The sequence below is a fragment of the Pelophylax lessonae genome (genome assembly GCF_965119305.1).
Source record: "Pelophylax lessonae genome assembly, chromosome: 2".
In the NCBI taxonomy this organism is placed as follows: Eukaryota; Metazoa; Chordata; class Amphibia; order Anura; family Ranidae; genus Pelophylax; species Pelophylax lessonae.
Window position 1 is genome coordinate 64,291,167 of NC_138769.1, and position 72,089 is coordinate 64,363,255.

Sequence of the window (72,089 nt, forward strand, 5' to 3'; positions counted from 1 at the left end):
AAGAGATAAAAACCCAGCTAAAACCGCACACAGGACACAGTGAGTAAACATAAGAATAAATGAAGTAAAAAAGAGGTCCCATAACAGGGCTTACCACCCTGCCCCGAGCAGAGAAGGGTCCCAGAGGCGCACCACCGATCTGCATTTTCAGGCAAAATTAGGCCACCCGCGGCAGCAGGGCTCTCTCGGCCAGACCCCAAGCTCCTGCAAGGGGTCTCTTCTATTGCCCCCTCCATACCCTGCTAATAGCCAGGGCTTATCGGAGACTCCACGACCCCTTCTGCTTCAGAGTATAGGACTAAAATAGTAGGAACATAACACCGTATGTATGAGGAGGACAAAAAAAGAACACTGATGCTGAAAGGGAGCAAAGATTTATGGGAGTGGGGTCCTATGAGGTAGGAGAGGAGGCGGAGCCTACCCAAACGTATGCTGCCATGGAGTCTGTCAGGAAAGCTCTATTTGTGAGAAAAAAAGGACATCAATTGTATTTGTGTAATGCGTTGCACAACCACGCAATTGTCAGTTAAACAAATGCAGTGCCATATCGAAAAAAATGGCCTGGTCATGAAGGGAGATAAACCTTCCGGGGCTGAATTGGTTAAGAGAATATCTGAGTATCCTGCCATGAAGATCGTTGTTCGGCACTTCCTGTGTTGGGATAACAACTGTTTCCCAAATGCGCTCCTAATGTACAGCTGATCTTTTCATTACTGACCTACCTTGCCTTATTTTGCATTTTGTCTTAGTAGTGGCAAATCATTGCTTCCACGTGGCATAGCTGTCATCCTTGATGACTAATAATCAGAGGGCTCATGGGGAAAGGATCAAAAGCAGCAAGTGTTTTCTCAGAATAAACAAATAAAGAATAAACATCCTACTGCAGGTCCACACCACAGGTACTATTTCCTCTTAGGCAGGAAGAACAGTTCAGTAGTGACATTGCCTGATCTCACTATAAATCTCTTGAGAATAGAGGTACAGTCCCTTAAATGATCTCAGATGTACAGCTATGAGGTTTAAGGTGCCGGAATGCCTAGACACATGAAGTACAATACTGTTTATCGGGGGGAAATTAGGACAAAAAGTAAGTTTTTCAGAATGCTATTTAACCTCCCTGGCGGTATCCCCGAGCGTGACTCGGGTGGATTTTTTAGGCTAGGATTGGTATCCCCGAGTCACGCTCGGGGTGAATGTGCAGAGAGCGCAGCGGTGTCTCTTACCTTCTCCTGGCGATCCAGCGATGATCTCTCATTGCTGTGACCGCCAGCCGAGATCCCCGCCGCTCGTCCGTCTGTGTGATGACTTCCTAGTTCCGTTCCCTGCAGCAGCAATGCTGCATGGGAGCGGAACTGGGAGGGAAATTCAAATGTTGCACAAAACACAAACACATAACACATTTATATAATATATATATATATATATATGTGTATATATGTATATATGTGTATATATGTATAGATATATATATATATATATATATATATATATATATATATATATATATGCACATATATATATATATATATATATATATATAAAACGCATTATAATCTAATCAATAATATAATTTTTTAATATATATTATATATTATATACTATATAATAAAATTATATTATTGATTAGATTATAATTCATGCGTTTGTGTTTCAAATTTATCACATCTGGGATGTCTACTAGAGTCTTGTTTTGGTCAGGTTTAAGTCAGTAATTACTAAGAATTGTAGGCCTATAATACATAACGCCAAATTTCCATGAAAAAAATTGTACCGTTTTTGGTATATAATTCCTGACATAATCATACCGCCAGGGAGGTTAAGCAACATGATTATTTCTAGATGTCGTCTGTAGGATAGAAAATCTGCACTGTTTGGCCTACTATAGTGTACACTAGAGTTCCTCCACAGCAAACTTACCAAATTATGTCTTTATAGCTCTTGCTGTGTCCAGGGGCATAATCATATGGGAACAAAAAAGAGTCTTCCTCAAGATATTGCCATGAGGCTGAAGGCACACATTTATCCAAAATGTCCTTGTATGCTGCAACATTAGCAGTACCTGTCACTGGAAACACCTGAACACAGTCACTTGGAGGGGAGTCCAAATTCTTAGCCCTATATAAAGTACTTTACAAAAATAGCACCACCAGTGGGAAAGCTTTGTGGAGCATTTACCTTTCAATTGCTTATGTTAACATAATTATTGTAGCCTGGACCTGCAAAACTTCACTTTATTTGTTTGTTCTTTCATCTGTACAGTATTTGTCTGCAGCATTATTTACACAGGAGTAAATTCCGTTTTACATAAACCTTATTTTGATGAAACTGGGAAACTTCTTAAATCAACCAATTTCTTTTTTTTTTTAGAATTTTTTTTTTTTTAGCTTCAGTCTTCTAACCCTTCTTTTTCTCTCTTTCCCTTGATATTATTTTCTATATACAACTTTCATAACTAATTTATTTTAGCAGACATGTTATGTTCTGTGAAATTTTCATCTATGTATGATGCACACTGTAGCTTCTCTTGTTCTACGTGCAGAGTATAATTCCTAAAGAGAAACTATACAGAGATAAATATACAGACTGTCATTGCTGATATCCTCCTGAATGACCTGCCAACACACCAAAACTGACTTTTTAATGCAATTTTTTTAGGATTGCTCCACAATACACATATGCTTCATATATAATGTGCTAATATGCAGGCCCATTGTGGTGCTTTGGGGACATGTATTGGGGTACCATTCAAAATGCCAAGATGTATGTTTTTATTCTCTATGTATTGACACTCCACAGTACATCTTCTTTTGTTCTGTTCACTGGATACCATTTTCAGGTTTCCTATTATATACAGTATTTATGGCTACTGTTCACTTGCACTTCTTTTATTCTGAATACTGGGTGTCATTCTCAAGATCTGAGGTAGGGTTTAGAGATATAATGTAATAAGGTGGATTAGGTTGCCATCATCCCTGGTGTAGATGCAAAGGAAGGGGTTTGGTTCCTCAAACCAAAAAGAAAAGTGGGATTTTGTAGGCAAATTTATAAATAAAATGTAGGTTTATTGATAAAATACATCAAACAAAAAACAAAAAAAGAGAATGTAAATATAATGCATGATCATATAGGTACTCTGCATAAATAATACAATCTGCGTTGTGAACTATTGTACTTATGACTTGGAGTAGTGATTCCCGGTTGTAGAAACTGGGGTTCAGATGCGTTTCTGCATTTATACAATAGCCTTTATCAATTAAAAAATCACCATACTCTATAAAGTGAAAAATTTAAGAAAATTGCAAAAAATTTGTGACAATTGTGCTGAAAAACATTCAATATAATCACATCGTTTTTCTAGTTGTGTACCTAAGATGCAGAAGTGATTGCTCCCATGAGTCAGTGGGAGGGGTTTGTGGTCTGCAGTCCCCCAGGTTGCTACTGGATCCGGAACGGGTCTGTCTGGAAGCAGTTAATGAGGTATTAGGCAGGCGAATTACCTTATATAGTAATAATGTATTGGTTTGGGGTCATGTACTGTAGCCTACGGATGGTGTTTCCAGATGGGTGAGATCCGGTGTTAGGTAGTATATATGTATATATATAATACCCCAGGTTTTCAGTCTCATGGGGGCAATCACTTCTGCATCTTAGGTACACAACTAGAAAAAACGATGTGATTATATTGAATGTTTTTCAGCACAATTGTCACTATTTTTTTTGCAATTTTCTTCACTTTTTCACTTTATAAAGTATGGTGATTTTTTCCTTGATAAAGGCTATTGTATAAATGCCGAAAAGCGTCAAAACCCCAGTTTCTACAGCCAGGAATCACCACTCCAAGTCATAAGTACAATAGTTCACAACGCAGATTGTATTATTTATGCAATAGAGAACATGGAAGACTGGGAAGGAAGGATTTTCCAGGCACATAATATAATTAAAATCATTATTTATTGAAATCCATAAAACACAAGAAAAAAAGAAAACCAAATTATGAAAACATAATCAATATAAAACCGATTAGGGCCCAAAATGGCTCACCAATCGTGTATACAACATACAGCAGTTCACATGAATTTGATTCTACACAAATACATTGCTGTTAAATATATCCTGAATCTAAGAAAACAGCTATAAATACATCAAGGAAATCCTGTCAATGGTTGGCCCAATGGTAGGTACCGTCCAGCCAGGATCAAATGATGGTGACAAATAGTAACAATTCAGCTGCTCAACATGTTTCTCCTCCTATAGAGGCTTCGTCTGGAGCTTAGTTGTGAATAATTATTGTGGATAAATTCTGTATAATTGTTATGCAGGACAAAAGTCACCACAATATGATTGGTAATTGGTAACGAAGGGACACTCATGGATTGGTCAGAGTTTGGTATCATACGAATGGGGCTGGCCCAGGAATGGTAGACACCTGGCTAGCAACCATTACTTACAAACGCTGAAAGCGTTTTCATATGCCCATTTAGGTTGAGCCCATGAAACAAACGCTGTAGGACTGGCGTTTGAATGTCCTTTAACCAACTCAGTCTACATGTCCATGGTGTCCTCTCCGGATGGGGAACCGCCGCCATTATGCAGAGTACCTATATGATCATGCATTATATTTACATTCTCTTTTTTTGTTTTTTTGCTTGATGTATTTTATCAATAAACCTAAATTTTATTTATAAATTTGCCTACAAAATCCCACTTTTCTTTTTGGCTTGAGGAACCAAACCCCTTCCTTTGCATTCTCAAGATCTGTTCTTAAATTGATTCTAAACAATGTCCCTATTCTCCAAAAATAATCCATACACATCTTCTAATGTTTCTTCATGTGTTTTCCTGACTCTCTGTAATGGCCTATGTGAGCTCCTGAAACAGTGCTTTTCCCTCCTCACTTATGTATGCTTGGAATGAGCAGTGCACGTTTGTTGCAGTCATGTACACTGCTCTATGTGTGGGCAGAACCTACTCACCCTGCACGTTGGGGGGGTACCTTTCTTGTGTAAGCACTCATTAATGCCCAGGATCAGGTGGGGCCACGTTCATGTGAAAGTCAAACATTATGGCTGTACCCTGGCTTAGAGATAAGCCGTACACAGAACAAGAAAAAATAAAATGGTATCACTATCCCTGCGGACTCTATTTGTGCCCCAGAGTAACCGCTGCAGGTGGGCGTGAACCAAGATGGTGGGATTTTAAGGGTGAGGCTTGTAAGGGTATATGTTTAAGATAAATAATTCAAAAACAAGATAAAATAATGATTTTTATTACAAATTCATAAAAACAGTCACATACAGTGATACATCTTGATATCGCAAAGATACTTAAATGTATATAGAACCATTGAAAGGTGCTAGGGGTCACTAGTGTCCAACATGTTTCGCCGGAAGGCTTCTTCTGGGACAATACAGGAATGGTGACCTCTGCTGGTTCTAAGTATGAATAACATACAGTCAGTTTACAAAAATATACCAAGTTGATTACAATCAGATATAGGAATTACAGTGTAGTAGGGCTCACCACAAGTTGTATCTAGAGCAGAGCAGCCATATCAGCGTCCGTGTATCAGGGATCATAGCGATCCATCCAATGGCGGGTAATAACCCTGAACTACAAAGTCCAGCCAGACCTGATCCCGCTACTTTAACAGGAACCGGACCGAGCTCGGTCGAACGGGAGTAAATCTGAAAAAACCAGCATTCCATAAAAGGAAGAAGCTAGTTACTAAAAATCCCACATGATACTGAAATCAGGTGTGTATAGGTACGTTACCCACGTTCTCCAACAGTAGGGCCATAGCAGTGAAAAGATCATGCTTAGGTAGTGAAAGAGAAAAGGGGGCTACATAGAGTGATAAGGCAGGAAAATAAGAGGGGTTGATGAAGCCAGGGGTGCACAGACACCATGTGAGAGATATAGATGTAACATATGGTTATAGACCAGGTGCAGACCGATGGTAACCAAAAAGGTTAAAAATGTGCAAGATTAATGAGAGTGAACTAAAAGATACGTCCGATTAGGAACCTACCCAGAGAGTGAATATTGAGAGGAGAAGGTGGAGACACATTTAACCAGCAGAAACTGTGAAAGATAAATGCCATTACTGCCGTACCGATGGGAGATCGTTGTAGCAAAACTTACCTCATATGCACCGGTTGATTGGTAACAGACAGCCGCGCCACTAGTCGTGGCCTGTCTGTACCATATTCCGCTCGGCGTTATAAGCGCGGTCCCACCGGAAGTGATGAGGTACCTCATGACCTCCAACTGGTCACTTCCGGGGCGGGCGCCATCTAGCGGTCCCAATCAGAGCTGCACCGCAACAAAGAGGTACAGATGAGTGGGAACGCTGTACATCCGCTATCAAAAGAAAACGGACTCGGGGAAAAAATGTGGGAGGAGAAGAGTAGTATAAATCTCAACAGCACCACCCCCGGCTTGGCGCCCGAGCCCCTGTCAAAAAAGAGATAAGCAGGAAAAGAGCCGGCACATTGGATTTAGTCGCGATTTGATCCTATATTGACACACGGACTCCGATCTCATAAAGCTACAAAAATAAGAGGGAAACAAAGAAAAAGAGAAAAATATAAATATCATAAGAGAATATGTATTAATACTTCACAGCACATGACCAACATGTGCTGTGATTAACTAGTCATAAGCAACATATGATTAATGACATGGAAGGTATACAATAGTATCCTATCCTGAATTCTGGCATCACAATGGATTCCTGTGATGTTAATACAGTATTACGGTTTGTCTAAATGCTGAATCAATAGGTACATGGACAATATAGACAATACAAAGCATGATCACATGAGGAGTTTCAGGAAGAACGGAGGGTGGGGAGTATTTTTATTAGTCTTATGGTTACATGTATATAGTAGGTAATAATACAGCCCTAGATTCATTCCAAAAAAGGTTTAAATGATAAGGCCGTATTTAAACCTGGTGGCCTAGTGGCCTGTAATTTATAGATCCACTTTACTTCTGCCTTAAGAATTGCATTATCATAATTACCCCCTCTGGGGTTCTTCTTAATTGCTTCTAATACAATAAATTTAATAAAATGGGGGTCGAAATTATGATTTAGGCCTACATGCCTACAAATGGGTGTAGACATAAGTCCAGTGTCCATATAGTACAAATGGTCTTGGATGCGTTTCGCAAAGGGTCTAATTGTTTTCCCTACATAAAACGCCCCACAGAGGCATGTAGCTAAATAAACAACACCCTCAGTAAGGCAAGTAGCCCTAAACCTAGGTCTCAAAGTTCCTCCCCGAGGTAGGGGGGAGGTGTACCCCTCTTTTACCCAGGGGCATTCTGAGCATTGGCCACATTTGTAAGTACCATAGCCCCCCACTGCTCCATGGTAATCTTCCTCCTTCTTTGGTTTGTAATGACTATGTACAAGTTTGTCTCTAAGTGAGGCAGATTTACGATAAACTATCTCTGGGTAGGGTTTAATGTGTTTTGAGACCGTAATATCGTCTGCTAGGAAGTGCCAATTGTTATCCAAGATTTTACGTATGGTTTGATGTTGGGAGCTGTATTTAGTAACTAATTTAGTAGTATTTGAGGGTTTAATCTGACGTGACCCAAAAATAAGCCTATCTCGTGGTTGGAGATTAGCTCTTTGATAAGCTTTTTTAAGTAATTTCTTGCTGTAGCCACGGACCAAGAGCCTTTGCTGTAGGGCCTTAGCTTCTTGTTTATAGTCATCATCCAGAAAGCAGTTACGTCGTATTCTAAGATATTGTGAATACGGGATACTGCGTATTAGGGATCGCGGGTGACTACTAGTATAATGAAGTATAGTGTTTCCTGCCGTATTTTTACGGTATAGGGAAGTGTAAATATTGCCCTCAGGTGTAAGATATATTGTGGTGTCAAGAAAGGCTATTTTTTGGGTATCATATTGAACAGTGAATTTTAAATTATAATTATTGTTGGATATGAAGTCTATAAATTCCAGAAGGGTGGACACCGAGCCTGTCCATACAACGATGACGTCGTCGATATACCTGCGCCACAGCGCTAGGTGGCGCAGGTATATCGAAGCGCCATAATTGGCGAACAGCTCCCTTTCCCACCCCCCCAGGTACAGGTTGGCATACGATGGGGCACAAGCAGTCCCCATCGCTACCCCCTGTACCTGGAGGTAAGTGGTTTCGCCGAATACAAAGATATTGGATCTGAGGATATGGTTCAGTAGTTGAAGTGTAAAATCTGCCAACGCCCAAGTGCGATGGGTCTGTTCCTTAACAAAGGTGGTGATAACCTCGATACCTCTGTTATGGGGGATACTAGAATAGAGGGCCTCAATGTCAAGGGTGACCAAAAGAGAGCCACCAGGGACACTGAGACCCTCCAGAACTCTCAAGAGCTCTAAAGTATCCCTGAGGTATGAAGGTAGGCCCATGACATGTGGGCGTAGTTGATCATCAACGAACCTACTGGAAGGTTCAGTGATGGAGCCGATGCCTGAAACAATTGGGCGCCCTGGAGGTGTTTCGAGGCTTTTATGTACTTTGGGTAACGCATAAAACGTTGGCAAGATTGGCCATTTAACTTTTAAATAGTCATACAGTTCTTGGTTAATCACATGAGACTGTAAGGCATTAAAGATTATAGATTTAAATTTACCCTTCATAATATCAACTTCCTCGATAGATACTGGTCTATACCATTCTTCATTTTTTAGAATATCGAGACACATGGTCTCGTACTGATGCCTGTCCATGACGACCACGTTGCCACCCTTGTCCGAGGGTTTAATGACAACGAGGTCGTCATGGACAAGGTCATCTAAAGCAGTCCTTTGGGGGGCCGACAGGTTAGAGGCCCCAAGTAGGGGGGCCTCCAATCTGTCGATCTCCTTCTGGGTGTGCTTCACAAAAGCCCAGATAGCTGGGCAAGTTTGGAGATTGGGAAAACGTGTTGATCTGGATTTGAATTTGTTTATTTCATCGTGTGGTTCCTCCTCATCGTCAGAAGAGGAATCAGACGATGAATAGTCTGGATGTTGTTTATTTTCCTCAATTAACTGCATCATTGTTTTGAGATTTCTAAAATCTTGGGCCTTGAATCCTTTGTATAGATCCTCGTCCCGTATATTGTTTTGGCCTTTGTTTTTGTCAAAAATATATTTATATGTCAAATTCCTTGCAAATAAATGAAGGTCTTTGACCACTTCGAATTTGTTTATTTGTTGATCTGGACAGAAACTTAGGCCTAGTTGTAATACTTCTTTCTCAGTTTGTGAGAGTAATCGGGAGGAAAGATTAATAATATCAAGAGGATTCTTTTTCTCCCCTTGATTGTATATTGGTTGTTGAGTGGAATTTGACAGTCCATCCTTGATCCCAGCATGTGAAAGTGCTGCAGGGGCCAAAATAGGAGTGTCCCTGTGTGTGTGTCCTATTCCAGTTTTATCGTTTGTCCTCTTATTACAAAGGTGTCTATGGGTCCTCTTTTTTCGTCTACCAGTTGTGTGGGAAGAGGGGTCCCTAAAGGGAATCCCTGGATTGTTTCATCATTGGTGGTTGTTGGCATTAACTCACTCTTGGAAGTTTTAGGAATAGCCGTACACTTCTTACATCAGTTAGATGTACAGAGTTCCATTGTAAAGTACTGGCCCATGTTACTACACACGCTATTCTCTTGTATATTGTAATTAGGAGGAACACCGCTGGGTACGTGCCCTCTCCACCAGTCCAGCGTACCTTTGCCACCTCATTCCAGTGTCAGAATAGAGTCCTGCCATGCACTTAGCACGGACCTTATTCGTGCACTTGTTACCTCCACCTTTCCCCCGTACCATGGGGCCAGGCTTTGGGTCTCCATAACATGGGTATGGTCCCGGTTGCTTTCGAAAACTGACTGCTGAGTAGGAAGCCAGATCACTGAACCCCTCGCTACCAGAGAACTCGTCACCTACACCAGTTACCACTCTTCACAACTGGCTGCAATGTATACTATATTCTCAAAAGTATTGTGACGCCTGCCTTTAGATGCACATGAACTCTAATGGCATCCCAGTCTTAGTGCGTAGGGTTCAATATTGAGTTGGCCCACCCTTTGCAACTATAACAGCATCAAATCTTCTGTGAAGCCTGTCCACAAGGTTTAAAAGTGTGTCTATGGGAATGTTTGACCATTCTTCCAGAAGCGCATTTGTAAAATCAGGCACTGATGTTGCACCAGAAGGCCTGGCTCACAGTCTCGCAGAGGTCAGGACTCAGGTCAGTCAAGTTCCTCCACCCAAAACTTGCTCACCATTTCTTTATGGACCTTGCTTTGGGCACTGGTGTGCAGTCATGTTGGAACAGGATGGGGCCATCCCCAAACTGTTCCATCAAAGTTGGGAGCATGAAATTGTCCAAAATGTCTTAGTATGCTGATGCCTTAAGAGTTCCCTTCACTGTAACTAAGGAGCCAAGCCCAACCCCTGAAAAACAATCCCACATCATAATCTCCCCTCCACTAAATGATTTGGATCAGTGCACAAAGCAAGGTCCATAAAGACATAATATTTTTAGAGATAATGGGGAAATTATGTTACTAAAAAAACAACTCAAGTTTTGGGTGGAGGAGCTTGACTGGTCTGCACAAAGTCCTGACTTCAACCCAATAAAATACCTTTATGATGAATAAGAGCGCAGACTGTGAGCCAGGTCTTCTCTCTATAATCAGTGCCTGACCTCACAAATGCCCTTCTGGAAGAATGGTCAAACATTCCCATAGACACACTCCTAAACCTTGTGGACAGCCTTCCCAGAAGAGTTGAAGCTGTTATAGTTGCAAAGGGTGGGCCAACTCAATATTGAACCCTACAGACTAAGACTGGAATGCCATTAAAGTTTATGTGCGTGTAAAGGCAGGCATCCCAATACATTTGGTAATATAGTGTAAGTCTAACCCAATTTTCCAAACAAAGTAGTTACTGTGTGGTAATAGCTTAAAGTATGATCTATACAATTAGAGTAATCTATACCTGGTAATCTGCAAAACAGCATTAAACAGTGGAACAAACCACAAGGCAACGGTAAACAGTGTTATAGTACATTTCCTGCCACCAGCATACTATACTGCTAGAGTGCACTCTAGGGATGACCCAGAACCCCTGTAATAGTACCCCTTTCTATAGGCAGTGAATATAGACCTTATAGAGTAGCTTATCTAAAGAGACAGTTCTCTGCCCTAGATCTTCAGCCAGTTAGCGCTGGGGCCTAGTTTTTAAAGTGGTGCACATAAATACAGTCGCAGGAAAGTCTTCATGCAATGGTATAGGCTGCTAGTCAAGTGTCTAGTCTCTAAGTGATCAGTCTTTGCTAGGAGCAAACAAGTAATGGCTGCAACCTCACCAGACTCAGCAATACAGCCACAATGGTCCTGCTGTTCGGGTGCCCTCTGGATTGGCCTGGTGCGACTCCAGTTTTCAGTCCACAAGTCTACAGTGCTCCAGTATTTCTGCAGCATGAGACTGTATCACACCAGTAACTCATCCCTCAGTCTCTGTGCACTCTTTTCCACTCCCTCCCTCTCTCTCTGGTCCCCAAGACATAGAGCTCAGATCTCTGCTACGGCCGCTAACTTGTGAGAGGCCGGCACACATCTAGACAGGAAACAGAAAGCTAGTTCATCTGCAGCCTGGGAAATACAGCTTCTTTCTCCTTCCATATCACTGTCTCCCCCTGGGAAGTATAGTTCAACGGTACACAGAATAGCTCCCTTTTTGAACTTCAACTCCCACATTCCATTGCAGCCAGCATAAAAAACTATGGTGACCCTTTGACTTGCCTGAACCCTTCAACATCTGCAAACCCCACCCTCACCAATGGGAGGCAGGCATTGTGATTAAATCCAGCATGTTGGTACAGTGATAGTTTAAAATGGCCCTAAGGGCAGTCTGAGGCTCCCCTTATTAAAGTGGAATTTTTTCAGAAGTCCTGCTGGCTCCTTTTGCAGGTATAGCTATGTAAAATATTTAAAATAAGTGTCTATACTGTTTAAAATCGAGTAATGCACTGTCTCAACCTTCTCTGCACATGTTAGGTTACTCTCTATTTTTTGGCACTGTTCTCAAAATCAGAGCCACTAGAGGCTGATTTGCTGACAGCCTAAAATTTACTCCTGCTCAGTTGTGCTGAGCAAAATGGCAGCCTCTGGCAAGAAGAAACAGGAACAATGCTGGAGGCAATTTACAGCACAAACTAATTTTGGTGGCATAATCATGAATGTGAAAAGCATGTTCCTTGTTAAGGAACATTTTTTTGTTATTGGTAAAGTTCCATTTTAACATACAATGCAAGAAGTCAAGCTTCTAAATCTTTTACCGTTTGTTAGGACAGACAGTGGTCCAATCTAGTTTACAACTGATAATGAAGATCTGCCTGCACAGTACAGACAGGGTAAATTATAGCAAACACAGCTGCCCAGGCCCCCCAAAAAATAAAGAGAAACGGTAGGATTTTACAGTGTTGAGGTTCCAGAACAGAGCATCTAAAAAAGGTAAGCTGCAATGTTTAATCAACTTCCACTTTTAGTGGTTATACCGGGATAATGCCTGCACCCTACAGGCATCATCCCAGTATCATTCTTTTCAGCCGGCGATTATCTGTAATGCAGAAGTGATCTGAGTGGCCGGGAGTGATGCGGCCAGCGGCAATAGCTGCCCTGTACAGAGAGAGTGGAACTGACCTTGTTCCCCTCTCTCTGTAACCCTAGAAACCAGGAGTGACGAATAGTTTGTCACTTACGGTTTTGCCCCTTTGTTAAGGAAAGCAGCCGATCAGACTGATCTGTGTCTGATTGGCTGCATGAGGGGCCAGAGGACAGATTTGGGGTCTAATAGACCCCAAATCTTTCCATAAAAAGGACCTGTCATGGCCCATGCTGTCACAAGGGATGCTGTTCATCCCTCGTGATAGCAATAAAGTTAGTACAAAAAAAAGTGTAACGCGCCCCCGTCCCACAGTGCTTACTCAAAAATGTGAATGCGAATGCATACTTTACTCCTGAATGCATATATAAATGGTGATCGCACCTAACATGTGCGATCACACATGTTGCGAACGTCAGAGCGAGAGCAATAATTCTAGCACCAGGCCTCCTGTGCAACTCGTAGTAACCTGTAAAGGCATTTAAAGCGTCACCTATGGAGAATTTTAAGCACCGTAGTTTGCTGCCATTCCACGGGCAGACTCAATTTTAAAGTGTGACATTTTAGGTATCGATGTACTCAGTGTAACATCATCTTTAAAATTATACAAAAAAAATTGAGCTAACTTTACTGTTTTGTTTTTTTTTTGTTTTTTTTTATTCATGAAAGTGTTTTTTTTTTCCAAAAAATTGCATTCAAAAAATGGCTGCGCAAATAACATGTGACATAAAAAAATTGCAACACCGACCATTTTATTCTACAGGGTATCTGCTAAAAAAAAAATATATATATAATGTTTGGGGGGGTCTAAGTAATTTTCTAGCAAAATAAATTATATCTTTGCATGTAAGAGCGAAGTTTCAGATTAGGCTTGGGAAGGAGGTGGTTAAATATTTTTTGTTACGTTATGCTATGTGGATGAAAACATATAACAAATACAAAGTACCGGTAGGTGTTATCCCAGTTTGGTAGCAAAAGTGATAATACACTTTAAACTGAATCTTAAGTATCCATTCAGGCACACAGACAGAATATTTTGATTTCAATATCCTGAATAATCCAAATTTGGACACATGGTAAATTGGAAGCTGTATGTATAATATATTCAGTCCAAATAAAGCACACAGTTATCCCAGATGCTTTTTGTAATCCAGGGTTATATAGAGGTATACTCAAGGGAAATGCAATTCCTGATGTAAATTCAGGATTAGATTCGCAATAGTCTCTGCAGTCCAATGTAAACAAATAATATATTATAGATTGTGTATGAGCCTCTTACATTTATATTACATGCAGGTTTAGGCTTGGTTCATATATATTGGATGTGTTTCAAACTGCATCCAATTTGCATAATATGTGAACCAGGCCAGCTTTCAATAGAGCCGGTTCACATATATGCGGGCCGGTTACAGTGCATATTAATAAAGGGTCCTATGCATTTTTCAGTCTGGTTCAGGTGAGATTTAGGTGTGAAATTCACACCCAAATCGCACCTGAAACGCTGAAAGGAAACCGCACTGGACTTGGATAAGCCAACCCTGCATCTACAGTATGTGAATCTAGCCTTAAAGTGATATTAAAGTCATTTTTTTTAAAATAAAAAAACATGTTATACTTACCTGCTCTGTGCAATGGTTTTGCACAGAGCAGTTCTGGTTCTCCTCTTCTAGGGTCCCCCGTTTGTGCTTCTTGCTCCTTCTCCCTTCAAGTGCCCCTCCTAGAAAGCCATTTGCTAGGGGGGTACTTGTGCGGGCTCGCTCCAGAGTCCCGCTGTGTGTGTCTGTTAACAAATACAGTGCGATTCAGCCCCACCCACTCAGCCCCACCTGCTGTCTCATCACTGGATTTGATTGACAGCAGCAAGGACCAATTGCTCTGACTGCTCTCACTGAGTTCAGTGAGGATGGAGAGAGAGCAGCACCAGACCAAGATCAGGCTTAGGTAAGGATTTAGGGGGGAGGTGCACCTTAAAGGCTTTTTACTTTAATGCAGATAATGCATTAAGGTAAAATAAAAAGACCTTTAGCCTTTACAACCACTTTATTACACATAGTACTCCATGGCTCTTTGTTACTCAACATGCCTTATGCTTCTCTATTGCAAGCAATCCCTCATGATTTTATTGCGGAACCTTATTCCTCCAATTTACAAACAGTACCTAATGCCTCTCAGTTGCATGTTTGCTTCATACCTCTGTATTACACTTTACCCTTAGGCTTGAACTGAATAGTTTTTCAAGGGTTGCGCTTGGCTCCTTAGTTCCAGTGAAAGGAACTCTTAAGGCATCAGCATACCAAGACATTTTGAACAAATTCATGCTCCCAACTTTGTGGGAACAGTTTGAGGATGGCCCCTTCCTGTTCCAACATGACTGCGCACCAGTGCACAAAGCAAGGCCCATAAAGACATAGATGAGTGAGTTTGGAGTGGAGGAACTTGACTGGCCTGCACAGAGTCCTGACATCAACATAAAACATCTTTGGGATGAATTAGAGTGGAGACTGTGAGCTAGGCCTTCTCATCCAATATCAGTGTCTGACCTTACAAATTCCCTTCTGGAAGAATGGTCAAACATTCCCATAAACACACTCCTAAACCTTGTGGACAGCCTTCCCAGAAGAGTTGAAGCTGTTATAGCTGCAAAGGGTGGGCCAACCCATTATAGAACCTACGGACTAGGACTGGGATTCCATTAACGTTCATGTGTGTGTAAAGGCAGATGTCCCAATACTTTTGACAATATAGTGTAGGTGGTCAGCTTTAAAGCAGTAGTATACCGCTTTTTTCCACTTTTAACTACAGGTAAGCCTATAATAAGGCTTACCTGTAGGTACAATTAATATCTCCTAAACCGGCATGGTTTAGGAGATATTTGCACTGCATGCAGCTGCTCTCGCGAGCGGCGCATGCGCTCTGAAGGTCCGGCGGACCTTTAGCTTTCCATGCCGGGAGCTTGCCGGAAAATGACTCCCGCGCGCATGCGCGGGAGTGACGTCATCGCGGCTCCAGCCTATCACAGCGCCGGAGCCGCCGAACCCGGAAGAGACGCAGAGGGATCATGTCAGTTCCCACAGCGGTGTCCGGGGGTCCGTGTCAGGGGTTCGTTCTAAGGTAAGTAATTCATAATGAGCTAGTATACGATACATACTTGCTCATTATGCCTTTGTCTTGCAGGGTTTGTTTTTTTTTTTTGTTTTTTTGTTTTTTTAGGTTTACAACCTCTTTAAAATCTCTTTAGGCCTAGCAAAAAAATAAATGTTCCAACTAATGCAAGATAGTTTCACACAATTAATGGTAAGAATGTGTTGGGTCCTGCAATTCTATTTTACAAGCGTATGGAACATTTTTTTGTTCCATATGGTGTATTCAGTGTTCTGTTTTGTCTATTTATGACTGATTTTTATGAATCTCTTTAAAATATGAAACTCAGAAAATATGTAAAACACAATATATCTACCTAAATAGAATATTTTCTTGATTTTCTAAACTGTGTCCATGTTTGATTTAGCCTTATGATCATGTCTGAAGACAAAATTATGCAACAGGCATAGTTTGGGGGGAGACTTTGCAACATCATTCCTGCACATGATTTCTTAGAAACAATAAAGGCATGCTTCCCTGGATATGTTTAGATGTCATTAGCTAAGCTATTGACTGAGGAAACTCAAAGATAATTTACCATCAATCAACATTATATGATGAATACCCCCAGCCACTAAGTACCAATTACTCCTGTGTTTATAAGACTGAGAAAATGTATCAAATATATTTTAGAGATAATGGGAAAATGATAAAATAAGAACAAGTGGGAAGAGGAACAAATATACAGTGTGGAAAGATCTAATGTAAAATATCACCGAAGGTATATCGATGATATCATAATGATATGGAGAGGTACAGAAGGAACGTTACAAGAATTATTTGAGGAGATTATTCAGAATGCCTATGGGATTTCCTTCACAGGCAGCTGGAATTCTCACAGTATAGATTACCTTGACTTGCAAATTTACAAAGAGAATGGCAAACTTGGAACTAGAACCTTTTTTAAACAGACAGATAGAAACGGCTATATCCTCACGGTTAGTTGTCATCATCCCAAATGGACAGGAAATGTACCAAAAGGACAACTAATGAGGATACGTAGGAACTGCAGTGATGAAAAAGACTTTGAGTTTCAATCCGGTGTTCTGATAGAAAGATTTATTGAAAAAGGATACAAGAGGAGAGAACTAAACCATTTAAAGAAAAAGGTAAAGGACATGAACAGAGAGTGCCTCCTTGAAGATAAAAATAGGGACACTAACACCAAGAACGTGGAAACGGCTTTCCTCACAGGTTTCAATAGACAATATGAAAAAAATAGAGAAGATAGTGAAAAAGCACTGGCCCATTCTAAAGTCAGACAAAATGCTATATAAAGTATTACCGCAAAGACCAAGGTTCATATACAGGAGAGCCTCAACACTCAGGAACAGATTGTTACATAATGTACTGGACCCTCCCAAAACCATTAGCCTCTTTTTAAATTTTAAAGGCTCCTTCAGATGTCAAAGAAGTCTTCCATGTAGGGTTACTAAAAAACAAAGCAAGAAAAAAGACACATTTAAATCCACTGCAACAGGCAAAGGATATAAAATTATTGAGATGATCACATGTATTGGCACACATGTTACCTATGTCATTGAGTACCCATTCCAGTTTCAATATGTGGGCAGAACAACTAGGCCATTATAAATTAGAATCCGGGAACATATCAAGAACATAAGGAAAGGCTTCATTAAACATAGTCTGTTAGAACATTTCAGGGAAGTGCACCAAAAAGACCCCCTCACTCATGACTTTTTATAGTATAGATAAAATAAAGGGACATTGGAGAGGGGATAATAAGAAAATTAAGATATCACGCAATTAGACCAAATGGATCTATTTATTAAACACTCTCCAGCCCAAAGGTCTCAACAAAGATATAGATCTTGATTGTTTTATTTGCAATGATTAGACATTTTCATTTCCTTCTATAGTCCCCTTTTTAATATATATATTTTTTATTTTATTTTTATTTTTTTCATTTTTGATTTATTATCTAATAAGTTCAAAATGTTTCATACATGCACTCATGGTTTTTTTTTTATAAATACATTCTTATATATACATTTTATATGTGTATCATATATGAGTCATTGGTATTTCATACACATTAATAGCTATTTAATGTATGTCATATACAGAATTTGAACAATGGCATCATAATAACCCGGTGGCTATACATAAAGATCTAGAAGTAAGTGGCAATATGGCACATTTGTATATATAAGTGTCAGTCACGTGGTTTCCGTCACAATAGCACCGGAGTATACTTAAAACATGGTCGATGGTCACGTGTCACTGAACATCATGTGACATTGGTTACCTAGATACTGAAAACATAGTTGGGAATTTAGTAAATATGGCCACCGATCACATGTCCTCGGGCTGCTAGGATACGGTAGTGTATATAGATCTGAAAGTGTAGCAAGATGGCGCCGCTCCCGATGACGTCGGTGTGATGAAACGCATAGGATGGAGCCTCCAGTATCATTGCATCACTTCCGGTCTGAAGCTGTGGAACACAGACACGCCCCCGGACTTCCTGATTTGAAATGCTGAATGTTACTTTCTACAATGTAAGTACAATATATGTGTTTTTAAATAAAAAAAATATTTTAAAAACGATATCACACTATGGGATATGCCTGCTGTTGTTATCACCGCATGTGAGAGATCTGGAGGGGCAGACGAGCAAAGGGGGAGGACAGCCCTGGATCTGAAGCATGAGTACAGCCACAATAGCGCTGTGAATGTGAATACACCCCACAAGGGGAAAGCCTTCTGGTGAGTGAGGTCAACACGGGGGGGAGCACATGTGAAGACTACCGAAACACTGTGAGAGCTGTATAATAAATTATGGACTCACTATTATCGATTTCACGCACATGTCACTTTATTTTTTAATAATTTTTTTTATTTTTGGATCAATATTTTGCACTTTGACACGACACTTGTCACTTTGTTTTATATCTTTGTATATATACAGTTTGTCTGGATGAAATGCATAGTCTTTCTGAATGGAGTCAGCACACACTTGGTTGCATACTTTTTGTAAGTTTATATATTTGTAATTTATTTTAATAATCACCCCACTATATTTAGTCACTCAACTAATAACAAGCAGGGCCAAATCCACTTCCATTGAATTCCTTTACAATGGGAAATGATGTTATTACAGTAAAAAAACAACTCAAACCAAAACAAATATTTCAGTTTTGGGTGTTGCTTACAAGATAAGTCATAAGCTAGCTTTTTGAGCCATTTTCTGACCATTTTACCCAGAGACACCTAATTTGCCCTTCCATGGCTCCATGCTACTACAAAACATAATCACACCATCTACACTGTTTGTACCTTTTGGTGCACTGCAGTACTACTCAAGTAGTGTCTGTCCGGCTCCTCACACTCTAACAGTGTTACATACACTTACATACTGCGGTGCCAGTGTCTGCCAATACCCACCCATTACATAGTCTCTCTGCCACTTGTGCCTGCTTTACAACCTCCCTACTGCCGTATTGTTAAAAAAAGGGGGAGGTGGACATCAGCAGAGCTGATTTAAGGGGCTCTGTACCATGTACTCACTGTGAAGGTCAAATCATAGTAATCACAAATGTAAATACATTAGTGTTTACATTGGAGAGCCTACCCCTTCCTTCATTCTAAGTGGAATAAAGTATGGAATGAATGAATCATTTATTCATTCATAGAAGATAACAGGAAGCAGCAGATTGCAGAGATGTTTACTTGAGTGTGGGATTGTTTTTAACCCTTTAACCACCTATTAGTATATATGTCCTTTAGAAGGTGTGTTCCCGCTGTGTTCCTCAAGGAGAGTGCCACATCCCAAATAAGTATAAACAAATTGTAAAATCCCCTAGGGGTGGGACTTTTAAGGCAACTCAAAAAATAGAAAAATGCAAAAAGTATAAAGAGTATATAGTAAAAATTGGCAAAACTATGGATACAAATATGCATATACACTCAACCATCTACTCCAGATTTTATCCAACGTTTCGAGGTGAAAACCTCTTCCTCAGGGATTATGCTGGAGGTAGTTATTTCTGTAGATATTGAGAGAAGCATATGTGTCAAATAAGACAGCAAGAAAATATACAGCAAAAAATACAAAGAGAATACAGTTTTTTATATATGAGCATATTCTAGTCATGACAGTAGATCAGTTGTAGAAAACAGAGATAAACTTACATGATTGGTTAGCATATGAACATATGTGGTAGTTTTGCCACCAGATAAAAACAAGGAGTTTCTGTATAACACCCACAGAAAATAGTAGTCTTTGTAAGAGAGGTCTATATAAATATAGAGCCTATGCGGTGCCAGGAGAGATGGAGCAGGAAGGTTATGCGTCCCAGAGAACAGTGTCTCAACTGGAGTCCAAAAGGTGCTTAGCCAGTCGGGCAAAGGGCAATCACATCTTGCTGCAAAAGGTATATATATATAATAAATATGTGTTACCACTCAACTGTTCTGTACATATATTGAATAGATGGGACAGGACAGATGGGTCCATGGGGAGCAGGGTCCAGTGCATGTATTGAAGTTTCTTATTTAATTAAAGCGGTATTATAGATTGTTTGAAAAGGATTTACCAACAAAGTAAAAGATATAAGGAAACAGGAGCAAATAAGTGGACACAAAAAATCTCATGGGAATTATCCCAACTGAGCCTTACAGGGTACAATCGCTTTGTTTGGCCAATAACAATATTTTAAATATGCACTGGGTCCTGACTGAGCACCAAATGTTGAGGCAAGACAGTGGTGGTCAGTGGATTTCCCCCATAAAAGTGTATAAGCAGTAAGGTAGCACAAGAAGTAAAAGGGTCATAAAGGTTTTTTTTGCACCAAACTTCAGTAGCAATTGTTAGGCAACCTTCTCCCACCAGTGGATGTCTCAAATGATCCACGCTGGGAGTGGTGCCTAAATACAGAGAGTGTGCTAGGTGAGAGCAATCAGTGTGATTGCATCTCAACCCGCCGCCAGCTGTGGGCTCCCTGGGCGGCGCTCGCCAGACACGCCCCCCGCACACCCCCGATGCGCACAGGAAGTGCGTCATCAAAAGGGGCGGGAGCGCGGCTGGCAGGGCACTTTCCACCGGCATGGGAGATGACGCCGTCGCTGCGTGATGACGCAGACAGCGGCGTCCACCGGAAGTGAGGTGGACACCATATTGGTGTCAGCAAGAAAGGACCTGACCTCCGGGAATATCGGGGCCACACAATGGGGTCCCGATCCCCGTGCTGGGTTGGACACAAGTCTCGGGGGCGCAAAATAAAGAACCTGCAAGAATAGATGGACAAAGGAAAAAAGAAACAAAAAAAACAAAAAACAACGACCAAGCAAGAGCGTTGTTGTATTAACCCAAGATATTATTAATGATTGCATCGATCGTGTGGATCTTCCCTCGCTACTAGCGGGCGTTCAATCAACACAACCCCAACCGATTTGTCCTCAACCTAATGTTAAAAAGAAGTCAGATAAATGTCCACCTATACAGAACTCTAGCATAAATGCTTTCCTCAAGATGGTCTCCAGTGATGTAGAAAAATTAAAAACCAAGCCATTAACCGCATCCAACATCACGCCTCAACAAAGACAAGCTGTTAACACTCTAGCAAAAAATCAATCCATCGTTATTAAGCCAGCGGACAAAGGGGGCAATATCGTCCTGATGGACGATACGCAATACATCCACATGTGTCTCAAAATTTTGCAAAACCTTGAATGGTATAGACCCATCACCAAGGATATTATTAGCAAATGTAATACTCAATTTTATGAATTAGTTGATGCGGCATACCTGCATAATACCATTACCAAAGACACATGGGACTATATTCGCCCTGCTTTCCCCACAGTCCCAACTTTTTACGCCCTCCCAAAGGTCCACAAGGACCCTAAGAACCCTCCAGGAAGGCCTATCATATCTGGCTGTGGATCGATTACCGATAACGCAAGCAAAGTTATCGACATGTTCTTAAAGCCATTTGTTACAAAACTTCCATTATACACGCGTGACACAATACATTTCCTACAAAGAATAGGTGATCTCACCCTTCCATCTGGGTGTCTTCTGGTGGCGATCGATGTAGAGGCACTGTACAGCTCGATCCCCCATCATAGGGGGGTCGCAGCTGTACGCCACACGATCCCCACCAGTATTGGCCTCGACGTATATAGCGAGTTCATGTTGTCCTTGTTGGATTTTATCCTAACACATAATGTGTTTTCTTTTCAAAGCTCCCACTACCTCCAGGTGCAGGGCGTAGCGATGGGGACTTGTTGTGCCCCATCCTACGCCAATCTGTACCTGGGGGAGTGGGAGCAAACGTTTTTGGGAGATGAGACTCTTATGATGTATACAGATTGCATTCATACATGGATCAGATATATCGATGATATATTTTTGATTTGAGACGGTCCTAGGGAACTTCTTGATAGGTGCATAGAGAGATTAAACAGAGACGACTTCAACCTAAAATTCACTATGCACGCCGATTATGAAAAAATAACCTTTTTGGATGTGGAGGTGTTTCGCGATGAGGGTGGCGCTCTCCGCAGTGGGCTCTACCATAAGCCCACTGCCGGGAACGCCATCCACCACGCCACGAGCTTCCACCCTCAACCCCTCATCCGCTCGATTCCCATGGGCCAATATTTACGCTTACGTCGGAATTGTACCGATCTAGACACCTTCAAATTAGCGGCCATAGGCCTTAGAGACAGATTGCTAATAAGAGGTTACTCTCATAAACTTCTTAAATCAGCCTACAAAAAGGCTCTAACAAGCAACAGAGAAGCACTGTTAGCCCTCAAAACACAAAAAACTGATAACGTATTAAGAATAATTACAGGCTACTCCCAACAACACCAGGACTTACGCAATATTGTCACGAAATATTGGCATATTTTGGCCCTTGATCCGGCTTTAAGCCCACATCTCCCTCAGAAGCCCCAGATCACTTATAGACGAGCCCCGGCTCTCAAAGACAAATTAGTTTGCAGTGAGTTCAAGACTCAGTCCGAATTTAATCCATGTAAACACAAAGGCACTTACATGTGCGGCTCATGTCACTACTGCAAATTCATGTATACTGATCAAGACCCTATTCTTCCAAATGGCACCAAATTTAAGGCCAGGCATTTTGTCAATTGCCGCACCACCGGAATCGTTTACCTGTTACTTTGTGACTGTAAATGCTTCTATGTGGGCAAGACAAAACTTGAGCTGTGGAGACGTATGTACCAACACATAAGGAGCATGCGTAAATGTGACCCCGAGTTACCCTTGGGTCGTCACGTATCTTCAGTACACTGTGGAAAATTTCCCAAAATCAAATTTTTGGCCCTGGATCGGGTCCACCCCAGCCCCAGGGGGGGCGATTGGAATAAGTGCCTCCTCCAACTGGAGCTGAGGTGGATCCACTTCCTAAAGGCAACAAAACCTCCAGGTCTCAACGATTTAATTTCGTTTAGACCTTTTTTGGAGGGCTTCGTATCTGGAGGTATGGAGAAATAAATATATTCATTGGCTTTGGTAATGTTTGAGTTTGCTGGATGGTCTAATCTTTGACATGATACTCCATTTGATAATTTGCTCTATATTGTTCACCTACCTATAAACCTTATGCCCTGTATGTGCTCTTTGTCTATGTCACCTATGGCTGTAAAAAAACGGGGAGATGTATCACCCACAGAGTATTCTTTGTTTACGATTTGGTTGAAAATAAGAAAACAACCGAACAAGAATTTTGTATATTTTATGCCTTCTTCCACAATATAGTGGCTTTTTTATGAGATGGTTCAATTTAATCCCCTCTATATGTATTGCCATTTAAACAAATTGTGTTTGATACCTAATATTTAACACGTTATGCAATCATTAATAATATCTTGGGTTAATACAACAACGCTCTTGCTTGGTCGTTGTTTTTTGTTTTTTTTGTTTCTTTTTTCCTTTGTCCATCTATTCTTGCAGGTTCTTTATTTTGCGCCCCCGAGACTTGTGTCCAACCCGGCACGGGGATCGGGACCCCATTGTGTGGCCCCGATATTCCCGGAGGTCAGGTCCTTTCTTGCTGACACCAATATGGTGTCCACCTCACTTCCGGTGGACGCCTCTGTCTGCGTCATCACGCAAGCGACGGCGTCATCTCCCATGCCGGTGGGAAGTGCCCTGCCAGCCGCGCTCCCGCCCCTTTCGATGACGCACTTTCTGTGCACGTCGGGGGTGTGCGGGGGGCGTGTCTGGCGAGCGCCGCCCAGGGAGCCCACAGCTGGCGGCGGGTTGAGATGCAATCACACTGATTGCTCTCACCTAGCACACTCGCTGTATTTAGGCACCACTCCCAGCGTGGATCATTTGAGACATCCACTGCTGGGAGAAGGTTGCCTAACAATTGCTACTGAAGGTTGGTGCAAAAAAATCCTTTATGACCCTTTTACTTCTTGTGCTACCTTACTGCTTATACACTTTTATGGGGGAAATCCACTGACCACCACTGTCTTGCCTCAACATTTGGTGCTCAGTCAGGACCCAGTGCATATTTAAAATATTGTTATTGGCCAAACAAAGCGATTGTACCCTGTAAGGCTCAGTTGGGATAATTCCCATGAGATTTTTGTGTCCACTTATTGGCTCCTGTTTCCTTATATCTTTTACTTTGTTGGTAAATCCTTTTCAAACAATCTATAATACCGCTTTAATTAAATAAGCAACTTCAATACATGCACTGGACCCTGCTCCCCATGGACCCATCTGTCCTGTCCCATCTATTCAATATATGTACAGAACAGTTGAGTGGTAACACATATTTATTATATATATACCTTTTGTAGCAAGATGTGATTGCCCTCTGCCCGACTGGCTAAGCACCTTTTGGACTCCAGTTGAGACACTGTTCTCTGGGACGCATAACCTTCCTGCATCCATCTCTCCTGGCACCGCATAGGCTCTATATTTATATAGACCTCTCTTACAAAGACTACTATTTTCTGTGGGTGTTATACAGAAACTCCTTGTCTTTATCTGGCGGCAAAACTACCACATATGTTCATATGCTAACCAATCATGTAAGTTTATCTCTGTTTTCTACAACTGATCTACTGTCATGACTAGAATATGCTCATATATAAAAAACTGTATTCTCTTTGTATTTTTTGCTGTATATTTTCTTGCTGTCTTATTTGACACATATGCTTCTCTCAATATCTACAGAAATAACTACCTCCAGCATAATCCCTGAGGAAGAGGTTTTCACCTCGAAACGTTGGATAAAATCTGGAGTAGATGGTTGAGTGTATATGCATGTTTTTATCCATAGTTTTGCCAATTTTTACTATATACTCATTATACTTTTTGTATGTTCTCTCTTGTATATTTAAATAAAATTTATGAACGGTTAAACATTTTTCTATTTTTTGAGTTGCCTTCAAAGTCCCACCCTTAGGGGATTTTACAATTTGTTTATAAATGTCCTTTATTTTAACTTTAATTCCTTGTTGGTGACTGTAGGTGTTAATGTGCATACAATCTTGTCTTTTTTTATTGGACATGTTTTATAACAGAAAGTAGGGGAAAAGTTTTTTTTCTTCTTTCTCAAAATGTTTTTTTTTTTTACCTTTTATATAATTATATAAAATGCATTTAGGTACAGTGTAAGAAGGAATAATTATCTGTCAAACTATTAGAGCACTGAAAGCAGAAAAATGGTTTGGTAAAAAAGAGGTATATACAGGCAAGTACTTAAGTTGGCTAAGATTGAGTGTCTGCATCTGAGAGAAACAGCAATGCTTCTGTGTAGGTCTCTGACCATACACTAGGCCAGACCTGAGCAAACTGTGGCCCCAGAGCCACATCCAGCCCTTTGGCTGTCCCTATCCAGCCCTCTGTGCCTCCACTGTCATCATGCCTGTCAGAAGCTTACAGGCTTGGAGAGACACACTAACAGATATCTGTACGGAGAGCAGCAAGAACTGGAAGGAGAAACCCTGACAAGCTGATCAGTACAGCATGAAAGCTCTGTTCTCATCAGAGAGCATTTCCTAGGAGATGTCACAATGTTCTTCTGACACTCTGCTACCTGGCCAAGTTAGTCCTGTGTTAGTACCTGCACGCTGCAAACCCCAGGAGCCATGCACCTGTTCTCCACTCCAAATCAAAATCTGTAGAAATCCCCACTATACCAATCCCAGGCTCTCTCCTTCCAGACACAGTGCTTTTCAGAAGGATTTGCCAGGCAGTGAGAAAGTGTTATATCACCTCCTCACCACCTGAGTTAACCCTATAATGCTTCACTAGTGCTCTGTAATCACATGCATTGCACGCGGTTGCAGCATGGCCCTGTTGAACTCAATGGAAAAGTTTGCCAAGCAGTGCTACTTGTTAAACTCTGCAGCCCAAATTAAAAATGCCATGGCTGTGGCATGTGACTAGCCCCATCTGGCTGTTATTTTATAGTTTGGGTGGGCGACCAGGGGACAGTAAAACCACGAATCAGCCATAGAGGGAAAAACAACAAATTTTCTTCAATTTCCCTCCCCAGCACAACTTTTGTTTTGCTCCCCACTGGTGTTCAGCTGCTTGAAGCAGAGAAAATACTCAGTACTTTCAAATATGGAGTAGCATGAAACTTACTAGGTTATGTGACATCCAAATTGTAATTGGTTGGTTGGTTTGGATAACCTAGACAGATACTATTGATAAAGGAAGCCTACAGGTATAATTAGGTATGAGACTAATGTTCCTGTGTTCTGTTTAAAGGACGTTTGCCAAACAGTTCTGAAATTCTGAACAGTATCACAAAAGCCTATTGAAGTCAATTGTTGCTAAATCTTTAAAATCAGTGTACAGGGTGTCAGCAGAGGGCAGAGGGCAGGGGTCAGCTGGGTGGAGAGCAGGGGTTATTAGGTTAGAAGACAGGGGTCAGTAGGGCAGAGGACAGGGGGTCAACAGGGCAGTGTAAAGGGGTCACAAGGGCAGAGTACAGGGATCAACAGGGCAGAGAAAAAAGGTCTTCAGGACAGTGTACAGAGGTCAGCAGGATGGAGGACAGAGGTCAACATGGCAGAGGAGAAGGATCTGTTGGGCAATGTACAGAGGCCAGCAAAGCAGAGGACAAGGATCAGCGGGGCAGAGGAAAGCGGGTAAAAAGGGCAGTATACAGGGATCAGCAGGACATATAACAGGGGTCAGCAGGATGGAGGACAGGAGTTGGCAGGGCAGTGAGCAGGGGTCAGCAGGACAGAAGACAGGGATAGACAGGCAGAAGACAGGGGTCAGCAGGACTGAGGACATGAAGTTGGCAGGACAAGGTATAGTGGGTCAAATCCCAACCATTCCCCCTTTTAGCCCAAATCCCCCCACTCCCTCCTAGCACAAATCCCCACATTTCTCTTCCTAGCACAAATCGCCCCCCCTCCCAAACTACCCTTCCCAGCACAAATAGCCCCTCTCCCCCTACTCCACAAACCTCTCATCCCAAGCAAAAATTATCCCCCCCCCCCCCACAAACTTTTGGCAAGAAATTGCTATAGATAAGGTGTGAGCTTAGCTGTGCTGTGCTGTGCTCCTGTAATCACAGTGCTCCAACATGAAGAAGATGACACAGGATAACTCTTACTGGCTGATAACAAATGGTTTGATTACCTGTCCCCTATCTCTTCCAAAGGCTGCTCATCTTCCTGCAGCAGGAAATGTAGGGGGGGGGGCGGGTTATCAAGCTGTGTACAGTCCAATCTTGCGATTCTGTTTAACCTGCTGCATTGAGGAGGGGGAGAGCACAGCACAATCCGCACCTCCTCCTGCCTCTCTCTTGTCTGCCGCTGTCAATTCTCAGCTGACTTTTTCACTTTTGTTCCCTGTAGCAGGCTGCCCTCTCCTCCCCATAATGTCCATGGGTTGCCAGCCTTGGGGGGCACAACTGAAATCTGGGGGGGTGTAGGCCACCCCAGCACCCCCAAGATACAGTCATGTTCTCCTCTCTAGTTTCCAGGGGCTGGTCCAGCTCATTGCAATCTGGCACATCAGCTAATGTGCACTGAAAAAACTACTACACTCCTGACTGTATTATACAAACAGTATGGAATGGCAGGAAGGAGTTAAATTAAGCATGTTAACCATAACTTTAACATTAAATTTAGGAAGTAAGTGAAACAGGAACTGTACATATTTAGATAAGAAATAAGGCACACAGACAAAATTGTTTGGATAAATAAAGACTGCGGATGTTTATTAACTGGTAAAACAAACATAAATAAGTAATAAATTATATAATTAAACATCACCACAACAACCTAGTCATGAACAACTCAGGTTGTACCAACAAAATATAACCACAAAATTCAAACCATCCATTAACACTTAAAAAACCATCCCCCTCTGCAAAGCAGAGGTGACCCAACCAGTTAATATTGTAGCCGCGACAAACCAAAGGGAGGGAGGGAGGGAGGGGAACGCTGGTAAGAGATTTCTTGAAGAGATTGACCCCTGAGATCACGGAACCCTGTTTAAATAAGCCTTAACCACTTTAGCACCGGAGGATTTTGCTGTCTTACGTCCAGGCCACTTTTTGCGATTCGGCACTGTGCGACTTTAACTGACAATTGTGCGGTCGTGCGACACCGTACCCAAATGAAATTTACGTCCTTTTTTTCCCACAAACAGAGCTTTCTTTTGGTAGTATTTGATCACCTGTGCGATTTTTACTTTTTGCGCTAAAAAAAAAAAGAGCGTTTATTTTGAAAAACAACAATATTTTTAACATTTTTTTATATGAAATTCCCCCCCAAAAAAATTTAAAAATCAAATTTTTTAAAAAATTTTTGGCCAGTTTGTTTTATGCTACATATGTTTGGAAAAAAAAAAAAACAATAAGCATATTTTGATTGGTTTGCACAAAAGTTATTGCGTTTACTAACTAAGGGAAAGATTTCTGTCATTTTTGGTGTTTTTTTTTAACGAATAATGGCGGCGATCTGCGATTTTTTTGCGGGACTGCGACATTGTGGCGGACAGATCAGACCCTTGACTGACATTTTTGACACTTTTGGGGGTACCAGTGACATTACTACAGTAATCAGTGCTATAAATATGCACTGTTACTGTAATAATGACACTGGCAGGGAAGGGGTTCATTTTATTGGAGAGGGAGGGGTTAATGTATGCCTGGTGCTTACTAACGTGTGGGGGTGGAGGTGACTGAGTGACAAAAGGACAGATCGTATGTTCAGCTATGCTGAACACTGCAATCTGTCACTCCTTGTCACTGAGGAGATCCGCCCACTCTGTTTACACGAGTGGGCGGATCTCCAAACTAGATTCCCCAACGATCGGGGAAGAGCAGCGGCGATCGCCGCCGCTCCTCCCCTGGCCCGACTCCCGTTGTGACTGAAAACAGCGGGAGCACGCCTCCGGCAGTGTGCGAGCGCCGCCTACAGGGGGAGGAGTCCAGTGACGTAGGTCTACGTCGCTGGACGGGATCGTGCCACATTGCCGCAGTAGCAGCAATGTGAGCGGTCTCAAAGTGGTTAAGCTGAGGTACTGGTGGGCTCATAGGTGGGAAAGGGAAGGTGGGAAGGGGCCTCATTCACTGCAAAAATAGGGAAGATTTGAAGCTGTCTAGCTACCTGGTATAAACTGCCCAGCTACAGGGAAGGCGGGATCCTCAGAGCGGGAAGGGGGCTAGGAGAGCTGAGGGAAGTCAAAAGGTCACTCTCATAAATTAAATTAAAACACAAAATGGTTGAATTAAAGCTAAAATCCCTAATTAAGCTAACTAACAAAATGGCTGGGCCCAAAGCTAATTGTTACCATTCCCTTCCGCCATCCCATAAGAAAGGGGGGCTAAAGTAGCCCCCTTTCAAATATTTTCCCAAAGCTGTTTGTAGTGCAAAATGCACAAGGGCTTGTTTACATTAACAGATCCCTCTGCAGGGCGATTCACTGCAGGACTTTTGTGGCATGGCCCAATTCAGTTGAATTGGTTGTGTTTGGCACATGGTAGTGGCAGCTGAAAGCAACGGGGATTCATTTTTGCCAAGCCATGATGGAAAGCATCACGGCAATGGCATGTACACACCCTTCTACTTTTACCAACCCCCCAACCACAAGTGTAACTGAGGTCTAAGAACTGTATTCCTGCTGCTGTTTTAAATAAAATAATTTGTCTGTAGGCAGGAGTATGTTTTTTCCTTCTGTGCATATTAGCAGTTAGGATAGACAGATGGCATTGCAATGAGCTCTACATAGTACAAGAGATTGCAAATAGTTAATACAAATCTGAAATAAATGTGTGTTTAATTAAGTTTATCAGCTATTCCAGGAAATCTATTTCTTGTAAGGCTGTATCACACACCACAGATTTCAAATTACAATCTTACCTAAGTTTTCAGAGCAAGACAGAGCTATGATCATCATTTATTCTTAGTTTGATTATTAAGCTGAAAAATTATATCATAGAGCTTTTGCAGGATGGATTACAGAGTTTCATTATTTGTATGTTGATTATTTATAGAGGATCTTATATTCTGTTGGTAGTTTATAAAGACTAGTGCAAGAGTCTTATTACAGAATAAAATGACAAAAAAATAAAAACAACATGAAGTGGGCTATCTCATGGTTCCATGACCAGAATAATTCTGATTTAAAAGCTGTTGTTTCTTTTTGTTGTTGTTCTTGAAGAGGAATTTCACTGTCGGGAAACTTGCTTGGCACTGTGATAGGAGATGCATCATGTGGTGATGCCTCAGCCATCAGAACATATGTGGGAAGATTTGGCAGACGATTTTTGGGAGAAAACTCACTTTCCCAACGTCATTAGAGCCCTTGATGGAAAGCATGTTATGGTGAAAATGCCACCAAACTGTCAAACTAAGTATTTGAGTTACAAGAAATACTTTTCTATTGGCTTATTAGGATTAGAAAAAAATGTTTGGAGAGTTGGGGTAAAGGGATTTTTGCGGTACCGTCCTCAGACATTACACAATTTTTATAAAATCAAACAAATTTATTGACATGTACAAAAAACAAAAACAAAATTCCAATTTAAAAATACAAAAACACATTCAGAGTGCATGGGGGGGGGTCCCTCTGTATAGTTCCTTACACTTTTCTGGGAGGATGCTAATCAAGAACTACCTCCAAAGGTGATGTAGGTATGGACATACTTGCTCTCAACATGTTTCGTGGTTGCCTGCTTCTTCAGGAGAGAAAGACAGCGTAAGAGGGGGAACCAAACACTATAAATGATACTAGAGAGCATAAGTACATAATATGTTATTTGATTGGACTACAAATTCTACAAGTAATCAAAAATAGGTATGTAAGGATATTTACCTCAAGGACTGAGTCGACCCAATCAGCAGACCAGAAGAGGCACCAAGGTCAATGCCCCTGGGCGAGCATGGGAGCAGATCCAAGAGACCCCTGTGGATGCTAGATATAATACAATGTATTGCAATCTTTAATAATAGTAGAACTTTCCAGTGCAATGTTGACATATACAGCGACACGCAGGACAGGAAATACATACTATCATGGCATACAGAAAAGGTCGCAAGCTAAATAGTTGGTGGGATGAATGGAGCTCAAATGGATCTTTAGGTTATAAGCAAAGACTTTTATCAAAATGGGAGTATCTCACTTATATTTTCACCGATTTAGTGGTATATAGGTTCTAGTAAGGTATCTAAGGGGAGAAGGATAGATAGGAGAAAAGTACTAATTCCCAAACCGAATATATAGAGGCAGAAATAAATATCATAAAGATCCCAGTAAAGGGGGGGGGGGGGGGTAAATATAAGAGAGGTATATGCTTACCCAATATAGGTGGTCAGCTCGTTATTTATGCGGTTTAGAAATTGAAAGGAGGGAAGCAAAGCCTCAGATGAATCCTATAAATAGAATTATCAAACCTTGGGAACTATGCTTTAAATAAGCGGACATTAGAGTGTTTTTATACAGTTCAGGGAGTATAAAGCAGAGTCTTTGAAAAGTAGATACCTGAGAGAGACATAACCATCCCCGTTCATCCATTGCCATGTGTCAGGAAAATGGCAGCCAGGTAGGCCCTTAAATGCTGCTCCAACCCCGCGGCGCACAGCCCGTCCGGTCACCGGCTGATGATGTTACAGGGCCCGATGGCCGATCGTGCATGCAAGGTGCCTTGCAAGTATGTGCACTTGTCTCGTGGCCAGTCCCTGTAGATGAGCCATTGGGCAGCCGTTCAGCTGGCCTTCCACCCAGACCACTCAGCATCAATGTCAGCAAAGCACATGCGCCTGTTATACCAGCGCATGCACGATCGGGTATCGGGCCCTGTGACGTCATCAGCTAAGGTCTGGACCAGCTGTGCGCCGTGGGGTTGGAGCTTGCAGCCTTTTCTGTATTCCATGATGGCATTTACAGTATCTCACAGAAGTGAGTACACCCCTTACATTTTTGTGAATATTTTATTATATCTTTTCATACAACAACACTGAAGAAATTACGCTTTGCTAAAATGTAAAGTAGTGAGTGTACAGCTTGTATAACAGTGTACATTTGCTGTCCCCTCAAAATAACTCAACACACAGCCATTAATGTCTAAACCGCAGGCAACAAAAGTGAGTACACCCCTAAGTGAAAATGTCCAAATTGGCCCCAATAGCCCCTTTCCCTCCTTGGATTAATGTGACTCATTTGTGTTACAAGGTCTCAGGTGTTAATGAGGAGCAGGTGTGTCCAAGTTGGGCCCAAAAGTGTCGATACTTTGTGTGGCCACCATTATTTTCCATCACTGCCTTAACCCTTTTGGGCATGGAGTTCACCAGAGTCCTCTTCCACTCCTCCATGACGACATCACAGAGCTGGTGGATGTTAGAGACCTTGCGCTCTTCCACCTTCCAATGCCCCACAGATGTTCAATAGGGTTTCGGTCTGGGGACATGCTTGGCCAGTCCATCACCTTTACCCTCAGCTTCTTTAGCAAGGCAGTGGTCATCTTGGAGGTATGTTTGGGGTCGTTATCATGTTGGAATACTGCCCTGCGGCCCAGTCCCTGAAGGGAGGGGAATCATGCTCTGCTTCAGTTTGTCACAATACATGTTGTCATTCATGGTTCCCTCAATGAACTGTAGCTCCCCAGTTCCGGCAGCACTCATGCAGCCCCAGACCATGACACTCCCACCACCATGCTTGACTGTAGGCAAGATACACTTGTCTTTGTACTCCTCACCTGGTTGCTGCCACACACGCTTGACACCATCTGAACCATTTTGAGAGGACAGCAAAATTTACACTGTTATACAAGCTGTTACTACTTTACATTGTAGCATGTATATGTCAACAATGCACTCAAATACTACTATTATTAAACATTGCAATACATTGTACTATGTCTAAGATCTGCAGGGCGTCCCTTGGATCATCTCCCATGCTTGCCCAGGGGCATTGACCTTGGTGCCTCTTCTGGTCTGCTGATTGGGTCGACTCAGTCCTTGAGGTAAATATCCTTACATACCTATTTTTGAATACTTTTAGAATTTGTAGTCCATTCAAATAACATATTATGTACTTATGCTCTCTAGTATCATTTATAGTGTTTGGTTCCTCCTCTTTCGCTGTCTTTCTCTCCTGAAGAAGCAGGCAACCGTGAAACATGTTGAGAGCTTGTATGTCTGAGGACGGTACCACTAAAATACCTTTGCCCCAACTCTCCAAACATTTTTTTCTTTGAATTGTGGGATGTGGGTACCTATAATATATATAATGGTCCCTGAGCAACCCTTTTAATTATTTGGCTTAGTAGGATTGATGAATGCCCACGTTAATTTCATATCTGTTGATGTAGAAGCCTACAAGAGTCAAGGAGATTCCAGAATTTTCTGATAGCCTGCGATGGGGCCTTGGCTGTTTAAAGTATTCCCCCAAGGAGACCTCTTCCATTTTCAATGAATACAATTCTTCTCCTTGTTATTGTAGCGGATGAGGCATTTGGACTTTCAGAGAACTTAATGCGGCCCTATAATGGGCAAAGGGAAAATTTTTAACTAGCAACTGAGCCATGCCCTTCGAGTTGTGGAGTCTGTACTGCTGAGTGGCATGTACTCCATATACTGGTGGTGGAAAATGCAATAAAAGTGGTGCTGGCCAATTTTTTACTTATAAGAAGAAAGGCACCTTTGAACTTGCTCTCCCACACCATGCTCAGGATGTCAGTTTATGGACTTATGCTTCACCTCTCATGTCATGAAAACTAAAAAGCAATTAACTGATTTCTTTGTTTCCCTATAGAAGGGGTCTCCAAACTTTCTAAACTAAGGGCCACTTTACTGGCCTTCAAACTTTAGGGGGGCTGAACTATAGCCAGTGGGAGAAGAAGGTGCCCTGGTGTCAGTGGGAGTAAACAATGCCCCATCATTGGTATTAGGCAGAGTAATAGTGCACCATTAGTAGTGTCAGTGACAGGAATAGTGCCCTATCAATGGTGTCAGTAGGAGGAATTACGCCGCATCCTTGGCATCATTGGAAGGAATGGAGGCCCATCATTGGTGTTAGTGGAAGGAGTAACACCCCCATCATTGATGTCAGTGGGAGAAATAATGCTCTATTATTGGTGTTAGTGGGAGCAATAATGCCCCTTAATTGGTATTAGTGGGAGGAAAATTGTCCCATCATTGGTATCAGTGAGATAACTAGTTCCCCATTGTCAGTATTAGTGGCAGGAACTATGCCCCACTGTTAATGACAGTGGGTGGAATAATGCCTCAAGGCCCAATAAAAACAAACAAAGGGTTGCATGCTTCCCCTGGGCCACAGTTTGGAGACCACTGCCCTAGAGGGTCAAATGTCTTGACAAGATGAATATGTATAGCTATATTCCATTGGAATAAAGATTTTAAAAAAAAAGTTTGATTTATTGCTCTTTTTATTTTTGCACAGTTTGCACAGCCAAAATCATGCCCACTCTAAAACACCCTGCACAGACGAGCTTCATCCAAGGCTGCTCAGCATCCTCTAACAATCGAAAAGTCCTTACAGTCCTAGAACATGCCAAGATAAACACCAGCACCGACATAGCCAATATTTCCCTTGATGCAGAAAAGGCTTTTGACAATGTTAGCTTCGCCTGGCTGTCCTTAGTTTTACAACGACTCAGCTTTTCTGACCCCTTCCTACATCTAAGCGCAACCATGTATACTGCACCTATAGCAAACATCATAGCGACCGGCATAATTTCCAAAACTGTTAAACTACATAAAGGCACCAGGCAAAGGTGTCCCCTCTCCTCTTTATTCTAGCCCAAGGACCGCTATCCGGTCACCTTCTTTCCCACCCTTCCCTTTCACAGAGCTCCAAATACTCCAACTTCGATCTAGAAGCCCAAATGGAAAGTCCATACTCTTTACCATCCCTTCTGCATTGCAAGTTGCGATCCATTCCCCCACGACTATAGCATAATCTGTTGAATCAAAACACACTGATTGCCTGGTGAGAAGTCAGACACAAACTAAACTCATTCCCATGGGTATCATCCTACCTCCCAATCCACAATAATCTATCCTTTCCATCCACCACCCTACATGCAGGCTTCACAGTGTGGATCTCTCAGAAACTGTTACGCTTTGTACAACTGTTTGACTAGTCCACAGGCTCTCACAGACTCTGGCTCACTACATTTTACTGCAACCTGTTTGTCCATCAAGCAGTACAACACATACCCCTGCCCAAACAAATCTCAAAGATTTTGTCCCACCCTTCTAGAACAGCAACAATCCAAGATCTCAGGCATTTATAATCCACTAAACACACGCCATAGCAAACCCCTAAAGGTTACTTTTTAGCATTCTTGAACTCAGAGCTAAAATCCTCGGAAAGCAGTTGATCACATTCTGGCTGGTTACAACTCGACCTGCGTATTTGTTGTCAACTAATTCTGGCGGGAACAACAGTTCAAAATAATGCATCGGGCCTACATTCCATTCCTGTCCTCAACCAATTTAGCCTCTAAACAACAATGCCCTCTATGTGACAAAGAAAAGCCAACACTGCTCCATAGGTTCCTGCTCTGCCCCCACATTGCCTACTTCTGGAACCTTGTCGAAAATTTTGCACAAATGGTCACAGGACGTCCCCCCACAAAGGACATATTCCCTCTGCTCTTTGGTCACCTGGAAACTGTTTCCCCAAACCACAAGAGACCTAATCCAACAACTCCACTGTGCAACAAAGCTTGGCTTTACACATGCTTCATGTCAGCAAGCCAGGCCATACTCAAAAAGTGGTCCTTCTCCTGTCCACCCACAATTCAGGATGTCAAACTCGATCTCACATCCCTGATGAGTAAAGAGAAACTTGAGGCATGCCTTTCAACAAATTGATTTACACACTGCTTTCAAACCAAAAGGTCAACCTTCATAGCCACAATGCTATTGACAAATCTGTTCTCCCCTCCTCTTCCACTACAACCATCTGCCACCCTTTTTCTTCAGGCTATCATTCCTCCTTATACCCTACCATGGCTCACACTGTAATTGATTTGATCTCTGTAATGTTCCGGTACCTTTGGTACCCTAAATTACACTTTCCACAAGTGTATGCGCCCCACCATTTACTTTTGGAAAGGTGCGCATACACCTTTAAGACTGGAGCTGTCATCACCCAGCGCCGGACTAGATGGCTATTTAAAGCGCCGGTTCTCACTCACATGTGTTCGTTCAAACACCTTTACCTGGATGCTATCCTTGCTTGAAGCTTCCATGCTTGCAAGCTTACCTCGCTGACGGAACCTCGCTGCGCTGATCCCTGTATCCCGCTACTGGATCATCCGCCTCTCCTGAACCACCCTTCGGCTGTATCGCTAATAGTGCTAAGTACCCCGCAGGGGAATTCTCTATAAACTTCTACTAAGCTTACACTATCTAGCTCTGCATAGTAAAGACTGTTTATCACATCTGCATAACTAGATTGCTAGCTCTTGAGACTACTGCTACTTTTCTGCACTGGGTTGATCTCTTTTGTATGTCCACCTGCTATTCTATCATCTGCTATCATACAACATTGCTAAACCTTCCTGCATCCATCTGCTACTGTCTCACCTTCAAGTGTCTATCACCTACCACCTCCACTCAACCTATCCCTCAACCTTCATCATTGTGTTACCACATACATAAAGTCACTCTAGGAACCAGCTTGCTAATTGTGTGTATTTACTGGCTGAAATAAGACCTTCCACACATGATGAGTCATTGAGGTTGGGAATGGTATCTCAGCATATCTCTTACATGACTACTGACGTGGAACTATTTCTGCAGCTGAAAATCCACACCATATAAGAAACGCAGGAGCGTTACAGATTGAACGAACCTAAAAATGGATTCAGCAGAAATAACCACTCAGGTGACACAATTAAAACAGCAAGTATCTGCGTTAATACACGCACTTGCTGAATTAAAAGAAGACAATCAGGCTCTGTCGCAGCAGGTAATTAGACTGACACAACTTACCTCTGCTCAGTCCCCTGAACCCAAGATAAATCCCCCTTTGGTATTTACAGGCGATCGCAAAAAATTTCGCAAATTTAAAAACGCATGTGAGTTACTTTTTTTTGCTAAAACCTCGTACCTACCTTACTGATCACATTAAGGTTTGTACTATTATTTCTTACCTATCAAACGATCCTCGAGCCTGGGCAGATTCTCTTTTTGAGAAAAACGACCAGCTTCTCAACTCCTATGCCTTGTTCCTGGCAGAGCTCACTAGCCTATATGATGACCCCAATAGGCAGAGTACTGCTGATCTTCAGTTAAGATCCTTGAAACAAGGAAGGAGGCCTGTAGAAGACTTTGTCGCAGAGTTCAAGAGATGGACCCATGATTCAGAATGGAATGATGCATCTCTGAAAACCCAATTTAGGCTTGGCCTATCAGAAGCCGTTAAGGACGAGCTCGCCCGAGCGGATCTGCCAAAAACCCTGGATGCACTAATACAACTCTGTATTACCATAGATAGAAGACTACGAGAAAGAAAGGCTGAAAAGATGGGAATGCCATTATTCGTTTCCTCTCGGAGTCTGGCCGTTGACCCCGTTCCTATGGAGATAGGAACCATACGCCCACCGCTATCAACTATGGAAAAAGCCAAAAGACGAAATGAAAATCTCTGCTTGTACTGTGCATCCCCGGATCACAAGATAAACGTCTGTCCCCTAGTCAACAAAAAGAAGGGTGAGTGTTCACATGTCTCTCTAGGAGGATTGACAACTTCATTCACTAACCCCTACATTTCTGTTTTTTTGACATTACAGTGGGACCAGAACAGGATTACTACTAAGGCCATGATTGACACAGGATCTTGTGGAAATTATATGGATATATGTTTTGCTGCTTTAAATAAAATTCCTATTATTTCTAAACTCAAACCTGTCTCAGTAAGTCTTATTACCGGTGTTCCGTTATCCTCTGGTCCGATCACCGATCAGACACAAGCACTTCTAGTCACTATTAACGAGTCTCATAGGGAGACTTCTACCTTCGATTTAATTCCTTCACCCCACTTTCCCATTGTGTTGGGACTTCCCTGGTTACACACACACCAACCAACCATAGATTGGAAGAAACGGTCATTGACCTTCCCTTCTTGTTATTGCGAGGAAACGTGTAACCTCCCGTTTTCCGGGAAGATTCTGTCTGTGGTGACAGATGAGATTGCACCACTATGTTATCAGGATCTTTCTGAGGTTTTTCTTGAGAAAAATGCTCAAACATTACCTCCTCATGGAGACTATGATTGTAGCATTGATCTACTCCCAAATAGCAAATTGCCGTTCGGTCATGTTTATCCTCTTTCACAGGATGAACTTGCCCATCTCAAAACCTATTTGGATGAGAACTTGGAAAAAGGCTTTATTACACTTTTTCCACAGCAGCAGGACTCTTTTTTGTTCGCAATAAAGATTCAAGTCTCAGACCTATCATCGACTACAGGAAATTGAATGCTATCACAATAAAAGATCGCTATCCTCTACCGCTTATCCCTGAGCTCATTGAGCAGGTGCGTGGAGCTACCTATTTTTCAAAATTAGACCTGAAGGGGGCATACAATCTCATTCGAATCCGTGATGGACACGAGTGGAAGACTGCATTCAGAACTAGATACGGATTGTTCGAATATCTTGTGATGCCATTCGGCCTATGCAATGCCCCTGCAGTTTTCCAACGATTTATAAACGATATTTTTAAAGACTTACTAGATGTCTGTGTTGTGGTATATCTGGACGATATACTTATATATTCACGGACCCTGTCGGAACACATAAGACATGTAAGACTTGTATTATCGAGATTGCTTGCACATAATCTTTATGTGAAGCTGAAGAAATGCTTGTTCCATAAAGATGAGGTACTCTTTCTAGGCTACATCATATCCAAAACAGGAATCGAGATGGACATGAGTAAAATATCCTGCATTCAGGATTGGCCTACACCAACTACACGCAAGGCGCTACAGCGATTCCTGGGATTTTCAAATTTCTACAGGAAGTTCATAAAAAACTTTTCTGCTATTGTGAGACCCCTCACACAGCTTACTAGCATAAAAATACCATTTAAATGGTCAGAAGAAGCAAATAAGGCTTTCCACTTGTTAAAGACAAGGTTTACTTCCGCTCCCATATTACGCCATCCAGACCCATCCCTCCAATACATTCTGGAGGTAGATGCGTCAAACATGGCAGTAGGAGCAATACTCTCCCAACGACCTACCCACACTTCACCACTTCATCCAGTCGCTTTTTTTTCTAAATCCCTGAGCAGTCCCGAGATAAATTACCCCGTGGGTGAAAAGGAACTGCTTGCTATAAAATTGGCTCTGGAGAATTGGCGACATTTACTCGAAGGCACCCAATTACCAATAATTATATACACGGACCATAAAAACCTCCAATATCTTCAGACTAGCAAAACTCTCTCGCATCGACAGGTACTATGGTCACTATTCTTTCTAAGGTTTAACTTCCTAGTGACCTACACACCTGCAGATAAGAACAAAAAGGCGGATGCACTATCACGACTAACTGAAGAAAACTACTTTGAAATCCCTTCCGTTCCTATAATACCTCACAAACGCATTATTGGAGTTGTCCATTCCTTAAAGGAAGAGGTTCTGCATGGTATAAGTTTGGATTCACCCCCACCACAACTAAATACTGATGCAGAAGGCTTCCTCTACTACAACGACAAACTTTACATACCACCTACCCTACGCACCAAGATCTTGGAATTATCGCATGATGTGCCTATGGCAGGACATATGGGTATGACAAAGACTTTCAAATTTGTTTTCTCGACAATTCTGGTGGCCTGACATGAAAACATCTATACAAAAATTCGTCTCTTCATGCAATGTCTGTGCCAGGTCCAAAATTGACACTACGAGACCATCCGGTCTACTATGCAGTCTACCAATACCCCAAACTCCATGGGAGGTTTTGTCATTGGACTTCATCGTAGAATTGTCTCCTTCCAAAGGATTTAATACCATCTTGGTGTCAGTGGACCATCTGACAAAGATGGCACATTTCATTGCTATTCGCAGACTACCTTCGTCCACACAAACGGCAGAACTCCTGATGAAACATGTCTTCAGATTACATGGTATCCCAAAAATACTTCTGTCTGACCGTGGATCCCAATTTATTTCTAAATTCTGGCAAGAACTATGTCACATACTACGGATTGAGCGGAAGCTCACTTCTCCTTGCCATCCGCAGACCAACGGACAGACTGAAAGAGTCAACCAATGCATCGAGCAGTATTTACGTTGTTACACTTCTTACCAACAGGATGATTGGTTGGATCTTCTCCCCCTGGCAGAATTTGCCTACAACAACGCAACTCACAGTACAACCAAGCAGAGTCCGTTCTACTTGAACTATGGGTTCCATCCCTCTATTCTCCCTCCACGCATCCTTCCTTCAAGTAACCCAGTGGCCTCAGACTATCTTACCCAGATAAAGGATTCTCTGGGTTTACTAAATACTACCATTGCACACGCTCACAGTCAACAAAAGAAGTACTATGATCTTCGTAGAAGACCTTCTCCACAGTATACTATCGGGGACCTCGTTTGGCTCTCAACAAAAAACTTGAGACTGAAGATCCCTAGCAAAAAGCTTGCACCTCTGTTCTTGGGACCTTTCCCAATCAAGAAACTTATTGGAAAAGCTGCAGTGCAGCTTACATTGCCAATGGACCTAAAAATCCATCCCATTTTCCATGTGTCGCTACTAAAACCCCATGTTCCGGACCAAGGAATAAGGCCTAATATTCCACCTCCCCCTCCTGTACAAGTTGAAGGTGGAGAAGAATACGAGATAAAAGAGATTCTGGATTCTCGTATCTACAGAAGAAGACTTCAGTACTTGGTTAGATGGAAGAACTATGGGCCCCAAGACGACACCTGGCTAAACACCTCTGACATACATGCCCCTAGATTAATCCGCAATTTTCATGCGAGATACCCAGACAAACCAGCTCCAGAGGCCTTCAGGAGCAGGCCTTAAGGGGGGGGTATTGTATTGTTCCGGTACCTTTGGTACCCTAAATTACACTTTCCACAAGTGTAGGCGCCCCACCATTTACTTTTGGAAAGGTGCGCATACACCTTTAAGACTGGAGCTGTCATCACCCAGCGCCGGACTAGATGGCTATTTAAAGCGCCGGTTCTCACTCACATGTGTTCGTTCAAACACCTTTACCTGGATGCTATCCTTGCTTGAAGCTTCCATGCTTGCAAGCTTACCTCGCTGACGGAACCTCGCTGCGCTGATCCCTGTATCCCGCTACTGGATCATCCGCCTCTCCTGAACCACCCTTCGGCTGTATCGCTAATAGTGCTAAGTACCCCGCAGGGGAATTCTCTATAAACTTCTACTAAGCTTACACTATCTAGCTCTGCATAGTAAAGACTGTTTATCACATCTGCATAACTAGATTGCTAGCTCTTGAGACTACTGCTACTTTTCTGCACTGGGTTGATCTCTTTTGTATGTCCACCTGCTATTCTATCATCTGCTATCATACAACATTGCTAAACCTTCCTGCATCCATCTGCTACTGTCTCACCTTCAAGTGTCTATCACCTACCACCTCCACTCAACCTATCCCTCAACCTTCATCATTGTGTTACCACATACATAAAGTCACTCTAGGAACCAGCTTGCTAATTGTGTGTATTTACTGGCTGAAATAAGACCTTCCACACATGATGAGTCATTGAGGTTGGGAATGGTATCTCAGCATATCTCTTACATGACTACTGACGTGGAACTATTTCTGCAGCTGAAAATCCACACCATATAAGAAACGCAGGAGCGTTACAATCTCTGGGTACACCCATAGTCCTTATGTGTCCCTCACTGTGTACTCATCTCTTGGATGCAGACCTTGGCAGGCACCCATCTCTCCACAAGCAGCCCTACCTGGGTACCCCTACAGCGGTGGAGCATTTTATTGTCTGCCTTGAGCGTTGCACACCTTTCTTCTGTTCCCTTATATAAATAACATCCTTGGGTCCCCCCCCCCAGACCCCCTATGCTGTAATTTTGTTATTTTTTTGTTTTTGTTATTTTAGTTCATAACGCTAATGAACCCCAAAATGGCCTTCTCTATCAGTGGCCCATTCCAGGAGTGTTTCTTAGTTTTATTTGATGCTATTCCACATAGAATACAATGTTTGCTATCAGCTATATAAGTGTTTTCCTGGATCTAATGCTCCACAACTTGGGGTTTTTGTCTCCAGTGACTTCTCTCATCTGCTTCTTGCCTTCCATCTCCTGGATCAGAGCTGAGAAGGGGCAATACCAGAGGGTAAGGAGAGATTTACCTCTATTTTCATAAGATTCATACGTATCCTAGCTGTGAATCTCACCTTTACTTGGTTTATTGTTTTCTGTAACCTGATTTGTATCGCCTGCATGCAAAATATGATGTTATGTTATCCTAAGTCTTTACCCATACTAGGGTAAGACTCTGAATGTTTATCGCTACTTTCTGGAACTTAATTCCCTGTTATTTTTGGAGAATCCAATAAAGCATTTTGAAAAAAAAAATAAAAAAATGTGAGATATCTATTTCATCTGTGTGAGGTAAGGCTGTCTTTCTGTGTGAGAATGGAAGCATTGCCACACAAGTGAAAAGAGAAGTATACTTTTCACCCATGTGAGGTAAGGCTGCAAGTTTGCGTGAAAATGGAAGCATTACCACACACAAATGAAAAGAGAAGTGTACTTTCTAACCATGTGAAGTAAGGGTGCTATTCTGTGTCAGAATAGATGCATTACCACACATGGATGGAAAGAGAAGTGTATTTTTCACCCATGTGAGGGAAGCCTGTCATTTTCAATGAGAATGGAAGCACTACCCCACACAGATAAAAATGTCAGATGCCTTTTTTACTGTGTGAAGTAAGGCTATCATTCTCTGAGACTGGGCGCATTACCCCAGATGGATGAAAAAGTATAAGTATCCTGCTTTGTGCTGCAGTGCAGCTGACATATTACCTGGAACTGGAAAAAGAAATAGACAACATAAAGATACTTTTGCAAAAAAACTGTTATTCTTTTAAATAAATTGCAACCAATAGGCATTTCCTTTTAATGCAAACATGCATTAATCGGATCAGTGGCTGCATTTTTGGGCTAAGTAAAGTACAACAGAAGGCACCTGGATACATGCCAGTTGGTCACAACAGTGAGTGCAGAAAAAACAAAAACTACAGGTTCTGGTAGACTTACAGGGTGTCTTTGGGACAACCAAGTGGAGACTGAGAGGGATCAACAGAACTAGTGGGAAAGGGATGTGTCTAGTAAGAATAAGGGGGGGGGGGTGGAGGAGCTGTGGATTAGAGGTAGGAAGCAGGGGGACATGGCATGGAAGAGGTAACTGAGCAGAGGAGTGGAACTGGAGGAGCTGTGGATTAGAGGTAGGAAGCAGGGGGACATGGCATGGAAGAGGTAACTGAGCAGAGGAGTGGAACTGGAGGAGCTGCAGATGGATATGCAGCCAATGGAGCAGCTAGAAATTGTGGCCACTTTTTTTTGCTGACCTGGAAGCCGCTAGAAATGCAAATATGCAGTCAATGACCTCCACCTACATCCACACTCAGATGTGCCATAGCACTCCTCTGCTGTGGCACCCTAGAGAGAAAGAAAATGTATTACAGACAATGTATAGATCCTCCCAGGGGGTCTGGTGGTGAGGTGATCGGTGTGCTAAAAGTTGTGGATGTGTGGGTGGGAGGGCCTGGTCTCACTCTCTTCTACTTGCTCCTCCTTCTCATCCTTTAAGGCCGGTTGAAAGTGTTTCTATAAGAGAAAACATTACAAATGAGATCAAACAGAAGCAAATTCTTAAGCCTGCCACTTTGTCTCTGCAATGGGGAGTTGTACTTGTGAAGTTGTACTGTGCGAAGATGTAAACAGGCGTACATCCTTTGTATCTGACCACCCATTTACCTATTTTTAGTAACAAAAAACAGTACTTCCCCACAGGGCCCCTCTCAAAAAATATTAACTGTATTTACTCTCTAAGTAAAGTAGGCTCCCGGCGCATACAATCTTCTAGTGATTTACACCTGAAACGGAGTGCTTTCCCTAAAAAAAGGTCAATATTTTATGTATACTGGAAAGTCTACATGGATAGGTGAATCATACAGAGATATGCACTTGCCACTATCTAAAAAATGGAAATCAAGCCGCGCTAACATATAAAATGGAAAATCTGCCAGCACATCAACCAACATAAAGTTGTTCAAACAGTGTATACAAAATAAAGTGTAGCACTAAAAAAAAAACAAATAGAGTTCAATAAAGAACTAAAAATATTGTGAAAATAATGAAAAATATGTTGGTGAGTCCCAAGTGAAAATGGTTAAGCCGTAAAGGTGAACCATCCAAACTTATATAGGTAAACAAAGATGCAGATAGGTCCCCACACCACCGGAATAGAAGTTGAATGCGCTCCCCAGAGATTATGGACCCAAAATACTAAACAGCAAATGGGTCATAATAGCTGGATATCAACCATGAGTCTCCTCAACGATGGCTGAATCACCAGATGATCAGACAAATAACGGTGTTATCTTGAATGAAGATGGCTTGATCTCCCAGTCAGGTATTCATATGTGGAAGTAAGCCAAACAACACGGACATAGTGTAAAACCACTTACATTTAAAATTTATTTAAAAAAAGAGGGTCATATACACTTACAAACATCCATGTATACAGTACAAAAAATGTGAATGATGGTGGATGGCAAATTACTTGGGCTGACGCGTTTCGTCACATTTGACTTCCTCATAGGATGTTGCCAACTTACCACTATCTGCCTTCTGCTTTCTACGGAATCCATCCCATCTCGCCATGAGATTGCAGGCTATCTCCTGCCATGATTATTTTTTTGCCAATGCAGTCCACATAACAGGGGTGGTAAAGGTCCCAAATTTCAGTGTACAGCTCCACAGCAGTGATAAGTTGACTTTGGACAGTGGCGGCCCTATCCATATGCTCCATGGGAAATAATAGAGGAAATTGAAAGCAAGAGGGAGGCTTGGTGTGATGAAGCTGTCTGGGACTTTCTCTATGTCCCCAAGCCACATCAGAACCTGTGCGGGCCTCAGCTATGGGAAACCTCCCTTGCTATCAAAGAAAATTGGAATCTGGGGCGGTTAATACACATTGATCGAGTGGAAGTCAACCGTTCAGACAGGCGTGAAGGCGTGAAGGCAAGATTACCTCATCCTAACCATTACTACTGAGGTACATGAGTTCTTGGTCTGTTCAAAGGGCTGTATGTTACAAAAGGGCTATTTAGCCAAAAGAATTACCACAGTGGATATGTTGCTATTAGGGCTAAAGGTCCTTTCCCAAATCCCCTTCCCTTCTATCCTTGCAAATGAAGGAGGGGATCACTGAAACTGCTATGTTTTCATCACAGGGGAGAAAAGAAATTCTGCCACAGAGGACTTTTCCTGTTAAAGCCAGGTGCTACCTGGAGGGGGGCAAACCCCTAGTTCCCAGAGACACTTTGCGAAGATACTCTTTGTCAAAGAGACTTTGTTTTTTTTTTGTTTTTTTAACGTTTAAGATTTTATTGCTTTTATTGACATAGTATAAATAACATGTAGTTAAGAATATAAGGTACAATTATATACATATATTGTATAAGGTACAATATACCTAAGGTAATAAGCAAATAAATGAGGAACATACAATTATAACTGACATTGAAATGTAACCCTAAAAAAAAGTAGGTAGGACTATAGCAGATTTGCTAACCAAATCAAACAGTTTAACGAGATATTAAAAGTATATAGTATTTTTAATATAGTAAGTAGTTTTTAACTAGTATATTAAATAAAATTTGTATTAAACGCTAATCAACCGAATAGTGTTTTTAAAGATGTTCAAAAAAAGAAAAAAAAAAGAAAGGAAGAAAAAAAAAATGTGGGCAAGACAAGGATAATTTTTCACAAATCTCTAATATTCATAATTCATAAATAAATAATGTAACCAAGGTTGCCACATATTTTCAAAAATGGTTAGGCAGGTATGTAAAATGCAAGTCAATTTATTGTTATTCATCACCCAAACTTTTGTATGACATTTTCAAATGTTCAAAAGACACTTTGTGAAGATCCTGTGGGCAATTAGCCATTACTGTTGCTAAAGCAATACTGAGAAACGACTCTTTGTGAAGATACTTCATTAAGGATACTTTGAGAAGATTCTTTTGGGCCAGTGGGCCAGTGTAATGTTGAAGGAAAATTTATGTGAGTTGCTGCCTTGTGAGAAAAAGGTAGTGGCTCATTGTCTCTATAAAGAAGGGGGTTCTGGGGAAAAAGGGCTCCCTTGAAGAGTTCTTACAGACACTCACAAGTAGGCCAGCTATTGTTAACGCTCCAGCAATGACAGCATGCCCCCAGGAGAAGATGTGTTGCCTCCGTGCTGCAGAGGAAAGGACACTGAGAGCATCAGTCGGATGGACTCCGCACCTCTTCATCCTAACTTGTGGGTCTGGCTAGAATAGGAAAGAGTCAGTACCCTGGTAATTGAAAGGGACTTTGCCTATTGCTAGTCATGTGGTTCCCAAATGGAGTATATTTAGTCAGTCAGAATGGCAGGATGTTCTGTTTGTCTATTACAGGAACACAACAGGACGATGAGTCAAGAGTTGCCCTTAGGGAGCTCGATGCATCAACTATCTCTACATAAATGCTAGTGATAGGGGTTGTTCAGGTGGGAAGGTTGCCTCTGCAGAGAGGACAGTCTTACTGTAAGTATATAGAATGTATGAGAGAAAAATAGGGAAATGGCGCTGCCTACTTGGAAAGGTATATAGGGAGGTAATTAAAGTGCAGATGTGCTGAATACCAGATGATACACTAGATAATTTGTAATGCACTGTAAAGGAAAAAGGAGGTGGCTCTCCCAAGTGGCAAACGAGCCGTATAAAATGTAAGGTGCAGAATAAATAAAATACACTAAGGTGCGGTAAATGGAACCACAAATGTGAGTATAATGTATCAAATTACAATGTGACTTGTGGTATACCAAAATAAAATATATGTGAATGAAGTGATATGAAATGGCACTCTAAACCAATATAAAAAGGGAATATAAATATACGGAATGCCTAATAAACTCCTGTAGCAATAAATATTAAAAATCCATTAAAACATGCTATCCAACGCAAATGTGACCATATGGAAAAATAAATGGTGAATCGGTGAAGTATACCTTAATACAAATATTCTATAGTGAATAATATCCAAAATTAGTGACAAGGAAATTAGAAAAAAGTATATAGTTAAAATATTAGTTAAATAGTGAAAAAAATGTCCAAAGTGAGACCAGTGCTCATGTGGGTATATAACACAGTAAGGAATAAAATATATCAAAAAGTTCTTAATTAGCAGCAAGTGACAATTTTCAAACTGGAACGTGCAATGGGTGACCCCGTGGTGGGCGGTGAGGTACTCAGTGACCCCTCTAGTGAATAATACACTCACCAGAAGTACCCACCCCACACAGGTGTATAGAGCGGGTATGTATGGGAATCGACTGTATGTCCTCCTGTTGGTCCTGGAATAGGGCGTCTGCAGAGGAGGGTTCCTATGTAAGGAGCACCTGGGGTCTGTGTGAAGAGCTCAGGCGTAGACCGTGAGTACACCGGATTCCACCAGGGGGTCGCGGGTATTAGTAGGACCAGGGTGTTCCTTACATAGGAACCCTCCTCTGCAGACGCCCTATTCCAGGACCAACAGGAGGACATACAGTGGATTCCCATACATACCCGCTCTATACCCCTATGTGGGGTGGGTACTTCTGGTGAGTGTATTATTCACTAGAGGGGTCACGAGTACCTCACCGCCCACCACGGGGTCACCCATTGCACGTTCCAGTTTGAAAATTGTCACTTGCTGCTAATTAAGAACTTTTTGATATATTTTATACCTTACTGTGTTATATACCCACATGAGCACTGGTCTCACTTTGGACATTTTTTTCACTATTTAACTAATATTTTCACTATATACTTTTTTCTAATTTCCTTGTCACTAATTTTGGATATTATTCACTATAGAATATTTGTATTAAGGTATACTTATGGTCACATTTGCGTTGGATAGCATGTTTTAATGGATTTTTAATATTTATTGCTACAGGAGTTTATTAGGCATTCCGTATATTTATATTCCCTTTTTATATTGGTTTAGAGTGCCATTTCATATCACTTCATTCACATATATTTTATTTTGGTATACCACAAGTCACATTGTAATTTGATACATTATACTCACATTTGTGGTTCCATTTACCGCACCTTAGTATATTTTATTTATTCTGCACCTTACATTTTATACGGCTCGTTTGCCACTTGGGAGAGCCACCTCCTTTTTCCTTTACAGTGCATTACAAATTATCTAGTGTATCATCTGGTATTCAGCACATCTGCACTTTAATTACCTCCCTATATACCTTTCCAAGTAGGCAGCGCCATTTCCCTATTTTTCTCTCATTCACTTTATAGCTTTTCGCTATAGTTCAGGGAGGCGGCAGCATATTTTTAGTAATTAATTTAATATTTATTCATCCCATCCACTTTTATTCAAATAGTCCACAAGCACGGAGTTTTACCCAATCATATAGAATGTATAGTTGCTATATGCTTGTCTTCTCTTTGCAGGCCTGCAAGGAGTCTTCCTGCCTCAGTGGAGGTTGTCCATGACCCACTTCTGTATATGTGTAAAAATGTTATTTGGAATACAGTTAGTCAGGGTGTTTAACCATTGTCCTTGTCCAGCAGTCTTTGTTTGGTGGGGGGTGCACTAATATAGTGCACCTGGTAGATGCTCTTTTGAAGACTTGTAAATTGCTTGTACAGCAGATGTCTATATTTGTTAACTTAAATTATTGTGCCTATTGGCCACATATGGGTTATGCCCCATGGCCTTGCACATATGTTACTTCCCTTTTCCCTCTTTTCCAAGTTTGTGGGATACTCCTTGTACATTTTTGTACAGGTATTTTTATAGGGGCGGATGCCCGAAGCCAGTGAGGACATGACTTGTTTGGTTGGTTGTTTGGTTTTTGTTTGGTTGGGGGTGGATGTAGCAACCTCCTAGGTAGGTGCTAGAAGAGAGTATAGTTTTTGGGTCTTTCTGCTCACCAGGAAGATTGCCAGGTAAATTTAGAGTGCTTTCTGCCTACCGGGGAGAAGGATCTATTGATAGGGTCTGCTCATGGTGCTCATGTGCAGATCAGCTTGTCCGAATGTTTCCTACTGGTCCAATAGGGAGGTGTACTGACAATTGAAGGCACAGGCATTGTTACAGCCCTGGCTTTTGGCAGAAGAAAGTGCCTCATCGCATGCTGGGTGACTGTATTAACTCCAGGGGCACATGTGCTCCGGGTCTTTGGCTGGAGAGCAGGGTCCCGGAGGGAGGGGGGTGACTGCCCCTCCTCTGTAGAAGTTGCCATGTGGCCTTGGGTAATCGACCTGAGGGCCGGAAAGTCAGAGAGAAGCTGAAACCAGAGGTCCTGCTGAGTTAACTGGAAAGGAGAAACCAGGAAGGATCTGATTCTGCCTACTGTGAGTACAGATCTGTGTCATGAGGCCTGTCCTGTGAAGGCCATTCCTTCAACTTGGAGAGTTTCCTGAAGGTAAAGAAGCTGCATCAAGTCTGCTGTTAGAGAGAGCAAGAAGACTTAATTCTTCCATACAAGAGGCAGTATGGTAAAAACTGTGTGTCTGCTTCCACAAGTAATCTGGTGAGGCCAAGTGAGAGTTGTCCTTATCTACTGTGAATAGTTCAGTTAGAGTATCCCACTATTCCCTTCTCCCATCCAAGTTCCACAATAAATATAAAAAAAAACAAATACCTTGGACTGTTTATTGAGTAACAAGCAAACGGGAGTAAGGAGGGACATGTGAAAAACCCCAGCAACTGTCTGCAGGTAATCAGAGGGAGGCCTAAGAAGTCAACACACAGCAAGCCCTATGGAGACAGTGCTACACCTGTAAACACCTACGTGTGCATGGACACATAAGCTCACATAGAGGTGCTTTTACAGGCTAAAACAAAAAAATCACTCAACGCCTGTAAAAGTTGCGTTGTTAAGCTCTGTGTGCATAAGCCCTGAAGGTGAACATACTGTACTCTACTTGTAGGGGAGCCCCACACGCATGTTTGAATCATCCACATGCTCTCCTCCGGGACCCACCTAAATCAGGGCAGACTAAGGCCTAACTCCCAGACTGCCCATAGTCCACAGACCTCTAAGTACTCCATTGTATCTATACACATGCACGTATGGTGTGTACGAAACATGGAGTGCCCTGTACACCCACTCATCATACTCAATTTTATTAAGATAGTTCATATAACAGTTCAATAATGAATTCTCTGACAATCAGCAATTAGCAGTTTCTCTCTTTATGGAAGTATACCTCCTGTGCCCAGTAGCAGTAATGCCAATCCCTCGGGAAGCAAAGAGAAAGATTAAGTCCTCACACCTTCTCTCTCCCTTGACTTTTCTATTCTATCAGCCAGCCTGAACTCCCTCTGGACTCCCTATTACCAGTGGATCAGATGCATTGCTACAGATGAAGGGGCCCCATAGCAAAATTTTGAAGTATGTCTAGATCAAGGACAGGTAGAAGGAGAGTTGTCAAGATACTTTGTACACCAATAGGGACTAGAGTTGTAGACAGAAGTTGTCAGGAATATTGTGTGTCAGCGCAGAGAAATACATTTTAACATTCATTTTCTAGCTAACTGCTCTGCCCTCAGTAGCTACCCAAACTTTTTCAGCATCTCTGAGTATCGGTGTAAATTCAAAGCCCAAGCCTTCAACTGTCACAGCAAGTATGTCCTGAAAGATATGTCATAGTGATCATCACATCTGTTTTAATTAAATCTAATAAAACACTTCTTTGAAATGTGTATATTTTGTAGAATTACAAACAGCTGTCAGTTTTTAGATGATGACACACTCTGCATTTTTTACAGCATGTGGACGACTGTGTTAGGCATACAGGGTTAATTTTAGCACTGTCCAGCATGACCAGGACATGAGGGCAATAAATCTGTACAATTAGGACAGCTACATAGCTCTTAACAGTCCACAAATGGGCAGAACTTTCCCGCATTTTCACCTTTGTCCCATGGTCCCGGTGTACAGGAGCTTTGATCCGCATCACTCCATCTGTTCATAATATGCTAGCTTCCATGTATCTGCCATATCTCCCTATTGCACTCATATCTGTCTCCTCACTTTCTTTACTCGTCCGCCCGCCTCAGCCCGTACTTATCTCCAACCATATTCATATACTGTATCTCCATCTCTCCATTCACTTACTTTTTTCAGACAGGTGGTAGCCCTGTGCTCACAGCTCACCACTTTCACTTTAATGCTGGGTTCACACGTATGCGAATTGGATGCAGGTTTCTCCGCATCCAATTCGCATGACAGGAGATTGTGACTGGCTTTTTAATGGAGCTTGGCCTGATTTGTCCCTGAAAAAGGAGAACAGGGGTGCACCGGACCCCTGCTGTCAGCGGCATCCATTTTAAGTGTGAACCCAGCCTTAAACACAGAAGCCTATTTTCTGATCACTAGAACTTGGGTTCTAGCAATCACAGGATGATCTCATATAGCATAAGTCACAAGATAGCAAGGCAAGAAGGGAACATAAGAACCCTAAACTTCAGAAGGGCAAACTTTCCTCAACTGTGCTCAATAATAGAGAAAATAAATTGGGACCAAACCCTAGGAACACTGAACACGGAGGAAAAATGGGAATGCTTTAGGAACATATTAAACAAAAGTATGTCACAGTGCATTCCAACGGGAAACAAATTTAGAAGAGCCAAGGTCAAACCAGGGTGGCTAAATCGCAATGTAAAAAAACTTATTTGAGAAATAAGCTTTTAAGAAATATAAATTGGAGGGGACATTATCGGTTTTCCACCTAAAACTAATTTAGAAGAGCCAAGGTCAAACCAGGGTGGCTAAATCGTAATGTAAAAAAGCTTTTTTTTTTTTTTTTTTTTTAAATTTTATTAATTTAATATGAATAAGTAACTAGAACACATTCGATCTTGACAATTGAAGGAATCAGCCCTTGGGATCCATTGTTGACTGAGGACAAAACTATGTCAAGGGAACTTATGCAAAAAGAACAACAGATCCTCACATAAGAGGATGTCGAACGGGGAGGGGGGGGGGAGGGGGGGAGTAAAAGGGGAGAGAGGGGGAAGGGAGGGAAGGTGAAGTGAAAATCTTGGCCTCAAGAGTTTCTTTAGCTGTGACATGGAAGTCGGAGCAGACAACAGTACTGTACAAGTGATAAGAAGGCAGAATTGCCAGCATCAGCAGCTGATGCTGTCATCCAACGTAAGTCAGAGATTCCACCGGTATGAGTTCAAATCGGGTATGGGTGAAGGGGCATCCCTGGTGATTGTGAGAGAAAAGGAAGAAGAAGGGTCCTACAATGAGCACTTCCCACCTGCCGCCAATAGCTGGAGTGTCGATATTAGTCCTAGGTCACTTGAAAGAAATTATACTGAATAGAGCAGTAGGTCAGCACAGAGGCAAATTTGATCAGTGGCGAGCCGGTAGGAGTAGCAGACCAACAGAAAGGATCAGCCGCGATCGGCTGACTGCAGTTGAGTGAACCATCTCCTATCAAACTTGGTAGTGTCAGATGTGTTAGAGAGCCTAATATCTAAAGCTTCCTTGTCGAACAGCGATTGGAGTCCGAGCTTGACATCTCTTAATGTGGGAAGGGAGTTCTTTATCCATTTGGCCAGGATAGCTCTCCTAGCAACCATGTAGCAAGAGGACAACCAGCTTTTATGTTTGAGAAGAGTGCGTGCTTGTAGTTGAGAGATCTTGTGGGTCGTTTCGTCGAAATGGCCAAGGATCAAAAGGAAGGGGTCGTTGCAGGGGGCGAGCCCTGTGGTTGAGGCCACATAAAGTTCCACCTTGGCCCAGAAAGTCCATATCGCAGGGCAGCTTCAAAATCTGTGTTCGAGAGAAGGTTTGGGCGTGTCACATTTAGGGCAGCGTGTAGAAACCCCCGCAGAGTTGGAGCGTGGGTATGGGGCATAACCGCAGTGGAGGATTTTGAACTGTTGTTCCCTCCAAAATTCATTGGTGTTGTACTTGCAGGTGGTAAGATATCCGGAAAGGGCACGGTGGCATGCGTCCATGTCAGGGAAGGCTTTGTCCCATGAGGAAGAACAGGGCAGTGGTTTTGATATCAAGGGGTGGGAAAGAAGGCGCTGGTAGATGTCTGAAATCTTGTGTAGATCAAGATCCAGGAGCTGATCTATCAGAGTTCTTTTGAACCAGTGCATCCTTGAGGGGCAAAGTTTGGCTATGAAGCTCGAAGCCTGTAGAATTCCCAGAGTGTGGCTTGAGGGCAGGTTGAAGCGAGATGTGACGGTGTGAGCTCCCAGTGGTTTACCTGAGTCCGTATCAAAGAGGTGTGCAAAATGGGTGATACCTTTGGCAGGCCATAGCCGAAAAGGAAGGTGGTACTGCGCCTGTGGAAACAGAGGGTGACCCTCAATAGGTAAATGAGCTGAGACGAGATTAGAAGCTTGGAGCTGTTTCAACACTTCTCTCCAAGCGATTATCGTATCTCTAATGAGAATGTCGTTTTTGAGGTGATTGGGAAGATCTCTGTGTCCACAGTGCAGAAGAGCGGGTAAGGTATAGGGAGCAGCTATTTGCGATTCAAGTAGTAAATTGCAATATCTAGAGGTTTTGCCAACCCAGTCAAGCCCCACTCTAAGGAGACAGGCAAGATTGTATAGTCTAGTGTGAGGGAGTGACACTCCTCCCTCCCTCCTAGGCAGGAACAATTTGTGAAGAGCAATACGTGGCTTCCTACCGTTCCATATAAAGAAGGTGACTGCTTTATGTAGTCTTTGGACATCCTTATGCTTGAGGAGGAGCGGGATAGTTTGTAGAGGGTAAAGGAGTTTGGGGAAGCTAACCATCTTGTAGAGGTGACACCTACCGAAGAGGGAGAGGGGGATACGTTTACAAGTGTCTAATTCCGCTACAATTTTAGAAATGACCGGAGGAAAATTGAGCTGGTAAATAGATGATGGGGAGCGGCCAATTTTAATACCTAAGTAAGTGATAAAGTCTTTGGCGATGGGGAAGAGAGGGGTAACCGGCCAGGAATCGGGGGGTGAATAACTCAGCGGTAGAAGTTCACTTTTAGAAAAATGTATTTTACGGAAGGTCTCAAAGATTTGGTGAATCACTTCAATGTCGTGGGATGGTTTAGAGGAGAATATGAGTATGTCGTCAGCGAATAGTGCGATGCGTAGGTCTTGTGTGCTTATCGGTATGCCATGGATGTGAGGGTGCACAAGTATCAACCTGGCCAGTGGCTCTAAGGCCAAGTTGAAAAGAAGGGGGGACAGAGGACACCCCTGTCTGGTACCCCTACCAAGCAAAATGGTAGGTGAGACCTGGCCATTGGCCACTACATGTGCAGACGGATTTGAATACATGGCCTTGATAAGGTGAACAAAGGGGCCGGAAAAGCCGAAGCGAGCAAGGACCATATGCAACCAACCTATGTCCACCCTATCAAAGGCCTTTTCAGCGTCCAGGGATAGTATGGCCATGTCAGAGTGCGAGTCGGAGTGAGCTGCGTTGAGAGCCGCAAGTACTTTTCTAATATTAGCCGTAGCTGACCTACCGGATGTGAAGCCAGCCTGCGCTGGGTCGATAAGAGTAGGCATGATGGGGGCTAGGCGATTTGCAATTATTTTTGAAAGAATCTTTCCGTCGATATTTAACAATGAAATGGGGCGATATGACCCGGGGTCAGTGGGATCTTTACCCTTCTTCGGTATCAATTTGATATGAGCCTGGAGTCCGGTAGGGAAGTACGGGTGGCCAGAGAGTATGTGTTGGTATAGCTTCTGAAGGGAGGGAGCAATGGTGGTGGCAGAAAGTTTGTAGAAATCAGAGGTATAGCCATCAGGCCGGGGGCTTTCCCTGAAGGTAATTGTGAAATGGTGCGGGTGATTTCATCTAATTCAATGGGTGCATTGAGGGACAGGAGTAGGGATTCCTCAATAGTGGATAGGGAAACCTGATCCAGCCAGGAGGTGGCGACTGTGACGTCCGTTGGTTCTGCACTATAGAGATCCTGGTAGAATTTAGCCAGGATTGTTGCAATATCTGTGGTTTAGGATGACTTTAAGCCATTGTGGTCCTTAAGGGTTGAAATGTGTGTAGGGGTGTAGGGTCGCCTGCAGAGCTTAGCTAGAAGCTTGCCAGGTTTGTTTCCATATTTATGGTATTTCAGGTCCTGGAGTGAAGAATGGAGTCTCTCCTGCGCCGCCGCCCAAGAGTCAAAGGCAGACTTGGCTTCATGCCATCGCTGTCTGTTGGCTTGGTTGTTGGATTGAGAGAGAGCTAGTTGAGCGGCTCGTAGCCTAGTACTAGCTTCCGCATAAGATTTGCGGATGGCCTTTTTGCGGCCAGCGGCGTAGGACAGAATCCGACCACGGAGTACCGCCTTTCCGGTCTCCCAGAAGAGGGTTGGGTCGGAAGCGTGTTCCGCATTGGTGTCAGAGTATTCCTGCCAGGTGTCATGAATAATGGAGGCCACTTTGTCGTCATGAGCCAGAAAGGCCGGGAACCTCCAGCCACTCGGCGGGGGTTTAGGTGAGAAACTCGACAGTGTTAGTGAAATGGGCGCATGGTCCGATATGGCTAGATTTTGAATGTCAGTGTCTAGAAGGAATGGCATTAGAGAAACATTAAGAAAAGTGATGTCAATTCGGGAAAGAGAGTCGTGCGGGTTTGAGAAGAATGTGAACTCCCTACCCTCTGGGTGTTGTAGACGCCAGGTGTCTGTTAAGAGTAAATGGTCTGCGAATTGGGACAGCAAAGATGGGGTGTTGGAAGGATAAGAGGGAGGGCTTGGGTGAGTGCGTGATCGGTCTTCCCCCGGATCCATGACTGTATTAGAATCCCCTGCCAATAGCAAGGGGAGATGTAGGTGTGGGGCAAGGTGGGCTGCCAGTGATTGAAAGAATCTCTTAGTGGGAGAGTTTGGGGCATATGTCGTTGAAACCACCCATTCCCTATCACCCATGATCAACTTTACGGCGATGAATCTGCCTGCCTCGTCTATATGAGTGGAGGCGACCGAGCACGCCAGATTTTTATGCAGTAGTATGAGCACGCCAGCCTTACCATGCACCGCAGGGGAGCCCAATACCTGACCCACCCACAACTTACGCATTCTGCTGAAATCCTGATCCGAGAGATGTGTTTCTTGGAGCAGGGCTATGTCTACCTGAAGCCTCTTCAGGTGACGTAGGATTGCCATTCGCTTATTCGGGGAACGTAGCTCCTTCACGTTCCATGATATTACCTTGAGCATCGGGGGGTTGTGAGGGACATGGCATCAGTGAGCAGAGAGCGTACAGTGGAATCTAAGATGGTATATCTAACAGTACGTGAGCGCCAAAATAGATGTTGGTGGAGGTAGATTATGGGGGGTAAAGGCAAGGGGGAGACGAATGGGGTGGCAAAACCAAAACAATAGACCAGAACAAAAGCAATCAAACATAAACTTGGTAATAGCATACCCAAGGAAGCCCTTGCTTCACTTTTTTCCATATGTGCAACCTCCTAGTACGGCGTTACCGAAAGATGGAGAGGATACAACCCTCGCGGCGAGGCCGCCCCCACTCACGAATCTCCACCTCCCACAGGGGAAGTCGTCTACACCATCTGGATGGGACAGAGGAATCTGTATCACCCCTGGTTGTGATATATCGGGTAACTTGCAGCAGCGCCGTAATAGTGGGTGGCAGCGGCCGTCTACCTGGCCCAATCCAAAAACTAGATTAAAAAGAAACAGAGTGATAACATAATGGCATATAAAAACCAACATCAAAAGATAATCGATGAGCGAACGGGGTAAACAGAACCTAATAGTGAATGTATGCCATCAGAAATAGGGAAAAAAAACAAAAAGGCGTACAAGACTCAGGAGAGCCAAACAATGTGGATAGAGAGATACGACCTCAGAGATGGTGGGGTGAAAAGCTCATGTTGGTCTGTACTGTCCAGAAAGATCCGTGAGGCAAAGTTTTTTAGCTGGATCCTGTCGGGGACTCCTTTGGTCCCTAGGTACTTGCATGCGGTGTGAGGCTGACAAGGGAGGGGCAGAAGTGTCCATAGGAATACGCATAGCTGATTGAACGTATTGCATGGCTTCCTCTGGATGTGTAAACGCTTTGTGTACCCCTGTGTGATCCGTGAAGCGTAACTTGGCAGGGTAAGCCAAAGTGAATTTGATACCCTGTTGGTACAATGCATTACATACAGGTTGAAGCGCCTTGCGCCTCCTGGAGACCTCTTGCGAGTAGCAAACATGAGGATTTTGTGCCCATCGAGTTGGAGGGACTTAGAATTGCGATAAGACTTGAGTATATTTACCCTGTCCGTGTAGTTTAGCTACCTCACAATAACTGGGTGGGGGGTCCGACGTTCATTAGATGGTTGCCCCATACGATGGGCACGCTCTGCCACACAGGGAGTTGCAATACCCAGGGCCTGGGGTATGCGAGTGATACAGATATCCAGGAGAGAATCTGCTCCAAAGGACTCAGGGAGGCCTATTATCCGCAAATTATTTCTCCTGGATCTGTTTTCAATGTCGTCCAACTTCTCTAGCAGGTATTGCTGTGTCTGTCTAAACTGCTTATCCGTGTGGAAAGAGGCCTGGGTTTCTTCTTCAATTTCCGCCACTCTGCTTTCCAATTCTGTTAAACGCATGGCATGCTCGCCCAAATCCTTCCTGATCTGAGCGATACCAGCTGCCATGGCTCTATCCACTGCTGCTGTAATGGTGGGTGACAACAGGGCAGCTACAGCCTGTGCCATCGCCGTGTATTGCTCACTTGACGGGGCCAGGAGTGTATCAGCAGGAACTGCACCAGGGGCTGGGGCTGTGAGAGAGGCTGCGGGGCCGTGCTGCAGGCTCGCGCCATCTGCCATCTTGGCTGTGAGGGAGTCAGACTCTGTGTGAGGATAGCGCGGGACAGAGGAGCACTGGCCGGTCCGTGTAGCAGGAACTTGTCCATCGGGTGTCAGCCACTATACCGGAGGGCGGCGAGGGGGTGAGGACTCGCCACTGAGGGTTTTATTGCCGATCTTGTAGTGAGATGAGAACTCCCTCACATATGGCGCCGGAACCGGAAGTCATAGAAATAAACTTTTAAGATATATAAATTGGAGGAACATTATCGGTTTTCCACCAATACAAGGAATCTAATAAGAAATTTAAAAAACGAAATCAAGAAGGCTAAAACTGACTTCGAGAGATAAATAGCAGAAGAGGAAAGTAAAAGGAACCCGAAGAAATTCTTTAAATATATTAATAGCAAAAAATCAAGGTCAGAGCACGTTGCAAATATAATTAACGATGATGGGAGGAGGGTTACAGAGGACACAGAGAAGGCAACTGTACTAAATGCTTTCTTCTCCTCAGTTCTTGCACAGGAAAAGGAGGGCTATACTGACCATGACTGTATGTTTAGCAGCACATCACAGGACTTGCCGCTATGGCTAACAGAGGGTGAAATCAAGGAAAGGCTTAATAACATTAACACAAATAAATCACCAGGACCGTATGGTGTGCACCCGAGAGTACTCAAAGAACTCAGTAAGGTTATATCTAGACCGCTGTTCATGATCTTTGCAGATCGTTTTTTGACAGGAGCTGTACCAGGTGACTGGAGGAAAGCCAATGTGATACCAATATTCACAAAAGGGCGGGCATAGTCCGGGAAAGTATAGGTCGGTCAACCAAACGTCAATAGTACAGTATGTAAATTATTGGAAGGGATGATAAGGGACTATAGTCAAGAATTTGCTAAAGACAACAGTATCATCAGTAGTAATCAGCACGGAAAGGATGTTCTTGTCAAACCAATCTATTAACATTTTACGAGGATGTGAGGTGTGAGCTAGATAGAGGGAGACCTGTGGATGTGGTGTGTCTGGACTTTGCTAAGGCATTCAATACAGTTCCCCACAAACACCTAATTTATAAACTAAGGTCTGCAGGCAAGGTTTGCATTTGGATAGAAAACTGGTTAAAGGGGCGTGTCCAAAAGGTGGTGATAAATAACGCATACTCAGACTGGTCTGGAGTGGTAAGTGGGGTCCCCTAAGGCTCATTCCTGGGACCAATTTTATTAAATTCTTTCATAAATATCATTGAGGATAGAATCATTAGCTCAATCTCAGTTTTTGCGGATGACACAAAAATAGGCAGGGCAATAACTTCTCATCAAGATATAGAAATCTTACAGAATGACCTGAACAAAATAACAGAGTGGGCAACTACATGGCAAATGAGGTTTAATGTGGTGAAATGTAAGGTATTGCACTTGGGGACTAAAAATATAAATGCAAAATACACTTTAGGGGGGGAACCTCTGGGGGAATCAAGAATGGAGAAAGATCTGGGAGTCTTAGTAGAAGATAGACTAAGCAATAGCATGCAATGTCAAGCTGCAGATGCCAAAGCCGGCAGAATATTAGCATGCATAAGGAAGGGGATTTATTCCAGAGAAAAAAACTATAATCCTACCACTTTATAAAACCATGGTCCGGCCACATCTGGAGTACTCTGTCCAGTTCTGGTCGCCAATCCTCAGAAAGGATGTGATGGAACTGGAGAGAGTCCAGATAAGAGCAACTAAACTGATTAGGGGATTGGAGGGCCTTAATTATGAGGACTGTTTGCAAGTGTTTGATTTATTCTCCCTGGAGAAGAAATGCCTGAGAGGGGGGACATGATAGTAATTTACAAATACCTCAATGGTGATCTCAGCATAGGAAGCCTATCAGTGGCCATCAATGCAGCCTATTAGTGCCCATAAGTGCAGCCTACTAGTGTTCATTACTGCAGCTTATCAGTGCCCATCAATGCAGCCTCATGGGAGCTTTTTCTCCTCCCAGCGATCAGCCAGGGGAAAAGAGAGGAGAGCAGGCTGAGTGGCCGGATGACAGAGAGAGAGGAACTCCACGGTCAAACAAAGTCCTGCCTTATGGACCGGCTCCTATGATAGTCGCACTACTTCAATGTCCCGGCCTTGGACCAGTGTGTTGTCTATAATACGAGCCGGTCCAGGAGGGGAGACTTTGTTTGACAGCAGATTTCCCCTCTCTGTGTGATCCGGCCAGCTCTCCTCTCCCTTCCCCTAGCCGATCACTGGGAGGAGAAATGGCTCCCATTCAACCCTGCGCCTCTCCCCCCTTCCCCCCATGCACCACACTTGCCCTCCACTAATTTCCACTCGCCAGATGTAAGCAGGCAAGTACAAATTTTGAGGGCTGATAATAGGAAATGTCATATGAATGATATGTAAGGGTGACCATAGCTCTTTTTGTGAAGGCAATGCAGGGAAGTCTGTTAGGGAAATAAACTGAGTCAACTGGAAGCTGTCTTTCACAAGTTGCCTGTTTATAATGTATGTGAAAAAACACACAGATGATTGCAGTTGAGATAAAAATGTGTAGTTACCTCACTCATTAGCCTTTTACTTTTTATCCTAATTCCTCAGTTTTTTGTCATCGTGTGAGGTGATTATGCAATCAATCTGGTTGATATTCCATTCTTCGCAATCAGTCAGAAATGAAAATCACTATGCTAGCAATCTATAACAGAAGGCCACAGCTATGTCAGTTCTTGTCTGCAGGCTTGAAAATGTATAAAAAAAATACATTTGAAACAATGGTTTTTACGCAGGTTACTCAAATGCCAGGCAATAGGAATTAATCATTGCCAATGGCTAGAATTACCTTTGTGCATAATACCCCCATGGTTTAATTTTTATATATATATATATATATATATATATACACAGTATATATCTCCTTATCATGTTATCACTATAATTTTAGAGAACTAAAGTAATCAGCCAGCATCAGCTATTAAAGAGATAATACACTTGTACATAGGGGCCATTGTGTGATAAGGCAGTTTAGGCCAGATTTTGGAGGAAACAAGTACACTAATGATGCAGGTGTGTGCTGCCTTCATATTAGACCCAGGAGCAGAGCTTAGTGGCCCCACCCTCCCGAGGGGGTCAGTTTGTTGGTAGCAGAGAGAGGTGCACGTCTGCATCGTGATGTCCAGGTCAGGGCAGACTATGGCCTGAGTCTGAGTGAGACAGTCTATGAGAGACAGAGCAGCTGGGAAGTTGAAGGAAAGACAGAGCTGAGGTACAGCGTTTGTGCACTAGCAGTGGGATGTGTTTGATGGTAAGGAGGACCAAAAGCCCCGTACACACGTACCGATCGTCGGCCGAGCGATCGGCCGTCTTTTGTCCAGGGCTGTCCTGTCCGCTGAAAAGTGCAAAAGACTGCACACGAATTTTGTCGGCCAACAACAGCCGACTGCAGAAGTGATGTCATGCGATGGTTAACTTTCCTTGTCTTTTTTCTTTTCTGAGCATGCCCAGTCTTGCAAATCTGCTGTCTGTCGGACGAAATCTGTACTGACTGGCGAACAATCGGCCGTTCTGGTGTTGGCCTACAAAAATTTTAATGCCTGCACGACAGATTCTGTTTGGCCGAAAATGCGCTGTCGGCTGTCGGAAGCTTCATACTAACAAGCCTACAATCGGCCGATTGGTTGGCGGCCGAATATTTGCGGCCGATAATCGCTACGTGTGTACGGGGCTAAAGGTACTAATCTGAGCGGTAAAGCTGCTAAGAGAACCAGGAGGCTTTTATTATGTTTTATTTTATACACTATATGGTGGAAACCCCCTGGGTGGGAATTTCTTCATTTTGTGAACTTGTACTTCATTTTAAATAAAAGTAGGCAATAAAATCCCTGAAAACTATTTCTGGTGTGGAGAAAACTCGCTGTTTTGGCACTACCAATGAGCTCCAAAGTCCCTCAACTTGTCACTGCCAATCACAAAAGTGTTAAAGAAAACCTTTCAAAATTATGCTTTTAAAGAGGAAGTAAAGCCTGGAATATTTTTTTTCTTTTTTGTTACCTGGAAAGTAAATGCATAATGTGCTAGTATACAATGCATACTAGCACATTATGTGATACCTGCAAACTAAGCCTGCGTCGTCCCTGCTGGAGGCAACATACATCTTCACACGTCTTTCTTCAGGGTCAGCGGACTGGCCAGAGCCGCACGACGTCATGTGGCATGCACGCAGGAGCCACCAGTCACTGCCCAGGGCTCTGAAGAAGCAGCAATGGCGGTCGTTCCTTCAGAGCGCATGCGCCAATGACGTCACCAGCTGCATGCAATGTAAATATCTCCTAAACAGTGCAAGTTTAGGAGATATTTACAGTACCTATAGGTAAGTCCTGTTATAGGCTTACCTATAGGTACAAACATTACAGGGGGGTATACAATCACTTTAACACCCAAAATGTAATAAAAGCATTAGCAGTGCTTTACATTATATTCAAAACATTTATTCCTTAATGACAGATGTGTTAATAGCCCCAATAATCCACATGTGAGTCTTAAGCCTAGTACACACGCAACGATTTTCCGCCGACCGGTCGTCCGTCTTTTGTCCAGAGTTGTGTTTTGTTGGTTGGAATGTGCCTAGACTGCACTGGACTTTTGTCGACCGACAAAATTCTACTTCAGAAGTGATGTCATGTGTTGGTTTGCTTTCTTTGTGTTCTTTCTTCTCTGAGCATGCCCAGACTTGCTCATAAGATTTTTCCCTGTCGAAATCTGTACTGACTGCATGAAAATTGGCCGTGTTTTGACGGAGGACAAAAATTTTATAGCCTGCACACCAGATTTTTTTCGGCCGAAAAGTCGGAGTTGGTTGTCGGAAGCATCATACTAACAAGCCGAAAATCGGCAGATCGGTCTTCGGATGAAAATTCCCTGCCGAATTTCGACGCGTGTGTACGGGGCTTAAGATGTTCACAAACATCGGGTTTGCCAGTAGATGTTGGCTCAGGTATAATTAATATATCCCATCGGCACGCCTCATGGAATACCGCTCCCTGTGGATATTGAACTAACCAGATCACAGATTGAAAATGCCTTAAACACAGACACCTTCTCCCAATAAAGATTTCTATATATATATATATAAAGATCTTCCTCTCCTCATCAGTGACAGGTCAAAGATTGAAACATCTTTCAGTTCTCTTACCGGAGAAGGAGTTATGTTTAACAGGTGGTGTAAAACAAGACTTGTTTTGCAGGATTCCCCAACAACTGCTGACTTGAAGCTGCTGATCTTCTCATTTTGTGCTCACCTGGTGTGTCCCCCTGCTCCCGCTGTGTCTGTCATATTCTCCTCTCAGGTGATTGCGGTAAAAAGAAAACCTGTCATCAGGGAAAGCTTTATAATGTTACCGTATAGTTGTGCCTCAAAGATGCAGGGCTTAGATAGATGACAAAAGCTTGTATACAACATGGGGTTCCTATCCAAGGGCACTCACCAACCACAAAAAAAATTGAAAAGAACAGAAATACTATAAGAAGCTCAGCATGTCTAAGCCATTAATATTAGTTCATATGTGATTCATTACTAGGGATTAACTCTGGGAAAATATTATGTATAATAGCGGTATTACTTTCTACTGTCAATGGTTGTTAAGGACACTAACACATGCAGGCATTGCCAAGTCCTCAACAAGCAGTGACATTACTGACCCCATTCACTTGCATGGCCATGTAAGCAAAGGGGCAGGGTGGGGGTGACATCACTGACCAAATATCGCCATGGCCATAGACCCATGGTTGTGACGTCACCACATTCCTGCATTTTGCACTTTCACCATTATTAAATGCACTGCCTCCTGCAAAACTTTATAGCATTTTTGTGGCCATTTTTTTTGCATTGGTACTTGTGCCCTGGGGGTACTTATCCCCCCCCAATGCACTTTTTGCCAATCACTTGGCTATTGGTCTTAAAGAATTGAAACAATTGAGTTGACAGTTTATGGCCCCCATTGACTTCAATAGGGATTTAGATTCCGAATCCAAACTTTTGATATGCTCGGCCGAACCTCCATGAACTGAACCTGGCTTATCCCTAGTGATTACAAGTTTACAACCTAGCTCCAGGTTTGATTGAACCAAGCTGGTCCAAACAAACTATTTCCTTTACTAAATGTCAAATAGTCTGCACTGTTGGATAACTGGGCAGCTTATCAAAGAAACCAAATATGTTAATTCTAAAGACCTCTGAAAAAATTGCAGTGCCAAAAGTCTAAAGTCAGATTTCATGTGTATAAGGAATTGTCTATGCAAAAGTTAAAGAAGAGCAGGCAACAGCCCAAACTGTGCGGACAGAAGGAGCACTCACCCACCAACTACACTCTCAACCCCACAACCCCACGACGTCAGTCTGTAAACGCAGAAACCAACACACTGACCGAGATGACACCGAACGTAACCACCCGGAAACTGTATGCCCTAAATCATGAAAACAAACCAGCTCACCAATCATACAAGCTCAAAGGAAAGCCAACACCAAGGCCCTCAGGAAAACACCTCCCTAAAAAGATGAACCGACAAGGGAAAATGATCTTATTCAGGGAAATGAACAAATAAATAAAATTACACAGGCCTTGCCTAGAAGGCCCACAACCACCAATGCCCATACCCGTTTTTGCCCAAGATTAAAATCCTTTTCCTGTCCCATCAACTCAACATCGGAAACCAATGAAAGAAAGGAAAGAAAAATCCGCCAATTTGCAATGAAAGGCTGACACTGAAAGCTCCCAGAACCATAATGCCTAATAACGAACCACCAACTGTTTAATCCCTTGTTTCAAGAACACGATGCCCGACCTGCGGACCCACCCAACCTATGAACCAAACCCAAATCCGCTACCCACCTCCGGAGAGGTAACGATGGTGTGGCCAGCTCCTGAACATAGCAGCATAAGCAGTACTGCACTGCAAGGCTAAACCACCAGTATGGCCAAGGAACTCTCAGGTACACCAGGTACCGAGAATTGTACCCGGAAACCAAGAAAGAGCAGCAATCGGGAGTTAGTACAACCAGTAACAAGGACTGCATAAACAAAGAATTCAAATGCCAAACCCAAAGGCGAAGCCGACTGGAACGCCATATAAAAACGACACAGACACGCCATTGTTCGCTATAACCCTCAAATTGTCACAGAGAAACTAACCTGTTACAATGGAACAGAAAACCCCCACAGGACCAAAGAACCATATTACAGAGAACCATACTAAACAAACAAAACACAAATTTTCAGTAAACCCAGCCTCCCCACCATGGCGGCGGCCAATGACCTGCCTTACCGACACCGAATATGTACCACAACCTGTAGAGCCAGTGGCGTCACAAAGCTTATAACAAAACAACACATGGCATCCGCCAGCCACAACAACCTACTATTGCAGGGTTAGAGAAAGGATTCCCCCAGACCCAAACGTAATCCCCACCATCCCGGTTAAGATAATACCATGACCAGGCGCCCAAGCTCCCTCAATAGCCAGTTAAAAACAATGATTGCAAAACCTGTCACTAAGCACAACCAGTGTTTCCTTCCATGGCTCCCTGATCATAATGCAGGACCCAATGCACCACCATAGCGAAGGACGTATATATGCCACCTAACACATTCCATCAAGGTGTCCCTCGACCAACCCACCACTGGGATAAGACCGGTGTGGGGGGGGCGGTGACCCCCTAAAGGAGAAACCACACAATATCCAACAGCGTGGAGGAAACGAAACATGGACCATCCCCTGCCAAAGCAACCTCCCTAACCAAATTCCAACCATCATCCCCTAGTTCTACCAACCAACGAAAAAAGAGATGTGGAATAAAATGCAGAGCTTATACTAAAGAGTCAATGGTAACAATCACGGATCCCAAAATCAGAGTCTGCCACCACTGAGTGTTTATACACTATTGATTTAATACTTACTAGTAATTGATGCTAGTCGCTGTTATTCAATCAGGAGGCGTGGTTTTCTCGTATTAGAAGGAAAAAAGAGAGAAAATCCCACAGCCAGAGCACTCCAGCTTAAATTGGCTCATCGAGCCAAACTGACCTATGCCCTCACTACACAGCCAACAATAACCAGATGGTTCCAAAGTATTGGATCCCGGCCTCTGAAGCCCCCCAAATGCCTCCATCTCCTCTCCAGAAGGACGGCACCATTTTTGTTCTTGGCAGTGTTCACAAATGTTTGACACAGACCAGCCCCTGCTGCCGCCACTCACCTCTTTACATTTACATTGTACAGATCATGGGGGAGGGGGGAACATTTCTTCAAAAGGTTTTGATGCTCGGATAAGAGTTCCAGCAACTACAGCCAAAGAGGGGTACCCACGACGATAACCACTGTCTCCTAGGAAACCAAAGCCGCAGAGGGCTGCCAGCCCCCAGAGGAGGACCCCCACTGTAACAGACTGCTCTAAGACCAGCCAACAACTTCAGCCAGCCAGTGCCCCAAGGAGCCACCCCAGCATAAGCATTGACCATTCCACCCCCCACAAGGGCTTGGGACCAATGACCCCCTGACCACTTCAGTCCCCCAGACCCCACTGCCCAGGCAAAGCTATAGCAGGAAAAGAGAAACAGCTACTCACCAGGCTGTCCAGGATCCCCAGATCCCCCAGCTGCTGCAGACACCTCCATCGCTGCCCATCACCCGACATGCTCACATCACTGCTCTCACCCCCAGAGCTGCAGAGTGGAGCGTCGATGAACTGTCCAGGCTCTGGCCCGCCACTGCATGCTGCTTGGGACTGTCGGGATTATTGGGGGTTGATTAAAATAATAATAGAATAAAAATGATTTTAAAAGCCATGTATATTTCATATTATGCATATGAGGTTCTGAACAGGACAGGATCCATCTTGTTTTTAAGGTCAAACAAAGTTCATATATACTTGTTAAACAAAATGTCTCTTACAAGCTTACAAGAGAGCATAGAATTTCAACAATAGGGTCTTATAATTTCAGCAGACATTTTTATTTTCTTTTGTCATAAATAAGGTGATACATTGACATCTCTATCAGATAACAGATGTTAAGGGGATGGTAGTGCCAGTCTGTCTATAAGTATTTAACAATAGACAATGGCTCAGTGTTTTCATCAGACATTTTAAAATGAGAACTATATATGTTTTTATAGATACATTATTATATGTGTGTGAAGATATTAGCCATAATTATGTTATTATATTATGTAAGGCATATACATATATATTTAGGAATGTTATATCACATTTTGGGTTTATATTCTCATAGTAATAATCTTACTTAGAATTCTTTTTCTAATAAGTGTAAGGACATATGTATCTCGTCACTAATTACCTCATTTCAGAGAAGTTTGTGTCTAAGTGTTCAGAGGTATCATAGATCTTCCTATCCTAGTCTAGATGTCTGACAGTTATGTCACAATCCAAATAAGTAATGGCTATTCACTAGCTAGAGGTCAATAGGTCATCAGATAACAAAATGTTTTAATTATGTTAAATACAAAATCTAATGAACGGTACGATACTGCCCTCTGGAGACAAAATACCAGGTGCAGTCTTGAGATAATTTTAGATATTCCCATATAAAAATATTATATTGTATTAAATAATATAATTATTGATATGGCATTACTTGCCAAGGTGAATGATGGAGATACAGATGGACATTTATGTATGTACTGGGAGTTTGGACAAAGTTTTATATGTGTTTTATGATTACTCTCACGTATAGAGAAATCATCATTTAATTTTATTATACCAAGTATTGGGTTAATTATCAAAAGAGGTGTGTCTCTGACCTCACCAGTTTAGGTATAGAATATCCCATCCAATAGGGATAATGTTTCATCCCTCTGGGTTTAACTTATGGTAATTTTTATAGCTCTTTGTTCTTACCATATAAAAGACCAACCCAGATGAGAGGGAGACACACATTACATTGCCCAACATACAATACACTTACATCACACACACGCTATTACATTCCTCAATAGACTCATCCAGACATACTCTATTTGTCCATCATTCATCTGAAACTTGAAGGGAATCCACCATCTTAAGAAAGGCATCCATCTTAGGACTCTGGTAACGCCCAATTGAAGCTAGCGGCCATCTTAAGTGTGGTAAATATACCTTGCTATGTTATTTGATTTTATTCAACAATTGTTTATTCCTTCCTTATATGTTTTATATTGCATATTTAAGGGTAATAAGATTACAACCCCAGCCGTATAAGCTATAGTAGATTTTTTTCTAAAAAGCTGATTTTTGTTTTTATACATTTTTATTATTATCAGATTTAGTGCATTATTTGCAATTTTAAGTCTTCCGTTTTGCATTGCTTATTCTCATTTCATCTGCAGTGGAATGACTTTGGGCTATGTGATTACGCAGACCATTGTAGTCTGTTTATATAGAACATTAATTTATGGCTTATACTATACCTGGGAAGAAATGGTAATCTTGCTTTCGTTTTGCTTTCACTTTGTTTCACTTTCACTTTCATTATTGAGCTAAACATCACATTGCATTGATTGTTTGAAGTTAGTATTTTTTTGTAGAGTTATCTTTTTGTGTCATATCTTGTTTGATCATATATTGTGTTTTACGTGTCTTGAGAATAAATATTTTATATATATTACATGCTGTAGACTGTACTCACTAAGATTGGTATATGCTTTTAAAAAGAAATTAATCAATTAAAAAGAATTCACGACATTGATTTATGGCAATAGGTGAAGACTCTCCTTTTTCACAGATCTTTGCTTATTAACCATAAATAAAGACACTGCTATATTCAGAGCAGTATAAATATTCTGACCTAATTAAGTACGAGCGCAAGATATTTATTATTAAATATTCTTACAGGACACACAGCCCAACCGCCGCTGACGTTATCCACCGCCATCGTCTTACGGAGCCCAGACCTGCTGCAGTCAGTCACCAGCCATGCTCTCCCACCGCCGGGAAGCCACGGAAACCTACTTCTCTCTCACCACACCGTCGGCCCTGGAGCTGCAATTATCCTCCCACAGCCTACCGATCTCCCTGTCCGCTGAAACACAGAGCACCCCCAGTACTGGGGACACATAAAGAGACACCAGCTGCTCCAGTACCCTAGCTGACTCCCGCACTCTGGCGCCCTTGGGGACAAGCAGATGAATGCTCCGGGGCTGCACCAGAGCCTTAGCTGAGAAGTGACTCGGTGCTGTACCTGGAGAGGCACCGCTGGGGGGGGTTATCAAATTGGCACCAGCCCAGGGAGACATGCTGGGACTTAAATGCTCTGGGGGCATCAACCTCCAAGAACGTGCAGGGGGGGAGCTGAGCATTGTTCCCCTGCCTGACCCCCACCAACAGCCATCATAACAGAGAATAATCACCCACAGTCAGGGGGAAGGCTCTTCAAATCACTGAAGTTGCAAAAAGCAGAAGGCAGGGAACCAGGTGCAAATATTCTCCAATGCAGTTTTCCTCCGACTGAAGACTTTCTGAGGCCCCTAGCTTGACCTCTCCCTGTAGCTCCACCCCTTCCTGTCTAAAACACCAATTAAAAGCCCCACCGCTTATATTTTCTATCGAACTGGGCTGAAAACTCCTCCTTGTCCCAAACCCCTTTAACCCCTGTCATGCTGGCCCTCCATCCATGTCTCTTCTCTCCTTTACTCCGGGCCTCTCTGTAGTGCAGTTCGTTATGCCACTCAGCCAGTCTAGGCTCTGTAAAGATCCAGACTTTACAGCCAGGATCCAGCCAGATGCTTGGACCGGAAAATTACTTTAGCCTCTCAGCAAGCCACTGCGAGCCTGAGCCAGCCAATCCCACCCACTCCACAGTGCAGCACTCCAGAGAACGCTGAAAGGGCAAGGCAGAGAGCCGATGACCGACAGTCACTGGCTCTCTGCTCTCTTAAGACTGAATACTGAACAATCAGGGGTCTTTCTCAGTCTTCTCAGTTCTCAGTCTTATGCCTCGTACACACCTACCGATCGTCGGCCGTACGATCGGCCGTCTTTTGTCCAGGGCTGTCGTGTCTGTTGAAAACTGCAAAAGACTGCATACGAATTCTGTCGGCCAACAACAGCCGACTGCAGAAGTGATGTCATGTGATGGTTAACTTTCCTTGTCTTTTTTCTTTTCTGAGCATACCCAGTCTTGCTAATCTGCTGTCTGTCGGCCGAAATCTGTACTGACTGGCCGTTCTAGTGTTGGCCAACAAAAATTTTAATGCTTGCAGGACAGATTCTGTTTGGCCGAAAGTGCGCTGTTGGCTGTCGTAAGCATCATACTAACAAGCCTACAATCGGCCGATCGGTCGTCGGCCGAATATTTACGGCCGACAATCGGTACGTGCGTACGGGGCATTAGAAGCAGTGGGGGACAAATGCAGAATTGCACCAATGCTGCATCCACCTAGGTGAATATCATTTTTTATTTTTTTAAAGAAACCAATATTTCTCTGTTAAAGTTCAGTCAAACCTGGAATAAGGCTTTAAGAATGGTTCCTTTTTTTTCATGCACATACATTACTAATGTTTTATTGTATGGATGCTATGCATTAAATATGCATCCAGCCTGACTCTAGTGCTTCTCAAGGAATCTAATTGAAGCACAACACAAATATGTGGCCAGCATGCTACACAAAATTTGCACTAAAAAGCTGAGTGTGTACATCTACTAACATAGATGAAGGATAGCGGAATATGCTGGGATTGAAATTTACAAAACTAAAACCTGCACTCAAGAATAAATTGCAAATCCTTAAAATTTGTACACTATTTTACAGAGAAAGGTTTCAAAGATCCATTTGCCTATGCTTTTAGCAACAAAAAGAACGATGTCCCTGGTGAGTACTTAGCTAATCAGAACATCAGCACCTTTGGAAGAAGAATATCACAGCTTTGTGTTCTGTAGCTCCCCAGGAAAAGTAAAAAAAAAAATAAAACCTGTACAATGCTTATCGTAATAATTACATTGCGAAACCCAGTCTAATATTTGTTCTATCTAAAGCTCTGCATGCATTAGCATTTAGAGAAAATGAAATCTAAACATTTTAATGTAATTGTGTCTGATCTGATAGCATCAGAAGCTCTGGTCGTCACTGTTACATTATTCATGCACCTTCCACAACAAACATACATTTTACAAATATTCCAAATTAGAAGCTCAATAGATATGGGATGGGGATGGAAAATAAAAACGATCTCTATTGTCAAATGAAAAATAGCCAAAATTCTACGTTTGCATGAGAAAAACAGAAACAGAATTAATACTTTTATTGTTACTGGACGTTTTAAAATGGTACGATGTTGCATCAGTTTTTATTGCTAATGATTTAGGTTAACACAAAGCAAACAACCTCACTACTACTTACTTTTAGCTTATACTGCCACCTCCTGGAATCTATTGGCAAATAAAAGATTTGGTTTCTGTCTACATTTTCAATGTTTCCTTTTAATTTTCACACTATCTGATCTTTGTTATCAATTACATGTTCAACTTCAACCAGTTAGTATTCAGCAACTATTACAATCAGTTTTTAAAGTGTACATTACTAAAAAATGCCACTTTATTGATAACACCATACCCCCCCCCCCCCCAATAAAAATAACTTAAAAATGGTACCAAAAGCAGCAATAACAACAAAATGTACCCATCAACTGTTTCTCTTTAACTTAGAAAGTTTATACTGATAAATGTTAATACTTTGTTACTAGAGATGTCCCGAACTATTCG